The sequence below is a fragment of the Eptesicus fuscus genome, chromosome 6, assembly GCF_027574615.1.
Source record: "Eptesicus fuscus isolate TK198812 chromosome 6, DD_ASM_mEF_20220401, whole genome shotgun sequence".
In the NCBI taxonomy this organism is placed as follows: domain Eukaryota; kingdom Metazoa; phylum Chordata; class Mammalia; order Chiroptera; family Vespertilionidae; genus Eptesicus; species Eptesicus fuscus.
Window position 1 is genome coordinate 11,117,857 of NC_072478.1, and position 72,089 is coordinate 11,189,945.

The following is a 72,089-nucleotide window of genomic DNA, read 5'->3' on the forward strand; positions in this document are numbered from 1 at the left end:
TAGAAAGTGACCTGCTCGGAGAGGAAGGAAGGAAGAACTGAGTGTGTGTGGCTCAGTCCTTAGTGACCTTCTCTTTTCTGTTGCTGGTTTGCTGGCAGGAACAGCATCCTGCAACTGCTCGGTGCCCTGTGTAAGAGGCATGTCCCTAAGGAAGAAAGTCCTGTACTTGTCCAGCAGGGCCAGTGACCAGGTGACAGTAGTTCCTATACATTAATCAATAACATTGCTGACATGTTGATCTTTCTCTGTTTGCTGTGTTTAATTTCTTCTATAGTACAAAACTCAAAAGGGGAAGAAAAAGATGTTAAAAATCTAAAAATTAGATCATAAACTTGTCTTATCCATCAAATGTAACTTTCAAATGATGAATATTCCATAAATATTTATCAAGCATATGAATTATTGAACCTCTCAGAGCCGGTTTTCTCAAATGTAAAATGTTGATAAAAATTACCAATATGGCAAGTCATATGGGTATTCAAGATTCTAAACAATTGGTACCGTACCTGGCATGTGGTTAAATTGAGTACATGGATAACTGTGCTGTAGATATTATTATATGGTTGCACCAACTGAAACTAATTCCTATTTAGAGCTACTCACTTCAACCAGGTGTCAAGATAATAACCACATGCCATTTCTGTCTACCTGATAGGTTCTGATATCTTTTTAAAAATTAATATAAAGTTTTAAAAACCTAATACTATACAGACCGGAAAGACAATCTACAACATAGAATGAAATATAAATAATCTACTCAATGTGTACATGCAGACTAAGAAAATTACCAAAAATATGTGTGTTCAATTATTCTCTGATTCTGCTGCTCCATACCAGTCCTTCCATACTAAATTATTGGGAAAGCACTTTCAAATCATAGTTAGGGTAATGTATCTTCTGCTTCTAATTTAAGTCCACTTCCTGTGTTATTCTGTGTGAATTCTGCCCGGTCTATACCACACTAGCCATTCCTGGTAGCAAGACTGATGTGCTAGCTGCGTTCAGCTGTTACTCCCTCAGTCTACAACTTCCTAGAGACCCAGTTCCTGAATATAGACAGTCGGTTAAGGAGTAGTGCCTCAGGATATAGATCCTAAAACACAAGCCCTGGCCCACGTGGCTCAGTTTGTTGGGCATCATCCCGTGCACTGAAGGGCTGCCAGTTCTATTCCTGGGCAGGGCACATACCCAGGCTGCAGGGGCTCAATCCTCAGTTGGGGGTGTGCAGGAGGCAGCCGATCAATGTTTCACTCTCACATCGATGTTTCTCTCTCTCCTCTCCATTCCTCTCTCTGTGAAAATCAATAAAAAAAAATCTTTTAAAAACCATGAAAAAATTTGTTAATACTGAGGGCTGGTGGGGTGAGGGGAAAAATACCTTTTATATATGACTATCTGTTGGAAGGCTCAATCTAACACTTGTGGAATTTCTCTAGTTTCTTACATGACTAATAATTTTATCTGATTGAAGATCAAAGGGAGGTTTGCTTCCAGTTATCATGAAGAAGGATGTGAAAGACCTTCACTCTTAAGGTAAACATGTGACTGAACTGAAGGGGTTCGTTTGCCTAGGTGCACCAAAGCCCAATAAAATGTGAACAGGAGTTTGCTGCAAAGAAAGTAAAAGTTTATTTAAGGAACTGGTGCCAAGCCCAAGACACAGGTGGGCTCATGCTCTAAAACCTGGCGCCTTGATGGCCTCGAGGGGATCGATTATACAGGTGAAAAATCCTTAGTCCTCGTAACTAAGGGAGTTGGGGTTGTGGGCTCCAATGATTGGTTGGGGCCAGTGGAGGGAGTAGTTAATATGGTATGAGGTTCTGATTCAGCCATGGCCTGGTTCTGTCTGGTTTTGTGAGGATGCGGTTGGTAGGGTTTTTCTGCTTTCATGCATGGATCTAGGCCCGAAACACAACTGAGGTCAACATGTTAACTTTAGTTTGACAGAAACTCTGTTCTCTTGATCAACAGACCTGGGGCTCTATTCTTAAGACAGTTTAACTTTGACCCGAGCCTGAGGTCCTAAGCGCTTACTGATTAAGGGAGTGGACATGCGGTGTGTCATGCGCTGTTAGACTGGACAAAACCAGCTCGAATCAAGGAAAAATGTCATATTAAAGAAATGAAATTCATTTCCTGTTACAAGTGCAAGAAAGAAAAAAAATCAGACAAAAGAAAAATCATAGTTTTCTTTTTAAATATTTTAAAAGTTGACTATAGAGAGGAAGGGAGAAGGATAGAGAAACAGAAACATTGATGACAGAGAGACATCACTTGGCTGCCTCCTGCATGACCCCTACTGGGGATCGAGTCCACAACCCTGTACTAATAAAATCCAAAAAAGATCAGCCCCTGGGCAGTGGGTGTAATGCTGGAGGTTGGGCTAATAAGACAGATAGACTCAATCTAGTTAAAACTATGGCTCAGCTCCTGGTTAATTTGGATCTAGGATAAGGTGACCAGACGTCCCGCTTTTGGCGGGACAGTCCCGATTTTTAACAATTTGTCCTGCGTCCCGCGGCGTTTTAAAAAAGTCCCGATTTTTGGAAAGAATGCAGGACAAGCTAGGGAATGGCGGGAGAACGGGAAGGGAATATACGGTTTTCGGCGGCCATGTGGCTATTTAGCCAGGATATGAGTTTTATATTATTTTTGTTAATTTTATAATGTTAAACTTTAATAATGACAAATAATTGTTGAGAACTGATTATCGAGAACTGCTTATCAAAGTTCGCATTGTTGATCAGTTGTTAGAATTCGACCACCATTGTTTGGACTTAATGAACAATGGCATTTTTTGGGATTGGCAACGACGAAAACATTTTGTAACTGTCTCTCAGACGATACACATCGTACTGCGTGCTAGTAAGCTAGTTAAACAAGTGATGTCATTACAAATCAGCTATTCAGATAATTTAGGTAAGTAATTTATTTATTTATTTCATAAATACATACATTTTCTTGAATTTAGCAGACAGTACTCGTATTATTTATATTTTATAGTGGCGGCAAAAAGTCTAGCGTCGGCCTTGAAAGTGACACTTATGACTTACGTTACGGCAAATAATATTGTTATTATTTAGAAAGAAATATAGGATTAAAATAATTTTTAAATATAGTTACTTTATAACAATCAAATTAATTTAATTTATAAACTAACAATAAAATATGTTCATGTAATTATGTACCTACTTACTGTGTTTTTAAGCAATATGTATATAATAAGTTATAATATAATTTTAAATTATTTTTTTTAGATTTTTAACATAATGAGTAAGAAAAGAGGATGCAAATTCAACGATGATCTAAGAAGTGAATTTTCTTTTATTAAAAAAACCAAAAGCGATTACAATATAGACCAAATTTTTAATCAAGACCCCCCCACCCCTCCCGGGCCAAAACCGGTTTGGCTCAGTGGATAGAGCGTCGGCCTGGGGACTCAAGGGTCCCAGGTTCGATATTGGTCAAGGGCATGTACCTTGGTTGCGGGCATCCAAGTAGGGGGTGTGCAAGAGGCAGCTGATCGATGTTTCTAACTCTCTATCCCTCTCTGTAAAAAAAATCAATAAAATATATTAAAAAAAAGAAAAAAGAAAAAAGAACCGCCCCCCCCTCTCCCCCGGTCAATGGTGTCCCGCTTTACCAATGTTAAAATCTAGTCACCTTAATCTAGGAGGAACCTAAATTGTCAGCATCCCTTCTCCCCCAGCCTTTCATAGTTTAGAATAGCACTAGTGAAGAACAGTCCATGCCAGGATGCCTTGATGAACTGATGTGCAGAGAGAATCCACTCCCTTTTCAATGAGTGGAGTTGAGGGTGCTGCCAGCCTTGGTGTAGATACCCGGTTCAATGGAGGTGAGACCGAGTCAGCCATGGATGGAGACTCTGCATGGATGAGAAGAAAGCACCCAAGCCTTGATGACAGTGAGGGCTCATTGGATGAGTTGGTTTTGAAAGAGCCCCAAATACAAACCAAGTCACTTGGTCCAAAAACATGCTCCTGCCCCTCTCTCCTCCTCCTACGTTCACCCTAAATTTTACAGAAAATGCAATAGTGGTGAAAGGATGGAAAGCAGAGAGATCACATTTTCAGAATTTTGTTTGTATTGTTAAAGAGCAAAATTCAGCCAGGGAAATTTGAAGAGCTAATTGGATTTATTGAGTGATTCATGAATTAGTCAGCATCCCATCCCTCCCAGGGGCTATACAAAATGCAAGGTTTTTATAAGAAGAAGGGTGGGCAGAGGAGTTATTAGCAAAATAAAGGAAACAATTATTTCTAGGCCACATCATCTTTTGGAGGAGGCAGGGGTTTTACCATACAGACTGCTTCCCTAGTATTGATCAGGAAGTTCCAGATTGATTGGTTTAAAATTCCACTCTTGGGAGAGGCTGAAATTGCAATTAGGTTAGTTATTTAAGTTTTGATTTAGTCACTTGATTTAGCACAAATGACTCCATTTTGACCTATTTCTTTTTCAAACACTACTCTGGGGCCCTGTTGGAACTGAATTCCAAAGATCAACCTAAACCATCTGAAATAGAAGCCCAACCTACTCCAAGTTCAAACCCTGTACTGATAAGATCCAAAAAGATCAGCCATTGGACAGTGGCTGGAGGATGGGCTAATCAGACAGAGACAGATATTCAATCTCGTTAAAACTATGGTCCAACTCTAGGTTAATTGGGGTCTAGGGAGAACCTAAATTCTTAGCATCCCTTCTCCCTCAGTCTTACAAGCAGACAGAGAAAAAGACTCACTCTCTGGAAAACAAACAAAACAAAAATATAATAGAAAAATATAAAACTACAGTCTCTTCTTTTTAACATACAACAAGAGTAAAAAAGAAATGTTGAGACACATGAAGAAGCAAGAAAATGTGACCTTTCGCCAAGAGAAGAGCAGTCACTAGAATCAAATTCAGTCATTAGAATTAGCAATGACTTTAAATATTAAAATACTATTAAAATACGTGAAAGAATTTACAGGAAAGAATAGATATAATAAGCAAAGAGGTGCATTTCAGAAGAGAATTTTTTAAAAAGAACCAAATGGGTCTGTAGAATTGAAAAATATAAAATCTGAAATAAATAACAAAATCATTGGATGAGTTGAAGAGCCCACTGTATGCTACATCAAAATGAATCAGTAAACTTGAAACAAAGTCAATAGAAATTATCCAAACTGAAGTAGAAAAAGAAAAACATTGAAAAAAAGAGAGCATAATCTTAGTGGTCTATGGTATAATATCATGTGGTCCAAACACATGTAATTTAAATCTTAGAGAGAATAAAAAGAATGGAGCCAGAAAAATAATTTGAAAGTATAAGGACCAACATGCTTTCTAAATTTGATAAAAATATCAACCCACAGGTCCAAGAAGCTCATCAAACCCCATGCAAAATAAATATGAAGATATCTACACCTAGGCATATTTAAATTATGGTCCAGCCAGCTCTATGTAGTTCTAGAAGGAGTCTGGATGGATGGCAACCCTCATCCCAACCTTACCAGTAGACAGAGAAAAGAACTTTCACTCTCCCAGAAATAAACAAAACAAAAACATTACATTCAGTCAAGGTCCTCATTTTTAAACTGCTGAAAATCAATGATATCTTGAAACAACCCAGGGGAAAAGGGACTAGGATAATTGTTATTCTGGACCTAAATCTAACAAAAACAAAGTTGTTTTATAAAGTAGAAGTGAGGAGAAGTTTATATAATAATCCCATTGAAGTTCATGACAGAAAGAAAAGTGTGTCTATTGTTTTTAGAAAGTAGCAGTGAAAATTGAAAGTCAGCATGACTCTATGGCATAAAACTCTGGCAGGGAAGGTAAGACAGGAAGCCTCACACGTGTCATTCTGAATGTGCACTTAGAAGGAATTTCAGAAAGTTGTGTTATTAAGAGAGAATAAAAGGTGAAATTGCATCTAGTTAAATTAAAGTCCAAGGTTGTATGTGTTTGTTTGTTTTTTTTTTTTGCCAAAAAAGTATTATTGCCTAGAGTACTGAGATGACTTGCAATAAACTGCTATCCTACAAGAATATACGTATGTGCACTTTCGTGTTTTTTATTAGTCTGGGAATCAAAGGAGATACCAGAATATTAGAGAGGAACAAAATTTGTTCTGCTTTTCAAAAGGGTAAAGATGGCACGTTTTTAAAATGTTAGGCTAGTAGTCTTGATATGCACCCTATGTGATCTGACACGTGGAATTACTTACACAATAATCTGTTCTGACCTGGAGGCTGAGTGCTTAATTAAAAACATGATGCTAGGTTAACATTTCTCTTTTGAGTGGAGTAAAAGAACTGAGCGGTTTGGAGCAAAGCTCTTGTGAGCATCTGAAATACAGCCAAGTGTTGGATCAAGTCTTTCATAAGGTCTTTGTGGGAAAGTTGGAGAAATGAAGGATAAATGTAAGAACTGAAAGGTAGGCTAATAGCTGGATATAGAGCCATTTTCCAAATGGGCTGGTATTTGGGCAGGTGTTAGTCAGCCTGTAGAGATGCCTCAATCACTTTCCTTTCTCTGCTCTCAATGCCTCCTTAACCATCTGTGACCCAGACTCTGCCCACTTTACCCAAAGGAAATAAAACTTGCTAAAGCTCCCAAAAACTCAGTAGTTTCTAAACCTAATGGACATTTATTTCACTTGCCTTCTCTGGCATTTGGCACTCTTTTTTTAAAAAACATATTTTTTTATTTTAAAATATATTTCTTTATTGATTTCAGAGAGGAAGGGAGAGGGAGAGATAGAAACATCAATGATGAGAGATAATCATTGATTGGCTGCCTCCTGCACGCCCCCTAGTGGGGATCGAGCGCAACCTGGGCATGTGCCCTGGCCGGAATCGAACCCAGGACCTCCCAGTCCTCAGGACAAGGCTCTATCCACTGAGCCAAACCGGCTAGGGCCATTTGGCACTCGTGAATGCACAATCTTCTTGAAGTCTTCCAAACTTGACTATGAAGTCACCACACTCACTTGGTTTTCTTCCTGCATTTTCCCCACCTCAAACTCATAAGGCTCTGATACCTAAGAAATCCTTAAATGCTGGTATTCTCATTGCGTGTTCCTTCTAGTCATTTTCCTCTGGTTTTCTTCTTTGTTCGCCTGCATTTACCTGGCGATGCTCAGGTTTGGGTCTCCAGCCCAGATCTGTCTGAGAGCAGACGCACTCACACAGCTGCCTTTGGGCATCTCCACTTGGATGACCCACAGACGGTTACATTCAGTGTGTTCCAGGCTGAACTTGCTGCTCCCATCAAAACCAGTCACTGTCCCTCTTCTTGTGTTCTCCGACTCAGTGAATAGCACTTGCCCGCCTAGGTACCCAGGCCAGAAGACTAGGAGCCGTCCTTAACTGCTCCTTGTCATCTTCTAGGAATTGAATTATGTGTCCCCAAATTCATATGTGAAAGTCCCAAGCCCCCAATGTGACTATATTTGGAGTAGGGCTTTTAGGTAATGAAGGTTAATTAAGGTAAAATGAAGTCATAAGGATTAGGGCCCAATTTCATAGGACTGATCACCTGGTAAGAAGAGGAAGAGAAAGTCAATGTGAGGACACAGCCAGAAGGCAGCTAGGAGCCAGGAAGACAGCCCTCACCAGAATCTGATCGTGCTGGCACCCTGATCTTGGACTTCCAGCTTCCGGAACTGTGAGAAAATAAATGTCTGTTATTGAAGCCACCCAGCCCATTGTGCTTTGTTATGGCAGCTCCAGCAGATTAAGACACCATCAGAAAAGTAATCAAGTCCTGGCTATTCTTCCGCCTTTACTACATATGTAGAATCCTTTTTTACTCAATATGCCCAATTTCACTTTAAGTTCTCATCATTTCTTGCCTTAATGATCTCTATGATTTCTCCTTGACTTTACTTTTACACCCTCCTCCCCCATTCGTTCCTCCCCTTAGTGTCAAAACCATTCTTCTAAAAGTACAAGCATGACCCTGTCATTCCCCTGCTTAAAACCTGTCACTTGATCTCAATTATTTTCAGGATCAAACCCAAATTTCTTAACAAGATATATAGGGACCTTCCTGTTCGGATCCCTGTTTCCTGCTCCATCCTTATCTCTCATTATGGCCCCCTTCCCATTTATGTTTTGACTAGAGGCCTGGTGCAGATTCATGCACTGGTTGGGTCTCTTGGCCTGGCCTGCAGGGATCGGGCCAAAACTGGCTCTCCAACATCTTGAACCGCAGCTGCCAAGTCACCACAGCTTGGCAGCCCCTGGTGGTCAGTGCGCGTCATAGCTACCAGTCGGAGCGTCTGCCCCCTGGTGGTCATTGTGCGTCACAGCTATTGGCTGGTGGGCTGGTAGCTTAGACTTTTATATATATAGATCATACCAAACATTTCCGTTTCCCCCATACTTCAATGTCCTATTGAAAATTGAGTGTATTCTCCCACACCTGAATCTCCCTGGTGCTTCTACTTCTTTGCTGAAATGGTAAGTCCAAATGGCAGCTTCACTACATGCTTTCTACCCCTCTAAAGAGGAAGACCAGTAAACAATTACAATAACACAATAGGGTCATGTCCATAGAAGGCATTTGTTCAAAGGGTCATGGAGCACGAAGGAAGGAAATAAGCCAAATATTCTATCCAGTCCTCTGCCTGAGGCTGTAAGAGGCATTTTTAAAAGAGCAGCCGTTACTTTGGCACAACAGAAAGCCACCAGGCTCTTCAAGGATGAGCAGAACTGTCTCCTGCTTGTTCCATATTCCTCACTGCACCTAAGATAGAGCTGGCGGCCAGTGGCTGCCTCCTCCATACACAGTGCTCCATCTTAATAAGAGTCCTGCCCACTTCCATATAGCCAGGCCCTGAAGCATCAACGAGTGCAGAGCGTGCTTCTTTTGGCCAGTAAACCATTTTATTCTGTGAAAAATATTGTAGGTGTGTCACTATGTAACAGGTGTCATGGCTCCAGTCAGTGAAATAGCAGTAATAGGAAGGATATTCATATGCATGCAATGCAACGTAAAATGACTGATCCCTATGCTCTGTGGATGTCCTAAGGCAGTGGTTGGCAAACTCATTAGTCAACAGAGCCAAATATCAACAGTGCAACGGTTGAAATTTCTTTTGAGAGCCAAATTTTTTAAACTTAAACTTCTTCTAACGCCACTTCTTCAAAATAGACTTGCCCAGGCCGTGGTATTTTGTGGAAGAGCCACACTCAAGGGTCCAAAGAGCCGCATGTGGCTCGTGAGCCACAGTTTGCCGACCACGGTCCTAAGGAGTTCCTGAGAGGCCTATGCTGTGACTTGTCAGTGACAATGTGGAGAGGTCACAGAGGCCAGTGACCACACCTGTTTGGGATATTTTGGGCAATGGGTTCCCTGTTTATATCCCCCTGCAGTGATGATTTTAATACATGTTCTTTATGATGTAAGAGACATCACACAGTACTCCACACAGGGTCTTGATAAATACTTCGTGCTAATGAGAAGCATTCATTTTTATACAAACATCCTATTTAATAGAGAGCAGTGCTATATTTTGGCATAGAAGGTCCATTTTAAATGTTAGGACCTGTTTGGGGGGACCCCAGATCACATAAAGGGTACATACCCATGCAATTTTTGCTACTGTCCAGTTCATAAATAGCGATAGCACTTTTCTCTCAAAACAGAAAAAGAACAGAGGACAGGAAGTTACAAAGAAAGGAGGAAGAGGGGAACCAGTTTGGCATCTATGTGTCAGATAATTTTCACACAACTTATTTTTTAACCTTATCAATAATTCTCTGTGGTGAGGAAATTCTAGACTCAAAAACTGAGATTCAAAATTGAGACTCCGAAGGGGAATTGGCCAAAGTCGCAAAACAGGTAAGTAAAAGGGCAGAGTTCTGCTTGGCTGTGATGAGGGGTGCCTGTACTCCCCAAGTCCTTCCCGCACCTCTCTCTACCGCACCTCTCTCCACCGCATCCTCAAAGCAGCGCGCTGCCCAGGCACGCTGCCCTGTCGCAGTGTGGCAACCTCCGTCTCCTCCGTCCTCTGTCCTTTTACGCTCTGGCATGCTCCCAACTTCATGTGCAGGCGTCACATATGAGAGAGGAGCCACTGGAGGGGCCAGAAAGGGATCCCTCGGCTCGGCCCAGGCCTGCTCCAGCCAGGAGAAGGATCTGGAGCCCGAAGTCACACCTTCTCTCTGGGCCTCTGTTTTCTCAGCAGTAAAATGAGCAAATCGGGCTTGTTTCCAAGCCTTCCTCCAGCTCTGACACTCGGGGATTATGACAGTAGCTTGTAAATTACCCTAACAAGAGGGTCATTTACATAGTCAGCGAGGTAGCCCGCTCTTGCAGAGCTAATGGCTTGCTTGATGGCCTGTGCATTTTACAGCCACCCAGCTGCTAGCTCAGCGAGCTCCTCACTGCTCCCAGGACTGCCAGAGGCGCTGCAGCCTGCGCTGCAGAAACGCCTGAGTCACTGGACAGACAAGCACCTCCAGACTGACAGCACCAAGATGCCAGCTCCGCGTGGCTCTGAGCCCTAAAGAAACCAGGTCCAGCTTCTCCTGTTCATAGAAAGTCAGTGGGAAACAGTTTTTAATTTTAATTTTTGTTTTGTTTTGTTTTTGGTGTGGGAAAAATACCCAATCCTGACTTGCAGCGTAAGTGGGAGAGAAAGTCTGAGGCTCATAGACTCACATTAGAATGTGGGATTGAAAGTGATTTTCCACTCACTCCTTCACATAAAGATGGGAAGGCTGAGGGAGAGAGTGAGGGTCCTGTAGACCACACTAGGAAACAGTCTGAGATTCTAGGAGCCAGTCTGATGCCTCCTTTGCAAAGCATCAGTAAACAGCACTTACTGTGGCCATTTCTTCTCACACTCCCAGTTGCCCCTCCTACCACTGCGACCCCACCCCCCACCCCACCCCCAGCCTCCCAAAGAAAAGTGCCAGCAGTGAGGAGGTGGGAGAGGGAAGGGAAAAATCAGAGACAACTAAGACAAGACTTGGGCTTTTCTTCCTTCCTTCCTTCCTTCCTTCCTTCCTTCCTTCCTTCCTTCCTTCCTTCCTTCCCTCCCACCTCCCTCCCTCCCTCCCTCCCTCCCTCCCTCCTTTCTTCCTTCCTTCCTTCCTTCCTTCCTTCCTTCCTTCCTTCCTTCCTTCCTTCCTTCCTTCCTTCCTTCTTTTCTTTCCTTCCTCCTTCCCTTCCTTCCTTCCTTCCTTCCTTCCTTCCTTCCTTCCTTCCTTCCTTCCTTCCTTTCTTTTCTTCTTCTTCTTCTCCTCCTCCTCCTCCTCCTCCTCCTCCTCCTCCTCCTCCTCCTCCTCCTCCTCCTCCTCCTCCTCCTCCTCCTTCTTCTTCTTCTTCTTCTTCTTCTTCTTCTTCTTCTTCTTCTTCTTCTTCTTCTTCTTCTTCTCTTGTTAGAGACTAAAGTGTTAAGAGTTCTTTGCTGCAAACAATATGGAATCTTTATGATCAATGAGAAGAAAATACTAGATAAAGAGGCATGCTGCACTTCCTGTAGAGTCTGAGAAAAAATAATATTTGGTCCTTTTTCTAAATTCTCCTTTGATCAATTTGCAAACCAGAATGGATGATGGAATGATGGAAGCAAAGACATTCTTGACCCTAAGCACGATGACATTGCTCCCTAATTTAGAAACAACACACTACTTATTAGTTGCATGAAGGTCTGCCTTTAACATAATGCTGTCTCAGAGTATGGGCTGAATATTAATTAATGTATAGTTCTGCTCTTCTCAGAAACACGAGCAGGATTTTCATCCGGAATTTCCCCCAATTCTCGTAAATGCATGTTTGCTTATTAGATTCTTTTGAAGAGAGGACAGGAAGTATTAAAGGACTCTTGTCCCTGTAATAAAATACTGATATAAATGCACAGTCATTGACCAAAGAAACACTGTTAGAATTTTATGTTCTGTTTTTCTCGCTTGCTGAATGGTTTTAAATAAAAAGACAAGGGGTGGGGAATGACCCATTGGAGGCTGTTACACAACAGCTCAATGGATATGAAGAACATCAAATGGCAATCAACTGCCAGAATCAGTCCTGTGTGTAAGGTGAGCAGTGCCCTGCATCTACTACATGAAGGGCCTTTTGATTTTAGTGTGTCCTGCAAAGAGCCTTTTAATTAGAAAAGATTTTCTCTAAGAGCCCGAAAGGCAACCCAGGAGTTGTTGACCTTCGCCTGTGCTGTGCTCTTTTCCTGATTTATTTATTTATCTGCTGACCCCCCACCCCCATGGCCCTCAGCCTTTCTTCATGGAACTGGGTAGAAGAAAAACAAAGGTGACCTCTGAACTAGTGACCTTGGTTTCAACCTGGGGCCCAGCGTTCTTTTTGGTCAAGTCCTTGTTGGTCATCCCAGCACCTGTTTCTGGGGTTTAACAAGCTGGGGCATTGCTTTAGGGTCCATGTCTTGGTCAGACTTCCAGTAGCTGGGTAGTGACTCTGGGAGATGATGGAGAGAATGACCTAGTACGGCCTATTGCAGCTGAAACACACCAACGACACACATATGTGCACAATCTACCAACAAACCTGCTCCTCCCCAGGCAAAGGGGGTGGGCTACACATCCATCCACCACACTTGGCCCTTTTGTGATTTGTTTCTCCCTGTTCTCTTCTGGAAAAATAAGAGAATGGGGAGGATAGGGAAGGTGGGGGAGGAGGGCGGTTAGCCCTGTGGGCTATAGGAACAAGACCATCTTCTCTCTCTTTGTTCCTGGTTATACCCAGGGAGCTCCAACCTCCTTAATTCTCTACCTTCTTGCTGCACTAGGTTTTTGTGCCCATTCTTTCCTCACCTGCTCACCACTTATAGGTTCTCTCCCACCTTCAGTTTCCAAAACAAATCTGGACCTAACCCAACACCCAGGTATTTCAGCAGCTCTCGCTCCATGTCCAGGGCTCACATCAGCTATGCTGTAACCTTGGACCCCAGGAGAGATGAATGACTTCTACTGTCACTTCTGCCCCCATATTCCCAGTTGAGCAGTCTGCTGAGTGCCACATTCCTCTCCTTGGAAGAGTCCTGCCATGCTTTTGCTGTTCCCTTACCCAATCTAATAGCTAGTGTCTGGTATACTGAACACTTCTCACCGAAGCCCACTGGTTCTCTATAGGAGGCAGCCTTTGGAAATGAGTATTGGTGGGGAGGGCATGAGAGGGGCATTTTTAGTTGTCACAATGACCGAGGGGCACTGCTAGCATTTAGAGGGTGAGGGCCAGGGATGCTAACCAATTTGCCCTGCCTAAAATGCCAATGCCAGCACTCTCAGAAGTACATTAAGACCCTCAGTCCCAACCAGAACCTGCTTCTTAGTCTTCTCTCTCAGTGAAGAGCTTCTCTTCTCCCAGCTTGGTTTTGTGAATTGGAACCACAGTCAACTCCTTTATTCCCTCCTGGAGGATCAGCCTTTCCAGGACATGGGCCTCAGAAAGACCCAAACACTTCTAACCTTGTCCATTGAACCATATTCTTTCAACTTGTTATATTAGCCTAAAGCCTATTTATTTTTCAGTTGTTAATTTTGACTCCACCTTCTAATGAAATTCTGCTTGCTCTCTTTTGTTCTAAGTTATTTCTTCAGCCCAGGCAGGTGTCACCTTACAGGTGTGTGATACCAGCTCTCAAACCTCATCTGTCTTATATTCTTACTTCCTTGAAGATCCTGGCCTCAGGGGTCTTACAAACTAATCAAAGGAGAAACACAACCAACAAGAAAATATAGTATATACATTAGTTTGCTCAGGCTGCCATTCCAAAGTACCACAGATTGGGTGGTTGAAACAACAGAAATGTATTGTCTCATAGTTCTGGAGGCTAGAAGCCCACAATGAGGTGTGGGAAGGGTTAGTTCCTTCTGAGAGCTATGAGAGAAGGATCAGTTCCATGCTTCTCTGCCAGCCTCTGGTGGTTTGCTGTCAATCTTTGGTGTTTCTTGGCCTATAGGAGCATCACCCCAATCTTCATGTGCATTTTCCTTGTGTGCATGTCTCTGTGTTCAAATTTCCTTTTTTAAAAAAAATAAGGATGCCAATCATACTGGATTAGAAGCCCACCCTATTCCAATACGACATTATCTTAACTAATTACATCTTCAAGGACCCTATGTTCAAATAAGGTCACATTGTGAGGTAGTAGGGGTCAGGACTTCAACATATGAATTTGGGGAGGTCATAATTCAACTCATAACAGTATAGTAGACTGTGATAAGTAGTAAGGAGAAAAATAAAGCAGGGGAAGAGGTTTGGGGAGCACAGAGGTTGGGAGGTGTATGGGTATATGTTGTTTTCAAAGGATGGTCAGGGAGAAAGTCACTGATCCAACCTGAGGGCAGTGGAAGAGCCAGTCACATAGATATCCAAGAGAAGAACATTTCAGGCAGAAGGAATGACAAATGCAAAGGCCTTGCGATGGGAGTGAGTTTGAGGAGCAGCAAGGTACCAATGTAGACGAGTGGAGATAACAATGGGATGGGCATAAGAAATGAGGGCAGAGAAAGCTAGGGCAACCAGAACATGGACCACTTTCCTGAGAGTTTGTGTTTAATATAATAATAATAGCTACCAATTATTGAACATCTACAAGTTAAAAGCATCATGAAGTGCTTTTAAAATTTTTTTTGCACAATTTTCTCTGATTTTGTCTTATTTTATAGAAGAGGACAGTAAGGCTCAGAGAGATTTAGCGATCTGTCCTTTATCACCTGCTCAAGTGATGGAGGCAGATTGGACCCTTTGGCTATAAAGTCCATGTGCCTAACCTCCATGCTAAACAGCGGCTACGAGTATATTTTTAGATACAGCCACATAAGCTTTATTCTGAAATTCAGTCAACTAGCTGGGTCATTTGACGCCAAGGGGCTCTAAAAGTTTTTTCTAGCTCACCCAAACTAAGTCCTTCTTGGGCCCTCTACAAACCGAAAATGATCACATAACTCCTCCCCCATTTTTTTTCCTTTTGAAGTTATGATGGGTTGAATTTGCTTTTGGTGTGTTTTGGGAATTTTCCACCCTTGTCAGAGTTCAGGTTCCACCCAAAAGGAAAGAGACTCAGTCTCTCCCCTCACTGATAGGATAAGACCTAGACACAGGAAAGTTTAGAGTTAGGAGCAAGCTTTGGTCAAGAGTGGAGCCAGTGAGATTTCCCGGTGGCAAGGATGTAAGAAGAAACATTGGCTGGGGGAAGAAAATTAATGGTTTGCTGCTTCACAACTGGGCTCAAGTTCAGAGCAAGACACATTCTCTTTTAGGCAGGTTGTCCATTTCTTTCCATCAGTGTCATTTTCCCTCTAGTAACAAACTTTAGCTCTAACAGACCCATAACTCAGCAACTTAGAATAATGACCCTAGCTGGTTTGGCTCAGTGGATAGAGTGTTGGCTTGCAGAAGTATTCTGGTCAAAGTCATGTACTGCCGGAAGCTAATTCCAGCAGGTCATAAATGCAAGAAGTTCATCAAAAGGTTGGTGGACCTTGAGTCTTCAGCAAGGGCTGGAAAATCACATGTATTGCCTGTTGGAAATGGCTAAGGGCATTTCCCCAAACCTGAAAAGGATGCATAAATGATTGCTTGCTGCCAGACAGCTGAGGGCATTTCAATCTACATGTTATTGCCTCCTGCTGGCTAAACACCTGAACAGTGTAGGCAGTTCCTCCAATCTGACAATGGATTCTGTATACTAAACATTGCCTTTGATATGTATATCTACCTTGCTTTAGGACAATAAAAAGCAAGGGGTCCAGAGAGACAGGAGAACTTGGTTCCTATAGCCAAGCTCCTCTGGCTCCTCAAAATGCCTTCCAAAATTTTGTTTTGTCTCTAGATTCTTTAATAATTTACACACAGCCCTTCTCCAGATTCCTGAGCCCTTCTAGATGCTGGACAAGACCCCTAGCAATGTACCTCGGATGCAGGCTCCTCCCAGGTGGGGTCCTGGTAAAGGTGTGTGCAGGAGACAACCAACAGATGTGTTTCTCTCACATCGATATTTTTGTCTTTCCCTCTCTCTTCTGCTCTCTCTGAAAATCATAGAAAAATATCCTCGGGTGAGGATTAAAAAAAAAAAAAAAAAGAATAACATGTTCCGTTCCTAAGGGAAAATTAATCAATGTCCGAGGCAGGATGGCTTTATGGTTCTGTTAATTACCTAAGAAGCAGAGAGCTCCTTTGATCCAGGCCACCTTAAATGCTGCAGGGCCTGCTAAGCAAATGGCTTCCATTTTGCACCAGATACATTCTTTCATTTAAAAACCAAAGCAAAACAGAAAGGAACTTAAAAGCAACAGGAACAGATTGTACTGCCCTTGCTTATCTTGGCATTAATCTTTTTGTCCCAGCATTAAACAGTAGCTGGCAATAAAGAAACCCTCAGGAGCACAATATTCTCGGGATTGTATCAGGGCAGAAGAGTGAACTCCTAAACCATTCGAGATGTCTCTGCTTTGCCCTTCAACCCAGAGGCTCTCGTTGCTATCCCCGCTGTTCCAGAGTGAAATGGGTTTCTGCAGAGCTAGTGAGAATTTAGAAGTAGCTCAAGGCTTCCTGTCTGAAGATATTTTCTCTTGGAAGGAGGCAGAGGAGAGAAGAAAAATCCAACCCTGGAAGTCAAAGTAGACTTGCTTCATGTGATTTTATTTACGACAAAGGGATACCTGTGCAAACCCAGGTTGCCTGTGTCGGTGTCTAAACTAGAACAAACAGAACTTTTCTATAAAATTCCTAGTGCAGCAAAACTTTCATAGAATTGAAATTTAGTCTTTCTCTCTGAAGTGATGAGTCATTGAAGTTTGGGTGTCATGATTCATTCTCCAGTAACCAGAAAATTGAAACAATGTTAACTATTCCAGTCTCCTTTTCACTACAAAAGTCAATTTCCATCCATCAGTTCTCAGCTTAAATAACACATCAAATTTGGTAAAGAAATTTACAAATCCATTTCTCTCTGCTTAAAGAAAAGGTGTTCAGGCTTCCGGTGATAGATAATATTCTGGAAAGCTGGAAAGCAACTGTAGTATCCCACTTGGCTCCCAGGAGCAGGAGAACTTTGAAATTGGAAGATGGAATTGCTGTGGGCTGGCGGAGGGTAGGCAGTTATATTAAACTAGAGGCCTGGTGCATGAATTCATGCACCGGTGGGGTCCCTCGGCCTGGCCTGACTGGGAGGGGGGGGGGAACCGCAGGAGGTTGGCTGTGGGAGCGCACTGACCACCAGGGGGCAGCTCCTGCACTGAGCATCTGCCTCCTGGTGGTCAGTGCGCGTCATAGTGACTGGTCGTTTGGTTGACCGGTCATAATGGTCGCTTAGGCTTTTATATACATAGATAAGCTATTTTAGAAGGTCCAGGAGCTACAGACCAATGCAGTCTCCCAGAAAGTGCCCTGAGAGAAAGGAAGAGGGAAGGTGAAAACCTTTCCATTTCCACACACATTCAACTATTGCTCATGTACACACACCAGGACACTACCACAGCCCACGTTTCCCAATTCAATTGACATGGCTTCCTAGGGGAGCCCCAGGTCCCCTGAATCCAGTATCCATGAGCACAGCTGGCTCATAAAGAGGCAGCCATCTACTCCATGTGCCAGAAGTGCCCAAAGACCTTTCTGTCCCCAGTGTTGGCAGCGGCATTCTCCCCAGAGTGTTGAAATTATTTGCATTTGAATTATTTATTCAAGACAGCTGGTGTCCTGCTATAAGATCAATCATAAAGCTGTTGATAATTCTCCAGCCCTTACAGTACGGTTCTGACTTTTGAGGTGGCTCAAGACCCCTTTGAAAAACCTTGTGCAATCTGTGCTTCCTCTTTCCAGAAAAATGCACAAATACACGGCAGTTTGTATGTAAGTCAGCTGTTTTGCAGACCTCCCGAAGTTCACCTGTGAAGTTTACCCCTCTCCCTGCGTAATCTCACCTCCTCCATGAAATCCTCCATGGTTTCTCCCTTCTGACCACCTACAGCTCTTATCGCCTGCACTGCTCTTTCATATTGTCCTGGAAGTGTGTTTTCTTTTCATTCATACATGCCTGGCCTTCCTGAATGATTCTATGCTCCTCGAGAGCAGGTATGTCGTGTTCTTTAATTTTGTATCTCCAGCGCACTGGGTAGGAAGGAGGGACTCTGCTATGCCTCTTACCTAACACAAAAATTCCCCCCCTACATTTCTTATAACCTCTTCCATTAACATTAGAAAGCTGCAACGGACATGTATTTCACCTCCAGTTGGATAGAGAATTCTTAACCAAGAAGAGCGTGAAGTGTGCTGAAGAATACTCAGCCAATGGAAGCTCACCCTTTCCAACCAAACAATCATTACGAGATACAATCTGGAAAGTTTGCATTGCTAGCTGCAATACCATCCCAAGGGCTCAATTCATGATTCAAAGAGCTGGTATTACAAATGACCAAAGGCCCAGCCAACGAAACTCTCCTAGATTGAGCCCCTGTCAACCCTACTAATTGGGGCAAGTTCAGTGTAATCTCTCATCTCCCTTTCTTCCCACAGGCCCCAGTGGACTTAACCTGAATTTTCTTCAAAGTTAGCTACTATTTCAAGTTTGCAGGTTCATCTCTCTGAATCCTTCCCAAGAATGGATCCACAGTAAGATGATGTCTCAGTTACTCGCTTCCTTCTTATCCATCAGCAGCACACTTTCACTGCTAATATTAAAAGACAACGTGTTGCAAATAAAAAGCAAAACTAATACAAATAACTTTCAGCAATCTAAACACTTTTTATTTAATTTTTCCTAGGATGATTTTATAACTTAGTGGCTATGTGTTTTGGTATCAGACTAACACAGACTTTAATATTACCAGCAATATCCCAAAGAAGTTAACTTCTCAAAACCTCAGTTTCTCCATTTGTAAAGTGGGAATGATGATACCAACATCATAGGTTTGTGGTAGGGATTAAAATGAAATTGTGTATACAAAATCTGTATTAAAATGAAATCATGTATAGCAGAATGTCTAGCACAGAGTAAGTGCTCGATGAATGAGTACTGTAATCCATTATACACCCTCAATCCTAGCTCTCCATCTAGATGATTCTAGAAGCTATGTGGTCATGCTGACTTAAGTAGATCTGAAGCAGACTTGGATTGGAACCAAAGGACTCAAGCAATATCCTCACAGGACATGTTTCTAAATCTCTCAACTGTGGACCACTTCTGTAAAGGACAGTCATTTCTGCCACTGAACATTGATATGTAAACTAAATCAGACTTTTGATAGGAAAGTGTCTAGCTTGCAGTCTAACATATAGGAGGCACCCAATAAAAATTAATGCTCCACCTGATAGCACTGTCACCAGTCAGGGCCTAGGGACAGACAACAATTAGCTTTAAGGAGGCTTATGTGAGAATGTCTTGACCTTGGCTTCCATTTATTTTCTTAATATTTTTATTGTTGATAGTTTACAGATATCTCCCATTTCCCTGCATTCCTCCCTCCTCCTAGCTACCCTCCTTCCACCCCCAGGTCTTCATTACCTCATTGCCCATGTCCATGGGCTGTGCATATAAGTATATAAGTTCTTTGGTTTATCTCTTTGATATTTACAATTTCTTGAGTCTTCATTCCTTCCTAAGGATCGCCTGTTAATTATCATTTTCCCATGACCCTTAGTTCTTTATAGTTTCTTATAGTGCAGGTCTGCTGGCAACCATTTCTCCCAGCTTTTGTTTGTCTAAACGTGTCTTTATTTCACATCCCACTCCCTTTTCAAGGAACTTTTCATTGGATATAGAATTATAACTTGACTTTTTCTTTTTTCTTTCAAAGATGACTTTCTGTTGTCTTCTGGCCTCTGTTTCTGATAAAGAAATCAGTGGTCATCCTTATCCTTAAACGTGTGTAATGTGTCTTTTTTTCCTGCCTGTTTCAAGACTTCCTCTTTATGTTTAATTTTCTGCACTTTTACTACTATATATCCTATAAAATAAAAGTCTAATATGCTAAGTGTCCGGTTGTCTGGTTGGCCATTCAACCAATCAAAGTGTAATATGCTAATGACATGATAAGGCCACTCAACTGCTTGCTATGATGTGCACTGACCATCAGGGGGCAGAGAGTTGACCGGTTGACCAGTCGCTATGACATGCACTGACTGGTAGGTTAGCTTGCTGCTGGGGTCCGGCCTATTGGGACTGAGCAAGATGAGCCAGATATGCCCTGGAACACTCCTGCGGTCCTTCCCTGGCTGGCCAACCTCCTGTGTCCCTCCCCTGCCCCAATCGTGCACTGGTGGGGTCCCTCAGCCTGGCCTGTGCCCTCTTGCAATCCAGGCTGAGGGACCTCCCCCCCCCCCCGAGTGTATGAATTTTATGCACCGGGCTTCTAATGTATATATATGGTTTTAATATTTGGGATTTATTAAGTTTCTTGGTTCTGTCATATTTTTCACCAATTTTAAGAAGTTTTGTCATTATTTTTTCAAAATATTATTTCTGTTCAATCTTACTCTCTATCTGAAATTCCAATTACATGTACATTAGATTGTTTGATATTATCCCACTGGTCCTTGTATTTCTGTTCATTTTTCTTTCATCTTTTTTCTCTTATTTCTTCAGATTGAATAATTTCAGTCAATTAATTTTCAAATGGATTTTTCATTTTAGTTGTATTTTTCAGTTTTAGAATTTTAATTTAGTTCTTTCTTTTTATTCACAATTTTTATTTTTCTGTGGAGAGTTCCTATCTCTTTGTTCATTAAATCATGTTTTTCCTTTCATTCCTTGCACATATTTTCATTCAGTTCATTGAAGATATTTATCATAGCTGATTTAGTTATCATAGTCCAACATCTGAGCCACCTCAGGTCACTCATTATTGACTGTTCTTTTTTGGCAATGGATTACACTTTGCCACTTTGTTTATCTAGTGATTTTTGATTGAATACTGTATATTTTTATGTATGTTGTAAAGATTCTGTGTTCTATTATCTGCTTCTGAAGTATTAATTCTTGTTTTAGCCATCATTTCAATTATGGGCTGATCACCTTGCACTTGTGTGAACTTAATTTGGTACTTTGTGTAGGATTTGTGGGAAGCCCAAGGTATTTCCCACGCTCTTCTACCTTGATGGAGCCCAGCCTTCAGATTCTGCCTTCGCTGAGATTTTGTTAGGGCTTAGTTGTAGGCTTTGTTAATGTAAGTCTGGAATAGTCTTACTCTATTGTTGATCCTTAGGCCAATCGTACTGACCCCCTGTTTTTAAAAATGAAGTTTTATTGGAACACCGCCATGATATTCATTTACATACTAGAGGCCCGGTGCACGAAATTCGTGCACGGAGGGGGGTTGTCCCTCAGCCCAGCCTGTACCCTCTCCAATCTGGGACCCCTCAAGGGATGTCCGACTGCCCCTTTAGGCCCGATCCCGGGATCGGGCCTAAAGGGGCAGTTGGACATCCCTTTCACAATCCAGGACTGCTGGCTCCCAACTGCTTGCCTGCCTGCCTTCCTGATTGCCCCTAACCACTTCTGCCTGCCAGCCTGATCACCCCATAACCACTCTGCTGCCAACCTGTTTGCCCCCAACTTCCCTCCTCTGCCGGCCTGGTTACCCCTAACTGCCCTCTCCTGCAGGGTTGATCACCTCCAACTGCCCTCCCTTGCAGGCTGGGTGCCTCCCAACTGCCCTCTCCTGCTGGCCATTTTGTGGTGGCCATCTTGTGTCCACATGGGGGCAGGATCTTTGACCACATGGGGGCAGCTATATTGTGTGTTGCAGTGATGATCAATCTGCATAGTACTCTTTTATTAGATAGGATTGTCTGTAGCTGACTTTGTGCTGCAGTGGCAAAATTGAATAGTTTTTTTTTTTTTTTTCCCCCAACCCTATAGCAGCTGCTACCTGGTGAACCCCAGGTAGTCTCTTCCTGTTCATTTACAGCCTAGTTCACAGTCATGGTCTCATGAGGGCCCCCCCATGTAGAAACTGGGAAGCCCTCTCTGCATAGTCCCCTCCTGGCTGATGCCCTCTTCTGCAGTTTCTAGCCGTTTCGGCTGTGCTACACTCTGTTCTGTCTCTTCTTCTCAACTTCCCAGGCCTGCTTAGACTTTAATGCTGCAATTAGAAAATTGTCTGTTTACCTTTCACTTTCTCTCTCTCAGGGATAACAGTCTATGGGCTGTTTCTTGTCCACTGTCTGCAAACAATTGCCTCAAACATTCTCACCCAGGGTTATGGTGTTTTGCAGCTAGGTGGGTGCCAGTTACTCCATTACGGCTAGAACTATAAATCCCTCCAGCCTCCTCACCCCCTTGCCAGATAACATATTTCAGAGTCTGTGGCTCAGTTTCTTCTTTCTCCTCCAACTCCCAGTTTAATGTTTAATGTATCTTCTCTTCTTCAAAAAGAGGCCAGGTTCTCTTAGAGATCTGCTAGTAATTTTCTAATTTCTCTCTCCGGGACAGTTCAAAGCTCATTTGCAAAATGAACTCACTCTCCAAACTCAGTGACTGGTACAGCCCTTTTGGACTCTGGTAACTGGCTCCCCCGGTACATTTTGTTCCCTAGGATGATTCAGGACAATGTCTACTCACCCTACCCGGCTATGGGGCTTCAGAGGTATACTTCACAACAGAACATTGTGTTAACATTAATATGAGTGCACATTTCTGTGTCTGGGGGAAGAGTAATTGGCTGCAGGCTCACATACAAAGTAATCGATAGATTACCTACTCAGTTCTCATCAAAGGAAAAAAGGAAAGTAAACCTTTGTTTATGGAGAGACAATGATGAGCCAGGGGCTCTGCTAAGCACTTTCACATACACAATATCATGTCATTCTTACTGCAACCTTGAAGAGATGGTATTATTGTCCCCATTTGAATAAATGAAAAATGGGAGGCTTTGGGAGGTTCAGTATTTTGTGCCAGCTCACAGCAGCCCATGGTGAGGTCCCAAAGCTGGGTAGATCTCTATGACTTCACACTTTCTTAGAAACCAGATGACCTCACTGAAGAGCCATTTTGTGACTTACCCTCTTCTTTTCTTTTTCCTCTTCTTTCTTCCTTTCTTTCTTTCTTTCTTTCTTTCTTCCTTCCTTCCTTCCTTCCTTCCTTCTTTCTTCCTTTCTGATGAACTCTCATGAATCTGTCCTTGGTTTAAACTTATTTTACTTGCATATGAATGTTGGGGAAGGAGAAATAGTACACGCTATGATTTTCCCTAGACTGAAATTGACATCCAAGAGGAAAAGCAAAGAATGAAGTAGTTGAAGTGTTGTTAGTTTAGGAAGTCAAATTTCCACTCACCCTTTTTTTTTAATCCTCACTGAGGATATATTTTTAATTGATTTTTAGAGAGAGAGAGAAGGAAGAGAGAGAGAGAAATATTGATCTCACATTGATTGGTTGCCTCCAGTAGGCACCTGACTGAGGATCAAACATGAAACCTAGATGTGCCCTGATGGGGAATCAAACCTGCAACCTTTCGGTGTACCAGATGATGCTCCAACCAACTGAGCCACCCAGCCAGGGCTTTAATGTTAATATTTGTAAGAGCTAACATTGATTAAGCACCTTCTGTCTGCCCCTGCATTACAAACGCATCTAATTTATTCCCCTCAGTGAAGCTGTGAGATGTGTTATTGTAAGGTCCCATCTTCAGACTAAAACAATAAGTAACACTTGGGGAGGTTAGTAGTTTCCAGTAGATGGTAATCAGCAGGGTCAGAGTCTGACCCCGACTGGGATTTCAGTTCGTGCTTCCAACCACTATGCTGTTCTCATTTCCGATGGACTCTTCCAAAAAAAAAAAAAAAAAAAAAGATTCTGCAATCCTGGAATTAAAAATAATGCCTAACAATCTCGACCTCTTAGCCTCCATGCCCATACCTCATAACTATTTTCCTAGACATTGGAAGGCTTTAAAATTGCTTTGGGTTCAAATCCAGACCTTGGTACTCTCCATAAAACTGAGGAAAATCATTCCTCCTCTGCCAGGGCTGTGAGCACAGAGAAGTCTGTTTAATTTTATCTGCCCATGATTGGCAGGGTGAGTGAAGCTACTCTCAGTTAAAACCTTCATCTATTATGAAACAAGGCCATCTAATCTCTCAAGAACACACAGCTAATAGAGTGGCCTTCCCCTCCACAATGCCAGAGTAAAAACACCACCTCCCCCGTGTGCGTGTGTGTGTGTGTGTGTGTGTGGGGGGGGTATGCATGCAAAACCCCATGGAAAACATATAAAGTCATTTGTGAAAATCCTATATAATAAAAGGGTAATATGCAAATTAAATGGCGGAAGGGAATGACCAGTCGCTATGACACACACTGACCACCAGGGAGCAGATGCTCAACACAGGAGCCGCCTCCTGGTGGTCAGTGAGCTCTCACAGGGGAGAAGAAGCCAGGATATGGCTGGTGAGTGCAGCCTCAGTTGGCCGGAGCCTCTCCTGCCTCCGCAGCAGCACTAAGGATGTCTGACTGCCGGCTTAAGCCATCAGTTGGACATCCCCAAAGGGCACCTGGACTGCAAAAGGGCACAGGCTGGGCTGAGGGACTCCCCCCCAGTGCACAAATGTCCTGCAACAGGCCTCTAATTTGATAAGAAAAGCAGAAGAATAAACTGATTCTTGGAACAGGGAGAAGAGCTTTAAACAGCCAGAGTGTGCATTTTATTCCACAGAGCTGTGAGGACGAGTGACAAATCTCGAACTGTTCAACCCACCAGCAAAAAGCGGTGTGAAGGCTCTGGAGGCTGAAAGACCCCACCAATCGAATAAAAGTGAAAAGTGGAGAAAGGGGGTTGGGGGATAGAAATGCGGGGCTTCAGGATCCAGTCTACGCCCCCCCTCCATCCCCACCCCCAGCGCCCACTTCTGCTCCAGCCGCCCCCACTTTCCACTCTTCTTGGTTTACAAGGTCAGCTAACTGGGTGGAAGGTCTGGGCAGCCCAGATACGGAGAAGGACAGACGGTCGCCTGTGGATGCCTCAGGAGAGCCTTTGCCCACTCCGCTCAGAAGGGACGGGTCACCCTGGTGCTCAGAACCGGCGCCGGGGCGGCGTGTCCTTGGGGAGGAGGGGCTGCAATACACGCGGTGGCTTCCTCCCACCCGCCGCCCAGCCCGCATCTCGCTCCTGTGCCTTGGGAAGCTGCCACGCAGAAGCGTAGAAACGCCACAAAGTTCCTTAAAAGCCGAAGACTAAGAGATTCAAGAAGGTGTGTATGTGTGTGTGTGTGTGTATGTGTGTATGTGTGTGTGTATGTGTGTATGTGTATATGTGTGTGAGAGTGTGTATGTGTATGTGAGTGTATGTGTGTATGCATGTAAGCGTGTATATGAGTGTATGTGTGTTTGAGTGTGTGTATGTGTGAGTGTATGTATGTGTGTGAGTGTATGTGTGTGTGAGTTTGTGTGTGAGTATGTGTGTGTATGTGTGTATTTGTGTGTGTATGTGAGTGTATGTGTGTGTATGTATATGTGTGTGAGTGTGTGTGTGTATGAGTGTATATGTATGTGTGAGAGTGTGTGTTTGTGTGTATGTGAGTGTATGTGTATATGTGTGTGAGTGTATATGTATGTGTGTGAGTGTATGTGGGTGTGTGTATGTGTGTGAGTGGGTGTGAGTGTGTATATGTATGTGTGTGAGTGTGTGTATGTATGTAGGTGTGTGTATGTGTGTGAGTATGTGTGTATGTATGTGTGAGTGTGTGTATGTGTGTGTGTGTGTGTGTGTGTGTGGAAAGTGGGTGCAGGCCCCCAGAATTCCGCCCCCTTACTGCAGCCTTTTGCCCCAAAGAGCACACATTTCCAGGCTGTTGCTGGTGCCGGGCCGGTAACCAAGGGCCTGATCCGCATGGTGAGGGTGGGGTGAGCCCAAGAAGGGGAAAGGGGGAAACTGAGAGTGGGCGGAGGAATTCTCTCCCGGGAAATCGCAGAAATGACTTTAAAAATGGACAGGAAAGATGCTTCCGGCAAGCCAAGGATGGGGAGAGGGCAGAAGCCCGGGGCCTATCTCGAGGGTGAAATGCAAACCGAGGGCAGTTAGTGTAAGAGGCCGGGCCCTTGGGAGCCCCTTCCCCTCTGCGCACCATTTCCCCGCAGCAGAACCCAGAGCCTGCCCCGCCCAGCCCGCGGCTGACGAGGGTGCGGAGTCGGGCCCTTCCGATTGCTGGGGCTCCTTCCCTCGTTCCCCATCTTCCCGGAGGAGGGGGGCGCCGGCGCACGGAGCGGACAGAGTGACTCGGCATCTTCCCGCCGCAGGGCCGGGGTGGGAACCAGCCCGAGCTCTCCCGCATGGGCACGTCACTCCCACCCCTGGTTTCCTTTGATCAAAGAACATTCATCCCCTCTCTCTCTGGCTCAGCACGCCACGGCTTTGGTGCAGCTTTCTGGGTCATCCTCTCTGCACCCCTGGGTCTGGGCAGGTCCAGGGCACCCCACACCCCGCAGCTGGCCAGTCCTACCCGGCAGCAGCCAGGGTCACACTCGCTGCGCCTCTGGGTAGGTCACGCCCCCCTCCGACCCCGCAGTTGGGTTGCCCCACCTGGCAGCGGCCCGAAACCCCGGGTCCCTAGGAGCCTGAAAATACAGCTGCCCTCCCTGTCTGCGGGATTGCCCTTCACCCCACTGCGGTGCTTTCTGGCTTGTCCTCCGTCCCCACCCCGCCCGGTCTCAATTCTCCGCCCCCACCTCCCTTCCGGAAAAGTTGCATCAACATTGAACTTGCGCGGGTGAGAATGCTGCAGCCGCAGTCCCCCCGGAGCCAGGCAGCGGCCAGCGCAGGCCCGCACAGCACGGGGAAGGGAGAAGGTTTTAAAACAAAGACTTTCCGCACATATTTTGCATCAACCAGCGCCATTCTGGCGATTCCAACCCCGCACAAACGGAGGGCGACGCCCTAGGCGACCTCCCCCCTCCCCGCGCGGGCGCTGGCGCTCCCCGATCTGCGCTCTGCGCTCGGCGGCATCTCGCCGGCAGAGGCGCTGTCGCCGCGCGCAAAGCGCTGATGCGGAGCAGGAGGCCGCGCACAGCTCAGGAAGGACCTTTGTCCGGCTGCACAGGATCAGGGAAGAGAGAACCCCTAAAAGCTTTTCCAAAAGAAAGGCCCTGGAGGCATGCAGTTAACTTTCTGTGTCTCCCATTGGTTGTCAGGCTGCAGGTCTAATTGTCCATCCAGTGAATAGAGAATGTTATGTATAAGTCAGGGCCACTTCTTTCTAAGTTTATGTCACTGTGTAGCCCAACCTGCTTAAACATGTATCCTCAGGGACCGCTTTTGGTGCCAAGAGTTTATAGAAAGAACGATGACATCCTTTCCTATCCAGATGCATGACCCCACCGATTCCTCTGACTTGTTCTTTGTTTCTCTTAGGGCGGAGTCCCAGGTTTCATGACAGCCCCGCCCACCCCCACCCCCACCCCCAACAAACACACACACACACACACACACACACACACACACACACTGGCTTTGTGTTACCTCTTTCCTCCCATGGCCATTCATTCACTCATTCTTACAGGCCCCGGCACTCCCTTTGCAACCCGAACTCTCATACCCCCTTTCTGCCCCTAAACTTGGACATTCTGTGATTCTGTGATTTCTTTTCATTCCGCTGCCTGGCTCTGGGGGGACTGTGGCTGCAGCCTTGAATTGTTATCGGCAGCCTCTTCTTTCCCGTGTCCCCACGCAGAGGTTGCCTAATGACATAGCAGAACTATAAACTAAATGGGTGTCAGTGACAAAGCAGAATCTCAGTGCCCGGGAGACTCTTAATGAGACATAACTTCAGCCGCTGGCCAGACCTGCCAATGAGATAATGTCTCTGGAGGAAGAGGTGAACTTGGGCTGTAGCCTGTTAATGGTCCGCCCAACCTCAGATCTGTTTGTGGCTTCTCCCGGGCACAACTTGGAGGCACGCCGATGCCTGCTTTCTTCCGCCGCTTTTCTGATCCAAAGGTGTGTCATCTGAGCACAGTCAGGTTGCAAATTTGACCCACCCGAGTGTGTACATTTCAAGAGAGGCCAGTCACCCGGGCCACAGGCGGGCCTGTAAGTCACTTGGCAGTGCTCTGTGGTAAAGACAAAGGCACTGCAGAAAGGGCTCTGTGCTCTGGTCTCTTCCCTGACGACCTTGGAGACTGGTCCAAGGACCTCCTTTCCTGAATAGGAAACGGAGACCCAGAGACGTTAGGGGGTTTGCTCACTTTATGTATTAATTAAATTGTAATTGAGGTCTAATTGACATTATCCTACCTAATAAAACAGTAATATGCAAATTGACCGCACCTTCACTACGCCCAAGCCACGCCCACCAGCCAAAGCCACGCCCACCAGCCAATCAGGGCGAGTATATGCAAATTACCCAACAAAGATGGTGGTTAATTTGCATACGCTGAGGGAGGGAGGAGTGAAGACTGAAGACAACTTAGAAGGAAGAGGGAGGAAAAGCGGAAAGCAAGGAGGCTGCCAGAGGGAAAGCTCGGGCAGGGAAAGCTCGGGCGGGGTGGAGCGGGGCAGGGCGGGGTGGGGCGGGGGGCGGGCGACAGCGGCGCGTGGGTGCAGGCGCGGTGGCCACAAAGGCGGCGGCAGCGGCAGTGCACACGGCTGCAGCGGCCGCTTGCAGGATTCTTCCTGCAAATGGGCTACTAGTAACATTATACTAGTTTGAGGTGTACAACATAAAGATTTGATATTTGTACCAAGTTAAGGGGCCGGCTAACTTTAGCACCCAAGACTGGATTCTCTGTGCTGTGTCTTTTCTGCTATTCATTTTTTTCTTTTCTAATTATGGCCTGGGATGCTTTTTTTTTTTTTTTTGCCTGATATGTTCCTTTATTACACACACATATCTATTTGGGAGGATGGATGCACAATATTTTGCAATACTAGTTTTTAATAGTAAAAGAATGTCAATTCTTCTAGTATTACAGGTTAGTAAGTTAATTACAAGGAAATGTCTTCTGGGGGCGTTGGTGCATTTAAAATTTATTTTATTAAAGTACAGTTGGCACAAAATCCTATATAATAAAGAGCTAATATGCTAATTAGACATCCTGTCGAAGCCAGGGCTGCGAGGGCTGGCTGAAGCTGGGAGGGGCTGGGAGGGGCTGCGAGGGCCGAGCCCCTTGCTGGAATTTCGTGCACTGGGCCTCTAGTATCTAATAGTTTCCGGTGTACAACATCATGTTTCGACATTTATATGCCTTATAATGTGATCACCAGGACAAGTCTAGCACCTTTGTCCCCTGGCTAAGTTATTACAGCATCATTCACTGTTTCCCCTGTGCTGTGCACTTCATCCTGGGAGGTGTCTGAAAGGAGCAGCACAGGAAGTGGGTGGTGAACACTGCTGCTGGGCAGTGCCTTGGGTATGCAGCTGCCACATGGGGCAGTTGGGGATCCCCGGTGGGCTGAGAGGCAGGAAGGCAAGAGGATCTGGAAAACAGCATCCTCCTGAATGTGCAGTCTGGGTGAAGTCAGACCCACAGTCCTGCCAGGCTGGGTGCCGCTCAGACAAGTGCTCCCGGCAGGCTGAGCTGTATTGTTTACGATCCTCCAGCCACTTTGTCTCCCTTCGTGCCGCAGAGGAGTGAGTGGGGAGGGGGAGGGGGCATCATTATGCAGCGGGGAGCTGTGCACTTAGGAAAGCATCCCTGGCTCTCAATTTAAACTGTCCGAGTGTCTGACGTTTTAATCCATCTAAAAGCTTTCTTCATAAATGAGCCAGCTGCAGACAGCCACTTGTCAGCATGAAGGGGGTGAGCTCAGCGAAGGGGCACTGCGGGAGGAAATGCAGTCGCGTCTAGGTTTGGACAGTGGGAGCTGTGCAGACGGTAGTGGGCTGACCAGGAACATGACATTTGCACTTCAACTTCTAAATGTTCATACTGACTTTTTCCTCAGCAACTTACCTACTCCCTTCTGTATTCTTTCCCCCCTTTTTATTGAATTTATTGGGGTGACACTGATTAATACACCTTCTGTATTCTTATATTGTTTTGGTGAATCGGAGTTGTGGAGGCAATAGTGCTATGCTTCTGTCAGCCACATGGCATTATGGAATCGAAGAGAGATTAGGAGAAGCATGTACATACTTTAAGAAATATGGGCACCCTGACCACTGACTACTTTCTCTTTATTTTTTTGGAAATAAGCATAAAGACAGTACACCAATAATTCAAAGATATTTATCCCATAGTCATTGCTCCTGCAGTCCCCGTGGCTCTTGGTAATGTCGACCCGCTGGCTAAAAGAATACATTTGTCCCTGAATGATGTCTTAAAATTTGCTGTAATTTTGTTCTCTGTAATACATGGGTTGTATTATCGGATGAGGGGGCAGACAGATAAACCAAGTTTAATGTGTAATATGGCCATTGAGGTACAGATTTGGTTTGCGCTGGGGATGTGGTTAAATATAAAGGCCTTTTGATGATTTTGTGTTTTCAAATATAGAATGAGGTCTTAATATATTCAATTGTGACACTTTCCAGAAAGAACATCAAGAAATAAAGATTATGTGGGATTAGTAGCAACACAAAGAAGAGGGAGTATTCAGATAACAAAATTCTTTTTTCTGTATCTTTCCATTTTAGTAAAAATACCATAAATCAACTAAATATTTCAATTGAGAAGTTTAAAGAGTTTTGATATCCCATTTTAAGAGGAAAAATAAAAGCTGGTCAAGAAAGGTAGAAATGAGTTTCTCTTCTCTGTTTGGTTCTAATAAGTTAAAAAATGATACATCCTATTCAGGGCAGTTCAAAGCAAGCTTGTGGTATCTTTAAATTACTTTTTAAAAATATATATTTTATTGATTTTTTACAGAGAGGAAGGGAGAAGGATAGAAAGTTAGAAACATCGATGAGAGAGAAACATTGATCAGCTGTCTTCTGCCCACCCCCTACTGGGTATGTGCCCGCAACCAAGGTACATGCCCTTGACTGGAATTGAACCTGGGACCCTTCAGTCCGTAGGCTGAGGCTCTATCCACTGAGCCAAACTGGTCAGGGATCTTTAAATTACTTTTATATTTATTTTTGGAGAATCCTGACTCCTCCAATCTGCCCTTCTCCTGCCCTTTATTCCCTCAGAGACTTGTTCTCTCACTCACTCAAATGTTTTCTCTGGAAAAATTTGATATCAGTCGCTTACACCTTCATGGGATCATACATCAAAATAGAAATTCTAACACGGTCAGTAATATTTTAAGATATATCTGGTTTGAAATGAAAATTTTGGGATTCCAGAATATAACATTTTCAGAATCACTAAGAGGAAACGAAGAAGGTATTTGGGAAGCAGAAATTCCTTCTGGAACATTTTGAAGGTAATCCTGCTGAGGATCTGTCACGGATGGCTGGAAGTTAGGGAGGTGTGGCCTTGCCTGACGATCAGTTAGTATGGCTCCCATACTCCTTCAGGAGGCACAGCTGTGTCTGTGCAGTGGTGAGGAGACTAGATACTGGTGTCAGACCTGCATCGAGTCCCCCTCCCGTCACTTGCTAGTTGTTTGCATTTGAGCAAGACTCTGTCTTTTCACCTGTAATATAGTGCTCATAACTGGGTTGACCTCGCACAGGCTGGTGGGAGGATGAGAAAATATCCTGCATGCTTAGCACAGTGTGCAGTACAGGGCTAGCTCTCAAGAAATCTTTATAAAACTCTGCTTTTAAATTTCAGTTACATACCATATTATATTAGGATCAGGTGTACAACATAGTAATTAGGCATTTATATAACTTAAATAGTGATTTCCCCATAAGTCTAGTACCCATCTGACACCACAAACAGTGTGATATTATTATTATTATTTTTTTAAAAATATATTTTATTGATTTTTTACAGAGAGGAAGGGAGAGGGATAGAGAGTTAGAAACATGGATGAGAGAGAAACATCGACCAGCTGCCTCCTGCACGCCCCCCACTGGGGATGTGCCCCCAACCAAGGTACATGCCCTTGACTGGAATCGAACCTGGGACCCTTGAATCCGCAGGCCGACGCTCTATCCACTGAGCCAAACCAGTTAGGGCCAGTGTGATATTATTGACTATATTCCCTATGCTGTACTTCCCCATAACTGTTTTTATAACTGGCAATTTGTACATTTTAATCCCTTCCCCCTTTTCACCAACACCCCCACCCCCCTCCCATCTGTAGTCCTAGATAAATCTTACCACTATTCTCATTTTTCTGTGACAAGTGAGTGTAAATTTAGGCGTTAGGAGGCCACGCTTCCTGTTTATATATTGATTTTGCCTGTTTTTTTTTTTTAATTTTTATTTCTCTAAGAATTTTCTTCTTCAAAAGTTTTCAAGCCATTTGGCAAACGTGTCATTCCAGTTTCCTCAGTTCTTGTGCCAGTAACTTACACTCTAGGACAGGACCTTACCACTCAGGAATAAAACACACACAAACTTTCTCGTTCTTGCCAGGCTAGAACTGACAGTGCTGTAGCTGCCATGGCTTTTATCCCGTCTCCTTTACATTCAAGGTCAGCACACGTTTATCGGGTGCCTACTCGCTGAGGCCCTGTTCAGGGAACATCAGGCTATCGCTGTTGTAGTGTAAAGCAGGGTTTATTTTGTCTGGACTATAAAAATGCGGAAAATTAACCTCCAAGAGGCCAAGATCTTATCTAAAACCACACACTAGTATGTGCCTAACACATAATTTAGGTATAGTTGTCTTGATATTAAAACCCGCATGTTAATTTTTTAGGCTTCTCTTGGAAGACCAGTTCAGAGTTTAGAATAATGGAGTTTTCAAGAGAATACAAAATGATCTCTCCTTCTACTAAATCTCAACCAAGCAGAGGAGAGAGTCGCTGGCAGAATGCGGCGTCTTATTAGGTTAGCCGCAGCCGGTTTAATAGGATGAACACGCCTGCTGTCTGTGCGCAGTGGGGGGGGGGGGGGGGGGAAGGAGGGAAGGGGAGGGAGAGGGGAGGGGGGCTAGGTGTGGGCACGTGCTCGCATGCGCAGGCGGAGGCTGGAGTAAGCCTCAGAGGTAAGGGAGAGGAAGACTTTTACCACCGCTGTCTTTAGGGTGCAGAAACTGTCTTCGCTCATTTGAAAACAAACAAAACAAAACAACAAAACAAAACAAAACAAAACAACTTCTAAATGCTATAGAGCAAAACAGGCATCAATACAAAAAGGGTGGATTCACTGTTCGTGTGTGAGAGTGTATTCATTTTAATAGGTAACCACCTATTAAGAGATGAGATGTATCTTATCTCAGTGCAAGGCAAGACATCCTGCAGGTGAAAGCGATAAAACGAATCCAGGGAAAACACTTGTCCATTTATCAGTTAGTTACTTGCCACCCATAGAAGAGAAACATTTGGTGAGAAACTGACAAGCTGTCAGTAACAACCCAAAAGAGAAGGGAAAGGACACGCAGGCCCCACTTCCAGGAAAAAAGGTACAATGGCCAACACACGAAAACAAAACGAAAAACAACTGTCCCACACCCTAGGGCCGTGGTCGGCAAACTGCGGCTCGCAAGCCACATGCGGCTCTTTGGCCCCTTGAGTGTGGCTCTTCCACAAAATACCACGGCCTGAGCGAGTCTATTTTGAAGAAGTGGCATTCGAAGAAGTTTAAGTTTAAAACATTTGGCTCTCAAAAGAAATGTCAATCGTTGTGCTGTTGGTATTTGGCTCTGTTGACTAATGAGTTTGCCGACCACTGCCCTAGGGATCAGACAACTACAAGGTAAGGCAGCGACACTACGTGCAATGCCTATCAAATAACAAAGATGTAAATTATTGTTATGTTCAATATTAGTGAGACCTTGGAGAACTGGGTGTTTTTATAATCTGTTGGAGGGAATGTGAGCTTAAAATCATTCATATACACTGAACAAATAAGGTCTAGGGACACAGCCTAAGGACAGTACAAACATTTATGTTGTTAAAAGCCAACGGGGACCAGCCTTGAACTTCCCTGAACAGACAAAACAGTTTAGTCATGAATTTAGCTTAATTACCAATCACGGTGAAGAAATGGCCTCCTCACTACTGAATATAAACTGCTCTCTGAGGGTAAACCCTTTGCCTCATTCCATGCTTTGGCTTGAATATTTCCGGTTTGCAAACTGTCTTTTTGGTGTGTGCACAATACCTTTTTACCAGTTACTACCTCAGTGATTCATTGGTTTTACTTTAGCTATTTCTGAACCTTTCACAATGTTTAGGCATATTTATCACCACATTATTAATACTATTAAGGAACCTGGAATTTATTTGCATGTCCAAGAAGATGAGATAACTTAAACACATTATAATCATACTAGAGGCCTGGTGCATGAAATTTGTGCATGGGTAGGGTCCCTAGGCCTGGTAGGCGATTAGGGCCTATCAGGATCAGGTTCCCGCCTCCCTGCCTCCCCACCTCCTCCTTCCCTTGCCACCCATGCACTGCCACAACGTGGTTCTTCCCACCCCCCTCGCCTCCCTGCCTCCTCCTTCCCTCGTTCCCTCAGTGCCCTGCTGCCACCATTAGTCGCCCACCATGTTTCACGCCACCCCCTGGTGGTTAGCGCACATCATAGCGAGTGATCAAACTCCCATTCTCCCAGTCGAAAGAGGGGACACTTTGCATATTAGCCTTTTATATATATAGATATGTGGAAGAATATTAAGAAGTCTTTCAAATGAGTCATGGAATATTTAATAACTTGGAAATATACTTTAAAATATATAATATGAAACTTTAAAGTGCAGGATATAATATTATAGAAAGCATAATCTGAATATGGGTAAAATTTCATTTAAACGTCTGTGTATGATTGAAAAATTTGAAAGGGAATGTGCTGAGATATTAACAGCATTATTCTTTAGGCAGGAAGATTTTTACTTGCATATGTTTTGAAATTTCTACACTAGGCATATATGACCATTCATACATGTGGAAGAAATTTATCCTCGCTCACCTCCCACCTCCCACTCATTATAAATTTAAGAGTCTGGAAGGATCATTATGCTCATTTACTTAGTATTTATTACGCATGTGCATGCATGACTCCTGAGCCTTATTTCTGTTTCAGAGCGCTGGCCGCCTGTTGTTGTTGGTGGTTTTGTGCCTCTGTGGGCATTTATGTACTCCGGATTTTTAATCCTGGGCTTTCTAGATAAGAGGCCTGATGAAGTCGCATTTAGTGAGCTTGTCTGGGGGTTGTGTATTTCCTCTGTCCAGAGTCTCAGCTGACAGAGAGTAAATGGCAATTTCATCCACAGCCCTCGCACTGCCTGCCTGCTGTCACTGAAGCCTTCCCTGACACCTCGATTAGATGTGGGTGGTTTCCTGGCTTGCCTTCCTCCCCACTTGCTCCGTGTATGCTTCACTGCATTGGCTGTGGATTTAAAGAAAGGCTTGAGACATCGTGGAATGTCAGAAGCTGGCAACGTGCACGCGATGGAACACAGTCTATATAGTACAAAGCACATCTATATAAGAGATATAAAAATTTGTTTTATACCCTTTGCTGAGAACAACTCTCAGCCTAGAAAAACACTATCTTTGATGAAAAAGTGAGAATATGGTATCTACTTTCTCCTCCCCTCCCCCTCGCCCTCAGTATGAGTATTATTTGGATGGATGGAAACACAGCAGGGGCTCAAATATAATTACTTTATAAATAATTAATAAGGTACTATTATTATTACTTTTAAAAATCCCATTTTGGAACGAGTCTCTTGATAGTCAAATAACTGTTCTGCGTTAGCTAATGTGCCCCATTATTTTTAGGCTCAGAAGATATTTCCAGATGTACTGAGACAGTGGCAATCTATCACTCTTTCTGGGGGCCACGTTTTTAGCATGCCAGTGACATATCTGGGTTTATTACTTTCCAATGATAGTACTGGTAAAATTAGTTTAATGTCATATTATCCAAGTATCCATTTCAATGCTATCGGCTCTTTGTAGAGTTCAAGTTCTAAATAAACTGCTTTTAATACTTTTGATTAAGTGAAAGCATTAAAAGCAGTTTTTGATGAAATTAAGTGAAAATACCACACATAGATCCATAGTTAGTATAGAATTAGCTATGTTACTATCCCTAGTTGATTATAATGCATATGCATTTAAAGGAAACCTACTGAAATTGACTGTGATTCTTTGAGTGAAGATTTATTAACCATAATATTAATTCTCTTCTATCCACATTCCATAATGTCTACAATAGGCCTGTATAATTTTTATAACCAGAAAAAAAAAAAAGAGTTGGTTGCAAAAAAAACCCTCAAAAAACAAAACACCATGTCTTTTTGAGGCTTTTGTCCTGGTCTCACAGAATGCATTATAAGACATTCCCACTGCATCCAGAGGGATTTAAATGTGATGACCTGGCTCCTAGCATATCATCAAAAATAATTGACTGCAAATGCAATCCTTGGAGCTTTATTACCTCTATCCTGGCATCTGTGTTTCCCAGCAGGAAAACGGATCCTTAGGTAATTAGAGGGCACCCACTATTCTGATCCGAGGTGCTCTACAAGACTCATTACCCCTTGAGCAAGAGCCTACATAACACCAACCCAGCCAGAAAATGCACAAATTACTTGAGTCTAAATAAATAACACCAAGATTTTCACTTTTTTCTCAGAAGGATCTTGAGTATTTACTCTGGGGTTAGTGAACCAGTGAACCCTTCTGCTGAGAAATACCAAGGCTCTGCTTCCATACCGCTCATCAATTCAAAGGCAGAAGCCCTAGAAGTGGACCACCCGCCCCCCCCCCCATCCTCTAATGCAGTTGCAGCCACAGAATAGTAATTTGGTTTAGATTAAAGTGCCCCCCGTCCCGTAGCTCAGATGGTGCCTGGGCACTCATGGTGTAAGCATTCTTGGGCACCAGAGCCTTTAGGACCAGGAGCAAATCCCTCAGGACCTGGTCTGGAGGATTCCTGGAGTTTCTCTGCATCTCCCCTTGCTTCATTCTCAGCCCTGGCACCAAGGCCCAGCAAGTCTTTGCTCCCAGTTGAAAAGATGGGTCCTGTGCTTTCTTATCACTTTAACTGATGGAATTCCAGCAAGGCCCTAAATTCCCGATGCCTGTGTACTCAGGCCTTCCAAAGCTACATCCCTAAGTTCCTAGAGAATCCTCTCAGTGTCAGAAAGCCTGTCCAGAACTGGCCTCCGTGTGCCTGGATATTTGATGCTCAGGGCCTTGGCTTCTGCTCCCATTTGACTCATAATCCTATTAATGTCAACCGCCACGAGTGACCTTTCTCCTTTCCCTCTTAAGAGCTTTCTTCCTGGCACTCTTTCTAAAAATTACATCGAGTTACAACCTTTCCAATCTTTTTACTAGAAAAATTCACTCACTGAAAAGGGGAAAATATACCACCTTCAAAACTAGCACAGATGTTCAATCTAAAGCCAGGACCTGTGAGGATGAGGAAACGAATCTCAGATGGGTCAAGTACTCATGTCTGTCTCGTTCTTCCATTGTGCCACCTGTATAGTATGCTCCTTGACATTGATATTACTCTTGAAATATGTTTATTTTATCATGAATAAATTATAAATGCATTATAATACTATCATACTGACCAAAACATGTTTAACCTGACAAAATGTTTCTAAAGTTTACCTAGATCAGTGGTTCTCAACCTTTCTAATGCCGCGACCCTTTAATACAGTTCCTCATGTTGTGGTGACCCCCAACCATAAAATTATTTTCATTGCTACTTCATAACTGTAATTTTGCTACTGTTATGAATCGTAATGTAAATATCTGTGTTTTCCGATGGTCTTAGGCTCTACAGCAGCGGTTCTCAACCTGTGGGTCGCAACCCACAGGTTGAGAACTGCTAGCAGGGTCGCCTAAGACCATTTACATTACGATTCATAACAGTAGCAAAATTACAGTTATGAAGTAGCAACGAAAATAATTTTATGGTTGGGGGTCACCACAACATGAGGAACTGTATTAAAGGGTCGTGGCATTAGAAAGGTTGAGAACCACTGATCTAACTGAAAATATTTTGGAAAAGGAAAATGATGATGGGGACTTACCATATCAGATACTATATCAGATAGATGAAAGAGAGTAAAAGTACAAATATAGGTTCTAGTGGCTACAATTTTTGGTACGGGATCAAAAAATGATAACGTGAATCAGTTCAGAAAAGAATGTATCTATCTATATATAAAAGCCCAGCGACCTTTATGGCAGAACGACCAGAACGACTGGTCATTATGACGTGCACTGACCACCAGGGGGCAGACACTTAATGCAGGAGCTGCCCCTGGTGGTTGGTGTGCTCCCACAGTGCGAGTGCCGCTCATCCAGAAGCTGGGTTCACGGCTGGCGAGCTCAGCAGTGGTGGCAGGAGCCTCTCCCACCTCCGAGGCAGCGCTAAGGAGCAGAAACCAGGCTTCTCAGGGATCGGGCCTAAGCCAGCAGGCAGACATCCCCCGAGGGGTCCTGGAACAGCGAGAGGGTGCAAGCCAGTCTGAGGGACCCCCTTGAGTGCACAGATTTCATGCACTGGGCCTATAGTTATTTAGTAAGTGATGTTGAGAGAACTGGCTAACCATGTATTTCTTCATTCATCAAAAACATTTCAGATATATTAGTATTATGTTTTAAAACAAGACAAATGAAACAAAAAATTCTGGAAGAAAATATAGGTAAACATTTATGTGTCACTGGGATGCAGAAGGACTTTCCAAGCTTTGAAACATCAAGAGGAGAAAATTAATGGGTTTGAATACAGAAAGTATTTTAAACTGTTGTAGTAAAAAATCATCTTAAGTAAGTTGAAAAGAAACAAAAAACTAAACAAAACACAGTTGACTTCCTGATTTCAAAATATATTACAAATCAATACTAATAAAAACAATATGGTATTATTATAAAAACAGATGCATTGATCAATGGAACAGAATAGGGAGCCCTAAAACAAACCCATCCATATATGGTCAATGAATTTATGACAAAGAAGCCAAGAATATACAGTGGGGAAAGGATACTCTTCAATAAGTGATATTGGGAAAACTGGGCAGCCACATGAGAAAGAATGAAACTGGACCCTCATCTTACACTATACACAAAAATCAACTCAGCTTGGATTAAAGACTGAATGTAAGACTTGAAACCATAAAGTTCCTAGCAGAAAACATAGGTGTTAAGCTCCTTGACATTGATCTTGGCAATGATTTTTAAAAAATTTGACACCAAAAGCAAACAAAAACAAAGTAAACAAGTGGAACTACATTAAACTAAAAAGTTTCTGCACAGCAAAGGAGACCATCAACACAATGAAAGGACAACCTTCAGAATGGGAGAAAATATTTGCAAAACTTTTATCTCATAAGCAGTTCATAGCCAAAATATATAAAGAACACATACAACACAATAGTAAAACAAAACAAAACAAAATAAAACCCCAAATAATCAAATTTAAAAACTGGCAGAGAAACTGAACAGACATTTTTCCAAAGAAGACCTACAAGCGGCCAACTGGTACATGAGAAGGTGCTCAACATCGTTAATCATAAGGAAAAAGCAAATCAAAACCACAGTGAGATATTACCTTATATCTGGTAGGATGGCTATCATTAAAAAGACAAAAAAGAACAAATGTTGGCAAGGATGTGGAGAAAAGGGAAGCCTTGTGCACTGTTGGTGCAGCCACTATGGAAAACAGTATGGAGGATCCTCAAAAAGTGAAAAATAGAATTACCATATGATCCAGCAATTCCATTTCTGGGTACATATCTAAAGGAAATGAAATCACTACCTCAAAAAGATATCTGCACCCCACGTTCATCGAAGCATTATTTACAATAGCCAGGACATGAAACAACTTAAGTGTTCATTGATGGACAAATGGATAAAGAAAATGTGGTACATACACACAATGGAATATTACTCAATTATAAAAAGAAGAAAATCTTGCCATTTGTGACAACATGCATGGACCATAAGGGCAGGATGCTAAGTGAAATAAGTCAGAGAAAGACAAATACTATATCACCTCACTTTTATGTGGAATCTAAGAAAACCAGATTTATAGATACAAAAAGCAGATTGATAGTTGCCAGAGGTAGGAGGTGAGGGGTGGGTGAGATGTGTAAAGGTGGTCAAAACTTTCAGTTATAAATAAGTTCTGGGGATGTAATGTATAGCGTAGTGGCTGTAGTTAACAATACTGGATTGTATATTTAAAAGTTGCGAAGAGAGTAGATCTTAAAAGTTCTTTCTTTTTAACTTTATATTTATTGTTGACACTATTACAGATGTTCCCAATTCTCACTCCCCCCCACACCATTTGCCCACCTCCACCCAGCTCCTGTTTCCTCTTTCCTCTGGCCATCACCACACTGCTGTCTGTGTCTATGTGTCATGTATTTACGTTCTTGGGATAATCCCTTCACCTACTTTTATCCAGTCCCCGACTCCCCCTCCCTTCTGACAGCTGTCAATCTGTTCCATGTATCCATGCCTCTGTTTCTATTTTGCTTGTCAGTTTATTTTGTGTGGGGCACGGCTACAGAATTTGGACAGGTTCAAACCTTGGGCTAATGAGAGGGCACAGTCCTCTCATGGCCACGTGCAACTGCCATGGTCCCAACATGTGGCCCCACGTGCCTGAGTGATATAGGCTGCAAGTAAACAAAGCTTGATCAGGTGCATGTAATTGAGTAGGATCAAAACCCACGAGAATGTTGTAAACATCTTGACCATGCCCTTCCTTTGCCTGGTGGAATCCTACCTAATAATAGACAAATATGCAAATTGACCATACCTCCGACACACAAGCCACGCCCACAAGCCACGCCCACCATTCAATCAGAGCGAGCATGCAAATTAACCTAAACCAAGATGGCTACAGCCACAGAGAGCAAGGTTTCCTAGGTAACAGAGGAAGCCAAGCTTTCCACCTGCCCTTGCCAGGCCTAAGCCTCCACTCAAGCTACAAAGTTTCAATTATAGAAGGTAAACAAATTCAAACAAATGGCGGCAGAATGGAGCTTGAGAGAGCAGGCCAGGGTTGCCGCTGGCAACAGGGGAAGCAAAGCTTTTCGCACACCCTGGCCGTGCCCACCCGCTTAAGGCAACAAAGTTTCAATTATAACCCCAACAGAAATGGCTGCTGGCCATGGAGGGAGCCCCAGGCTTGGCTCCGCTCCAGGCTACAAAGTTTCAATTGTAGAAGGAAAATAAATTCCAGATACCAGGGCCTCCGCTTGCATTGCCAGGGGGAGTGGCCCGCCTGCAAACCACCACAGGCCCCTCGCTCAGGGCCGCCCCACGCCCCAAGGGAACCCCCACCTGATCCGGGACACCCTTCGGGCAAACCAGCTGGCCCCCACCCCTGTACCAGGCCTCTATCCTATCTAATAAAAGAGTAATATTCAGATTGATCATCATTGCAACACACAATATAGCTGCCCTCATGTGGTCAAAGATCCTGCCCTGATGTGGACACAAGATGGCCACCACAAGATGGCCAGCAGGAGAGGGCAGTTGGGAGGCACCTGGCCTGCAAGGGAGGGCAGTTGAGAAGGACCAGGCCCGCAAGGGAGAGCAGTTGGAGGTGATCAACTCTGCAGGAGAGGGCAGTTAGGGGTGACCAGGCTGGCAGAGGAGGGAAGTTGGGGGCAAACAGGCTGGCATTGGAGTGGTTAGGGGGTGATCAGGCTGGCAGGCAGAAGCAGTTAGGGGCAATCAGGAAGGCAGGCAGGCAAGCAGTTGGGAGCCAGCAGTCCTGGATTATGAGAGGGATGTCCCATATTGGAGAGGGTACAGGCTGGGCTGAGGGACAACCCCCCTCTGTGCACGAATTTCGTTCACCGGGCCTCTAGTCTGGTTATAAAACAAAGACACGGCTTGTGGGCGCTGGCGCTGTCTCTCAGGAAGCAGCGTCCCACCGAGACGCAGCTTTCATTCTCTTGTCTGTCTTTTCTCAATCCTTCACAGCCCCCTCTCAGGTTCACCCTTGGCTGTGCCGGCATGGCACAATTTTGTTCATTAGATTCCACATATAAGTGAGATCATTAAAAGTTTTTATCACATGTAAAAAATTATATCTATGAGAAGTGATGTATGTTAACTAAATGTAATATGGTAATTATTTTATAATATATACATATATAACAAATTATTGTGGTGTGTATCTTAAACTTATACAGTGTTATATGCCAGTTACATCTCAATGAAACTGGAAAAATAATAAATAAAAGAATTCAATCATAAAACAACAACAAACTGAACAAAGATTTGAAACACCTATTATGGACAAAAAGGTACTAAGCATATTTTTGAAAACAAAATGCACGAAGGACTTTAACACATTAATAAAATATACAAATAGAAAATAACAAAGGACATTGTATTAGTTAGGGATTAAATTCTGCTGCATGTTGCAGAAATAGAAATAACAGTAAGATAAGGGTTTAATTTTCCCTTGCAACGAAAAGTCTGGTGGGTGGTGGTTGCTGACACTGTTTTAGCAGCTAATAATATCAGATCTGAGTTTTCTGCCATTACCTCGGTCTTTCCCTCAGGTCACAGAGGTTGCCTCATCTTCAGGCTTAGGTCTATATTCAAGCTGGAATAGGAGGAAAGACAAAGGAGCATGTGCTACCTGAGCTTCCTCCCCACCATATATATATTAAATTTTATTGATTTTAGAGAGGAAGGGAGAGGGAGAGAGAGAGAGAGAGAGAGAGAGATAAACATCAATGATGAGAGAGAATCATTGATCGGCTGCCTCCAGCAAGCCCCCCACTGGGGATCGAACCTGCAACCTGGGCATGTGCCCTGACTGGGAATCAAACCATGACCTCCTGGTTCATAAGCTGATGCTCAACCACTGAGCCACACTGGCCAGGCTTCCTTCCTATCTTTAAAGAACTTTTCCCAAAACCTCAATTAAACCTACAAATTCCAAGTATATGTCTTTTGTTTGACTTTGTCACATTAGCATCCCTATTTACAAAGAAAGCTTTGTAACCTCACTTTTAGCTGGATACATGCCACCTCCAACAGAATTATCATTGTTAATAAACGATAAGGAGAGAAAGTTCAGTAGCCACATAGCAATACATATAGCAGTCCAACCCAGACAATTTATGTAATAAAAGGATATTGCTAATAAGCAAATAAATGAATAAATAAACACATTCATTAATAGTCAAAATACAACTTAAAGTGAAATTGGAAACATGTAGGCTTAGTAAAGATATGATGAAACTGACATTTTACCACTAGCACTGATAGTATAAATTGATCCTCCACTCCTGAAAAGCAATTTGGCAATAGTTATCAAGAGTATAAAAAGTTTCTCTACCTTTTATTCTTTAAATTTTCATCTCTAAAAACATATTTTAAGTGATGCCTAGCCGGCATGGCTCAGTGGTTGAGTGCCAAACTATAAACCAGGAGGTCACAGTTCTATTCCCAGTCAGAGCATATTCCAGGTTGTGGGCTCGATCCCCAGTGGGGGGTGTACAGGAAGCAGCCGATCAATGATTCTCTCTCATCATTGATGTTTCTATTTCTTTCTCCCTCTCCCTTCCTCTCTGAAATCAATGAAAATATATTTAAAAAAACACACATATTTTAAGTGAATAATTGTGAAAATATGTAAAGATGCACTCTAAAGAGGATCATCCATTTAATATTATTCAGTCATTCATTTATTCACCTGAAATATTGATATAGCTGTAACTTTACTAGTCCAAGAATGGCATCCTAGTTTTTAAAAAGCATAGTCTATAGAGAACCACAGTAAGTAGTCAAGTACACTATTTAGCCTCCTGTCATCCTTTCTTTCTTCTTAATAACTTCAAAGAGTGAACCTGATTTGAGTAAGGGTCCCTTTCCCTTTGTCAGATAGTGATTCAGCTATAATAATAGCAATCATGGTAATTAATGGGAATTTGTACAGTACACAGCACATGAAATGGAGATTAATTTACTTTACTGTCATACTATTCCTATCCCCACTTTACAGATGGAAAAACTGAGACACAGATTTGTTAATTGATTTGTCCAAGTGCTAGAATTAGCATTTGAACCAAGGCATTATGCTCTTAACCACTATGCTATACCATGCAGGCCACCTGATTTTGGCAAGTGAGATATGAAGAGAAGTCTGCTGGGGGACAATTGGGCCAGTTTGCTCTTCCCTAAAAGAGAGCTGCAGGCAGAGACAGTCTTATTTTCTTAGGTGGTCATTGTTGCGCTGTCATCTTGCCAGTGGGGGATGAAGTCAGCACTGAGAATGGCAGAGCAGAGAAATGGAGCAATTGAGTATCTTTAAGACATTGTTGAAAGAACAAAAATTCTAAATACACTATTTCTGGAGATTGTACCATCTGTGTGGTTCCTGTTATGTGAAATAATTTATTATTTATCAGGTTTGGATTGGGGGTTTTTAAAGAAAGCATGAAAATGGTCCAAACAAGAGCAGTCATATTTGTTTCTTATGAACAGGAGAGGTCTAAGTGCACACAATTCTTATAAAGTAAATATCAACAGACTTTACCCTCTGCATTTCTCTAGTACCCACAAGTTCCTAGGAGCCTATTACTTTTCTACCTCTTTATCTTGGTCTCCAAATCCCCCTTCCTACCCTACCACACACAGACAGCTACCTGAGGAGGATAATTTCTTACTCTCTGACTATTCCCCCCGCTCCCCATTAATCCTTCCAGATCCAGAGCAGAGAAGAAAGGCAAGTAAGCAGCGCCTGAGTATGGCGTTGGCTAGGTGGAAGAAGTCTATGAACCCTAAGCAGTAATACTTTTGGTCTCATTACATATCAAGTACTTTTTGAGCATCTACTATGAAGTATCTACTATCAGATCTGAGTTTTCTGCAATTACCTCGGCCTTTCTGTCATGGTCACAAAAAGGCTGCCTCATCTTCAGCATTGTGTCTATATTCAAGCTGGAAGAGGAGGAAAAACAAAGGAGCATGTGCTACTTGAGCTTTCTTCCCATCTACACTAATAAAAGAGAAACATGCAAATTGACTGTACCTCCGCTATGCCCACAAGCCATGCCCACCAGCCAACCAGGAGTGAGTATGCAAATTAACCCAACCAAGATGGCTTCGGCCATGGAGCGAGCAGGAGGCTTGGGTTGCCCCTGGCGATGGAGGAAACCAAGCTTCCTGGCTGGCCCTGGCCTCCGCTGAAGGCTACAAAGTTTCAATTATAGAAGATAAATAAATCCCAGATACCAGGGCCTCCACTTGGGTCACTGGGGGGGCGTGGCCGGCCTGCAAACCACCACAGGCCCCTCACCCAGGCAGCCCCACACCCCAAGGAAATCCCCACCCTGATCGGGGACACCCTTCAGGGCAAACCAGCTGGCTCCCACCCATGCACCAGGCCTGTATCCTATCTAATAAAAGAGTAATATGCAGATTGACCATCACTCCAACACACAAGCTGGCTGCCCCCAGGTGGTCAAAGATGGATGCTCCCATGTGGACACAAGATGGCCACCACAAGATGGCCAGCAGGGGAGGGCAGTTGGGAGGGACCAGGCCTGCAAGAGAGTGCAGTTGGGGGCAATCAAGCCTACAGGGGAGGCAGTTAGGGGTGACCAGGCTGGCAGAGGAGGGAAATTGGGGCAACCAGGCCTGCAGGGAAGGGCAGTTGGGGGTACCCAGGCCTGCAGGGGAGGGTAGTTAGGGGTGACCAGGCCTGCAGTGGAGGGCAGTTAGGGGCAATCAGGCTAGCAGGGGAGAAGTTAGGCATCAATCAGGCTGTCAGGGGAGTGGTTAGGGGGTGATCAGGCTGTCAGGCAGAAGCAGTTAGGGGCAATCAGGCAGGCAGGCAGGCGAGCAGTTGGGAGCCAGCAGTCCTGGATTGTGAGAGGGATCGGGCCTAAATGGGCAGTTGGACATCCCTTGAGGGGTCCCAGATTGGAGAGGGTGCAGGCTGGGCTGAGGGACACACACTCCCGTGCAGGAATTTCATGCACTGGGCCTCTAGTCTTTTAAATATATATAAAATTGATTTCAGAGAGGAAGGGAGAGGGAGAGAGAGATAGATGAGAGAGAATCATTGATCGGCTGCCTCTTGCACACATTATTTTTATCCATTCATTTATTTGTTCACCTGTAATGCTTATACAGTTGTAACTTTATTAGTTCAGGGATGGCATTCTCATCTTAAAAAGTGCAGACTATAGAGGATGAGAGTAAGTGGTCTAGTAAGACTAGAGTAAATAGGCACTAAGCCAGGCAATATGCATCAATGGTGAACAAACTACCATGATCCCCACCCTCATGAAGTGTATATTCATTGTGAGGAAACATGTTAAAAATAGAAATGAACAAAGGCATATAATTATAAATTTTAGTAACTCTATGCAGGAAAGCACACAGTATACCAAGAAAGAAAACAACAGGGGTGAAGGGGAACTTAACCATTGATTGAGTGGCCATAGGAAGTCCCTCCAAGTAAGTGCAAATTACTAGTAAGCTGAGAACTGCTGAGGTGAAGAAGGGAGGGGAAATTCCAAAGGTGATAGGAATGGAGATACCTCCCAGGTTTCTGGCATGAGCAAGAATGGGTGGTGTGCCACACATAAGGTGTGAGAGAACAGGGTAAGGGAGAGGTTTAGGGTGAGGTGAAGAGTTCCAGAGGACAATTTTGAGGAAATGTAATTGCAGATGTCAAGTGACCTTGCACTCAGTAGAGAAATGGAACAGGGAATATAAACTTTGGATTTATTGTACATACCTGATATTTTAAGCCATGGAGTGGATGTGATCTAGGGAGAGGTGCAGTGAGAGAAGAGAAGTGTGACTGCTTGAGAGGCAGAGAGAAACCAAGAGAGTCAGTCGTGGGTCCTGAAAGAGAGAAGAGAGCTTTTCAGGAAGTAGTGAGCTCACTGATCAGGCAAGGAATAGCACTGAAACAGTGGAACTGGGTCTGGAAGGAAGAGAGAAGGAGATTCCAGGAAAAAAAAGGGGGACCATTTGGCAAGACAAAGAACAGGGAAATCAGGGAGCACTGTTATTGAATTTGGTTCAGGTTTAAGGAAAGATTGGGGCATTTCATAAAAGATGCTGAATTTAGCCTGAGAAGCAGGCCATGAAGAAGTGATGAGTAATTTTGAGCAGGGCCTCAATGAGCTTGCTCTGTCATTGCATCTCTTGGAAAAGGTCTTCCCTGAGCACCTTCCCCCTTTCCATTGACTCACTCCTCTGCTTTAGTTTTCTTTTCAGTAGTTAACACTACCTATTATCATTATACTAGTGGCTCGGTGCATGGTTTCATGCACATTGAAAGGAAGTTAATTAGAAGAAAGATTCGTGTGGTAATTACATTACTGCAAAAAATTACATGTCAAATAATATATATAACATTGTATTATAAAATTAAAACATGGGTGCGATTGGTGCCAATGAAAGTTTTATATGTATTGCGCATGCGCAAGTCAATGTTTATTTTTAAATTTCCAGTGCGCATCATATGTACCGGCTGGTCTGTCAGTTGGTCGGTCGGACGGGTAGATGAATAAATCGCGATGTGGTTCATGTTGAATGTAAACAAAAACAACCAAATTCATGATCAACAATGACAGATCAAAACACATGTGTGTGATTGGCGCCAGGGAGAACTTTGTTTTGCGCATGTGTGAGTCAATGTTTATTTTTAAATTGCCAGTGAGCGTCATATGTACTGACTGGTCAGATGGTCAGGTAGACATATGGTAGGTCACTTAGCCTTTTATATATACTGTATATAGATATTATATGCTTACTTGTCTGTCTCTTTAAAGACTAGAAAGGGCCCAGGCCAGCTGGTGTGGCTAAGTTGGGTGAGCATCACCCCATGCACCAGGAGGTTGCTGGTTGGATTCCCCGTGAGGCACATACCCAGGTTTTGGGCTTGATCCCCAGTAGGGGACATGCAGGAGGCAGCTGGTCAATGTTTCTCTCTCATCTATGTTTCTATCTCTCTCTCCCTCTCCCATTCTCTTTCTGAAATCAATAAAAACATATTAAATATTAGAAAGGTAGTTTGAAGAGGACAGGGACTCGGTTTTTTTCACTGCAGTATTTTCAGTCACTGGACAGTACCTACTAATTGATAGGTGATTAATAAATACTTGTTCATTAATAAATGAAACCACACAATGCAAGAGAGTATCTGAAAATGAGGAAAAAATAGGTAGAGTATGGCTGGAAAGTTTGAATATTACAGTAAAATTATGAAATTTTTATCAATTGAGAATGTGAGACCAAGTTTACCGAAGAACCATGTTGGGATGTCTGGGCAGTGTTGAGTGCTCACTTAGGAAGGTCACTGTGAATTATACTCTGGTTGTCTTCAGTCACATCCAAGCCAGTGAGTTCTTGGGACACAAAGGTCAAATATCTGGGCTTATTCAAGGCTGGAGTTTTGCTACGTTCATGCAGCAGAGGGAGAGATGGGCAGAGTGGAGTGAGGGAGGTTGTGGAATCTGCACTGAATAAAGTAGACAGTCCAGACAGGAGAGTGGATTGACGAGAGAGAGCAAATGGTGGAATCAATGGATTCACAGTGTAGATGAAGTTAAAGAATTGTAATAGTTATATAGAAAGTAAGCTGGAGTGAGAGGACATTGTCTTTGGAGAGGGTGATGTTTGAATTAGTGATTTTGGACTAATCTATTTTTCTATCTATAAGATATTGATAAAATAAATTATTACATATAAATATATATCTATATTTTTATAATCAGAGGCTATACAGCCATTAAATCTGATGTGTAAAATAATTACATGGAAAGATATTCATGCAACGTAAGTGATAAAAAGGAAATTGCAAAATAAAATAACACCATCTTAGAAATTGCTTAAATGGAGTAAAGACTGGATGAATGAATGCATGCTAAAAGGTTGACAAAAATTATCTCTAAATGATAAGATTATGTGTTATTTCAATTTTTATGGTTCCTAAATATTATAAAGTTTATTTAATTTTTTATTCAAAATAAGTCCTCTTCCCCTTTTAAAATTTTGCACTCAAAATAAATATTTATGCATTATAAAGTAAATATTTTTAAGGATTACTTGTCTTCAGACTCATTTAAAGTTCAGATTTCCTACAAGTGGGGAAGATATGGTACTTAACAGTTGTCTGGGTCTATACCCAAAAGAACTAAAAGCAGGGACTCAAGCATATATTTGTGCTGATATTCCTGGCAACATTATTCACAATAGCCAAAAGGTAGAAACAACACAAATGCCCATTGACAGACAAATGCGTGAACTCATACAATAGAATATTATCCAGCCTTAAAAAGGAATGAAATTCTGATACATGCTGTAACATGGATGGACCTGGAGGACAGTATACTGAATGAAATAAGCCAGGTATAAGAGGACAAGTATTGTGTGAGTCCACTTATATGAGGTGCCCAGAATAGGCAAATTCATGGAGATAGAAAGTGGATTGGTGATTGCTAGGGGCTGGCAGGAGGTGGGGCGGGGAGTTAGTATTTAAAGGGCCTGGAGGTTCAGTTTGGGTGGCTGAAAGAGTTCTGGAGGTAGATTCACCCTAGTGGGGATGGTTGCAGAACCATGTGAATGTACTTAATGCCACTGAACTGTACACTTGAAAATGGTTAAAATGATATACAGGGTGTCCCCAAAAATGTATATACACTTTAACAGCTGGTAGCTCAATTTTGAAAATGAAAGGTATTTTAATAAACACTGCCTTTATAATTATTCAAAATGTGTGTGTACATTTTTGGGGATACCCTATATTTTATCAAACTAAAAAAAGAGAGAGTTGAGACATATAAAAATTAGGTCAAAATTGATTCCCAGAAAATCCCAATCATCCTGAATACAGGAGTTGTTCCATGTTATTTTACTAGTTTTTTTTTTTAAATAGTCACAGAGGCTGCCATCATCTCTGTAGCCAGTGTATAATGTATTTAAAGTTCCTTAAAAGGGCAATGCTAAGTAATATTAGGGGTTTTGTATAGTAGTGTCATTTTAGTCTGTGCGACACACGAATTTATCAAGCACATTCCTAAGAATGAAATAGGAAGATTTAAAGCAAATGGCCCCTTTCATCTTGTTATGTCTTTTAACTGGTTGAAATCTGTTTTCTCTAGTCACGCAAGGGCAGATGACAGTGACCTTGGCGAGTCCTCACAGTAGGTCCCCATCTCCTCCCACTGTTTTCAACTATTTGGATGTTGGGATCATTAATGCAAGAGTTCTGGATGTTGCATTGCAAGAACCAGTGGTAGAAGGCAGGAAGCTGATTCCATAAATGAGTACCAACTACTTTTGAAAGAAATGGGCACCCATCATCTTCTGGAGGCAGAGCATTCTTCCAGTGGTCTCTCTGCCTCCGTTCCCCTCCCAACAATCCCAGTGCAGTCCATCCATTGGTGCCAAAGGACTCTTCCTGGAGCCCAGCTTGAACACCTGCTTAAAGAACTCCTTGGTTCTTTTTTGTCTTGTTTTTTGTTGTTAATCCTCACCCAAGGATATTTTTCCATTGATTTTTTTAGAGAGAATGGAAGGGACGGAGGGAAGGGAGCAAAGGAGGGAGAGAGAAACATCAATGTAAGAGAGACACATTGATTGGTTGCCTCCTGCACGCACCCTGACCAGAACCAGGGATCAAACCTGCACCCAGGTACATGCCCTTGACTGGGAATCGAACCTGTGACCCTTCGGTGTGTGCAGGGCAATGCTCTACCCACTGGGAAACATTGGCCAGGGCTCTTGGTTTTTTTTTAAAACTTCTATGAGTTGCTCCAAATTCTCCATGTGTCCTGGATTTTCCATTTTTTTTTTTTTCCTCCACACACTATTCTCTTTCACTGGACAGCCCTCCTCCCATCCTTCAAGGCCTAACACAAATGCTGGTTCTTTCAGGATAATTTTTTTTAGATTTCCCAACCAGAAATAATCTTTTTCTCAATACTGTGAACTTCTTTAACTTGTTAGTTCTGTCTCTCCTTCAGTATTCACTGTTTTCTATTTTAATGTAAGATAATTTATTTATATGCCATAATTCCTCTATAGATAATGCTTCTGGTAGACTGAATGTTCCTGTCCTCTAATTCTTATGTTGAAGCCCTAATCCCCAATGTGATGGTATTTGGAGGTGGGCCCCGGGGGTAATTAGCTCATGTGGGTAGAGCCCCCGTGAATGGGATTAGTGCCCTTATAAGAAGAGACATGAGGAAAGACAGTCTATTCAATACATGGGGCTGGGAAACTTGGACAGATAAATGTAAAAAATGAAACTGAACCACCTCCTTACACTACACCCCTCCCCCCCCACAACCCCCCCCCCCCACACACAAAACAAAACAAACAAACAAAAAAACACCAAAAAAATCTCAAAATGGATTAAAGACTTAAATATAAGACTCAAAACCATAAAAATCCTAGAGGAAAACATTGACAGTAAAATCTTGGACATTTCTCCTAGCAATATTTTTTCTGATATGTCTCCTTGGGCAAGGGGAAAAAAATAAACAGATGGGACTACATCAAACTAAAAAGTTTTTGCACAACAAAGGAAACCATCTACAAAATGAAAAGACAACCCCCTGGATGGGAGAATGTATTTGCCAAAGATACTTCTGATGAGGGGTTAATATCCAAAATTTATAAAGAACTTATAAAACTCAACACCAAGAACCTGACAGTTCAATTAAAAAATGGACAAAGGACCTGAATAGAAACTTCTCCAAAAAGGACATATAGATGGCCAATAGACAGATGATGCTCAATGTCACTAATCATGGGAGAAATGCAAAGTAAAACCACAATGAGATATCACCTCATACCTGTCAGAACGACTATCATCAATAAATCCACAAGTGTTGGTAAGGATGTGAAGAAAAGGGAACCCTTATTTAATGGTGGTGGGAATACGGATTGGTACAGCCACTGTGGAAACAGTATGGAGTGTCATCAAAAATTAAAAAAATGGAATTGTCTTATGACACAGCAATTCCACTCCTGGGAATATAGTTGAAGAAACCCAAAACACTGATTCAAAAGAATATATGCAGCCTTATGTTCATTGCAGTGCAATTTAAAATATTTGGGAGCAGCCCAAGTACCCGTCAGTAGATGAGTGGATAAAAATGCTGTGATACATTTAAATAATGGAATACTACTCAGCCGTAAAAAGAAGGAGATCTTACCATTTGCAACAGCATGGATTGACTAGAAGGTAAAATAAGTCAGTCAGAGAAAGACTTGCTTATTTGTTTGTTTATTTTGTTCACTTATATTTGAATACAGATTAACAAAATAAACAAACAAAATAGAAACATACTCATAAGTACAGAGAACAGACTGACAGCTGTTAGAGGGGAGGGGTGTTGGGTGCCTGGGTAAAATAGGTGAAAGGATTAAGAAAAAAAAAGCCCTCATAGACACAGACAACATTATGGTGATTACCAGAGGGAAAGGAGGATGGGGGCAGCTAGAAGAGAGTAGACGAGGGACAAATGGTGTCTGAAGGAGACTAAAGTTGGGATGGTGAACACACAATATAATATACAGAGGATGTATTATAGAGTTGCCCACCTGAAATCTATATAATTTTATTAACCAACTAGAGGCCCAGTGCATGATTGAATCATGCACGTGTAGGGTCCCCTACACACTTTCGCTTTTTGCGGTGGAGCTTGGTGCCTGTCTGCTGGTGCCCGAGCAGACAGGCACCCAGCTCCCACGCTTTTGATGGTCCGCGGCCGCTGAGGGGGGCTACCCTGCTGTTGAGAGGCTCAGGGGGCGAGACTTCCGCCCCCTGCGCCTCTCAACGGCCGCTGAGGGGGGCTGCCAAGGACACCTGGCTACCCTGCCGTTGAGAGGCGCAGCCGGATGTCCGCGGCAGGCCCCCACAGTGGCCGCGGATCTGGCCGTTGAGAGGCACAGGAGGCGGGAGTCCCGCCCCCTGCGCCTCTCAACAGCAGGGTAGCCCCCCTCAGTGGCAGCGGATCTGTGCCTCTCAATGGCCGGATAGGCCACCCCGAGTCCCGTCCCCCAGCCTCCCGCCGCCCAATCGTGGGTGTAGTGGAGTGATGGTAATTTACATGTTACTCTATTATTAGATAGGATGTACTATACCCACAATAAATGCAATAAAAATTATGCTCAAAGAATTAGAAAAAGAAGAGACACGAGAGAGATGATCTCTCTGTCTATCTCTCTCTGTCATATGACAGCAATAATGCAGTCATCTGCAAACCAAGCTTTGACCAGACACCAAGTCTACCGGTATCTTGATCTTGGATGTCCCAGCCCTCAGAACTGTAAAATGAGTTGTGAAATAAATGTTTATTGTTTAGGCCACTCAGTCTATGGTATTCTGTAATAGCAGTCCAAACTGACGAAGTCAATATCTTTGGGTGTGTCTGAGAGGCAACCGATTGATGTTTTTCTCTCACATCTATGTCTCTCTCTCTCTCTCTCTCTCTCTCTCTCTCTCTCTCTCTCTCTAAGATAAAAAACATCTGTACTTTTCAGAGAGCCAGGTACATGGTGGATGCTGATGGACACTGAGTGAATGTTGAATGGAAGTGTGCAGAGCTCTAATGTCTCATTTCTAGCGTCACTTGTAGAGTATACGTTCAATTTAAATCCTTGGATGTAAGTATATTTAAAATATATATTTTTTATTGATTTTTTTAATGAGAGACCAAGAAAGAGAGAGAAACATCTACTGGTTGCCTCCCCTATGCACCTGGGCTATGTCCTGACCAGGAATCGAACTGGCAATCTTTCGGTGCATGGGATGGTCAACCAACCGAGCCACACTGCCCAGGGCATGCAAGTACATATTTTTAAAAAACCACACAAAACAAAAAACAGAATGCTTCATAATTTTGTTTTGTTGGCATTCTCCTATATCCTTGAGGAGTGACTCCGACCTTATACCCAACCCTAATCACCACCACTGTTGACTTAAATAATAACAGTAAGAGCCAAACTTGAGAAATGGTGGAGGAACTATGGCCATGGCGATAAAAAATAGAACTATTGGTGCAAAGGAAAGTAGCTGCAGTGCAGATCACAGCACATCCTTGAGTCAGTGAACTCAGCAGGTATAGACTGATTATGGCTGGGGTGAGGTGACGATAATGCTGTCCCCGTCCTTCACCACAGAAGTGCCTTGTGATGCAGGTTTGGGAATGGGACCATTTTTTGGACTCTTTATGGAGCTGGTATTTCATAGTCACAGTGTGTTCTGTGGGGTTTGGTTATCTAGACTGTAACTGAGGCCTCATCGTTTCTTATCATGGTTTCTTTGTCATTAATTGGGGCCTTCCAACAGTCTGGGTACTGTGCTGGGCATTTTATCATGGCTCATTCTATGCATTCTCAACGCCTGTCTGAGGGAGGTGTTGTAGTTAGCTCCAGTTACGGACCTTGAAACAAAGGCTTACAGTGGGTAAGTGACCTGGCTCGGATCACAGCGAGGGCAGGGGGAGAGACTGACTGTGAGCCAGCCCGGCCGCCTCCAAAACCCCGGCTTCTTCCTCATCAGCATGCTACACTCCCAGCCCCCCAAAGCCCTAGACTGAGGGTGGGACACTGGCGTCTCCCAGCTTGGCTGATGTGTGGAAAAATGCATTAACAGAGAAACCTGTCAAAAGTTCTGTTCCCAAAACGAATGCTTCAGTAATCCAATATTTCATTTTATTACCATGCCTGCAATTTCACAAATTGTATGTTTGGCTTCAATTCACACCACAATTAGTTCAAGTGACTGCTTTACTGCACTGCCTCAGGCCCTGGAGGAGAGAAATATACCAGGAGACCTGCTAATCCTTTTCTGTTCAGGGATCCTGGCACCTTTTTGTGAGCACAGTCTGTTGACTTATCTATTGAAAGTACTAGAGTCCTCTAATTCATCTCATTTCTTCTGGAGAACCTGAGACACTGCAAATGGGCCATCTGAAGGGCCATGGTTCATAGATTCAATATATGAGGCCTTTCACAGTCTGTCGTCTGCTCAATCTCCACTCCCCACCCCGCTCTCAATATTCTCACACAATGATCCTCAAATGCCTCAGCTTTCATCTCCGTGTTTTTGCACAAGCTGTTCCTTCTACACAAAATAGCTTTTCTTATTGGTCTGACCATTGGATATGAGTTTGTCAAGATTCAGGTTGCTCCTGGCTTCTAGAGAAAGGCAGAGCTGCAGTAGTGTGGTAGCTAAGCACGCTGACTTCCATGTCAGGCAGACCTCACTCACAGCATGGGGAATACAGTCAATAATCTCTATATATAAAAGCCTAAGCAACCGACCAACCAAATGACTGGTCAACTGGTTGACTGGTCACTATGATGCGCACTGACCACCAGGGAGCAGACACTCAATGCAGGAGCTGTCCCCTGGTGGTTAGTGTGCTCCCACAGCAAGAGTGCCGCTCAGCTGACCGTCCCAGCGGCCCACCAGCCCGATGGCAACCACTCACTCCCTCAGTAGTCCTTTAGGTCCAATCTCCGGAGAACGGGCCAGGCACTGACCGACTGGCACCGCCGGCACGATGCCAATAGTGCTGCTGGCCTCCTGGAAGTTGGCCTTGGGCATTGCGGCCACTTCCCCTCCCTAGACGCTCCGCAAGGAAGAAACAATATAAAAGTGGTCGCCAGGTGGCTCCCGACAACTGGTGCAAACGCCAGTGGGACAGATCCGGATCCCAGGCTGGCAAGGGCGTCCCATTGCCCGCCTGGAGGGTTGATCGCATCCCGGCCTCCCCCACCCCTCCTTGGGTGAGTGCCAGATGCAGGGCTCACAGCTGGTGAGTGCCACTCTGGTGGTGCGAGCCTCTCCTGATCGGGACTGACTGGGCGCAAGCCCGCTACAGGTGCAGTGGGGCTGGGATGAGCAGGAGCAGCAGGCAGGAGCAGCAGGCGGCATTGGATTGTGGGTTTCGGCCTGATCCCCACAGGCTACCCTGAGGGACCCCACCTGTGCACGAATTTGTGCACTGGGCCTCTAGTCTATATATAAAAGCCTAAGCGACCGTCCGACCATTTGACTGTTTGCCTAGTAGCTATGACATGCAATGACCACCAGGGGGCAGACACTCCAACCAGTAGAGGAGGGAGCCCCATTCCTTGGGGAATCAGCCGTGGGTTAGGTTGCTATTGAGGCACTGTTGGCCTCAAATCTGCTTCACCTGCACCCCGGACCCAGAGATTGGTTTCAGCACGATCCCCACAGGCCAGGCCGAGGGACCCCACTGGTGCACAAATCTGGGCACTGTGTCTCTAGTATTGTAATAACTACATATGGTGTCATATGGGTACTAGCTCAGGGTTATCACTTCGTAAATTATATAAATGTCTAATCACAGTGTTGTACACCTGAAACTAATATATATGTCAACTGTAATCTCTCTCTCTCTATAAAACCCAATATGCAAATAGATCAAATGGTGGAAAAACTGAACAACCAGTTGCTATGATGTGTGCTGACCACCAGGGGACCCACATGGAACATGGCATTTGTTGGCCATGGCGGGATGGTGGAGTAGATGAACGAGGGCGCCAACCAGCGCGGGGCGCCAGTCGCTGTCATCAGGGTGAGCCTCTGGTGATCATCAATGTGATCGCTCTGCACCATCAGTGGGTGTGAGCAGGGTCGGTGCCAGCACGTGGGAGTGGCGGCAGTGGGAGCGGGGCTGCCAGCAGACAGGGGACCAGGGACCACAGCGGGAGGTGCCAGGTGGGGGCACAGAGGATGGGCCAAGACCCGCCCCTGTGCCTATCACAGCCCCACAGCCCACAGTTCCTTTCAAGGTGCACGAATTCATGCACTGGGCCCCTAGTTTAAAAATAAAAATGTATATATATATATTTTAACCCTCACTTGAGGATGTTTTTATTGACCTTTAGAGAGAGAAGAAGGGAGAGAGAGAGAGAGAGAGAGATCCATGTGAGAGAGAAATATCGGTTGGTTACCTTCTGTACATGCCCCAATGGGGGATCAAATCCGCAACCCAGGTATGTGCCCTGACTGTGAATTGAACCTGCAACCTTTTGGCACATGAGACAGTGCTCCAACTAACTGAACCACTCCAGCCAGGCTAAAAACAAAATATATTTTTAAAAAGCCCTGCCTCTGTGACCTTGAGCAAGCACCCTAACCTCACTAAGCATCCACTTTCCCATCTGTTAAATGGGGACACAGAGGAGAACCTTCAACCTAGGGCAGCTGTTGAGATTAAATAATTCATGTGAATCTACCATAATTAGCACCAGTCAGCTAAGGTCAACACTGGATCTGACTGCCAGGGGGAAGGCCTTCCCTGCTGCTTCCTTTCCCACCCTCAAGCTGAAGAAGATGCCCCTCATCTCTGGTCCAATCACAGGTCTGTGACCTCTACTGCAGCGGCTACTATACTGGTTATTGTCAACTTGTCTTTCTCCTTCTTTGGACCGTAAACTCTTCAAGGACAGGAACTCTGAACTTAAATTCTTCATTTCAAGGGCCTGGCACAGTGCCTACCATACAGTAGGCACTTAATCAATCAATACAGGAGTGATTGAACTTTTATAGTTCATTTACTTCTTTATTTATTGCCTTATTTACCATGATCTCAATTGAGCTTCATGCGCAATAGTCCTGGCAGAAAACCACACGTTATAGCTGCGAACAGAATACAGGGAGCTTCCTAAGGTCAACTGCAAATTAGTGGCAGAGTTTGGGCTAATTGCAGGTGGCCTGACTCTTTGTCCAGTGCTCCCCCAGGACGGGCTGAGTAGCACATAGATTAAGAGCATGGGCTTTGGGGGAAGCCAGCCCTGATTGCAAAATCTACCTCTCCTGCTCACCAGCTGTGACCCAGGCCACGCTATCTCATGTCCAGAACATCCATTTCCTAGTTCTTCAGTGCTGATAGCACAGCAGCTATTTCACAGGACGGCCCAGAGCCAGGCTTGCAGTGAGGGCTCAGTCCACTGTGCTATTACTGTGCCCATGACATTGCAGTTGCCCGTTACAACACAGATGCCAAATCCCATGGAATGCATCGTAACCCCCCAAACAGCCTATCGAACAGAATAAGATAAGTCTGCAAGTGGGTGTCCGTCCTGTCCCCCAAACCGCATCTCAGGGTGCCTGGCTGTGGAGAAAGGAAAGGACCTTCTGTGACCCTCTGCGCTGCCTTCCCGTAGCCTCTCGTCCGTCTACTGCTGAGTTCACCCACACGCGAGTGCTGTCCATCTACACTGCAGCATAAATTCACCAGCCAACGATTGAATTCGTGCCAGGTACAGCCTGTTTCTCCACTATCTCAAGTTCAGCTGTCGTTGCTACATTTTAACTCGGAGGCGGGTGGAGGGGGCCGGGGATCATTTGTCAAGGATGTGGAAGAATGAGACATCAGACATTTTCCAATAGTGGAGGGTGAAACACTCTGTTTTGCCTTCATACTGCTGCCAAGAATTCAAAGTGGATACATGTTGTGTAAGAGGCTCCAACAATTAAAATCGCTTGACCTCTGCACTTTATAAAAAACGTTGTGTTCATGGATTCAGCATTTGTTCAACGCCTAGTAAGTACCAGGTTTGGGGAATTCAGACGTGGAAAAGACAAACTCTATAACCCCAAGCAAACAGCTATGTAAAAGGAAAAATGAGATGAGTGAATAAATTATTCTAAGACACAAAAGAAGGCTACTGCAGCTCAGAGAGAAAGGAGCAGACATCTGGAGCTAGTCCTGATGGGTGGGGAAAAGGCAGAGCCGGGAAGGGCACGGTTGATGAAGGCAGTGGGCAGAGGAAGCGGGAGCACAGAGCTCAGCCTGGGTGAGGGCAGCTCAGGGAAGGGGCCGAGAGCAGACAATGAAGAGCTCAGGGCTCCAAGGATCAGGGCCCCAGGACAATGTCAGGTCTGTGTTCCACGGGTTCCTGCAACAACAGTGGTGGGTGCACCGAGCTTGAGGGGATAATGAGGCACAGAGACCTCTGGATGAGTGTTGCTTGGAGAATGAAGGACCATGCACACCAGTTCTCTCATCGTGGTTTGTGCTCAGTTATGGAGCCAGGTTCATAACTTTACCATCAGTTTTGTTGTTGTTGCTGCTGAAACATCCTGCTTTCTGGTGCTAATTTTAGCATCAAAATCCAAATACAGCAGATCCTCAAATAATATAATTTCATTCAACATTGATGAGATGCCATAGGAACTTAACTGTCATTCATATCAATCAGCCTCTGGTAAAATTGGCTTCACTATACATCGTCTTGCTTAAAGTCACAGAACCTATAGACAATGTTAACTGAAGACTTACTGTAGAGAAAATTACTAGAGAAGTGATGAAAAGCCATCAGATGGCTAAGTCATAGCTCCTCTGCCCTTGAGTAATTGAAGCCAGACACCAAGCCAGTAAATAATGAAACCTGGCCCGGCCAGTGTGGTTCAGTGGTTGAGCATTGACCTATGAACCAGGAGGTTACAATTAGATTCCTGGTCAGGGCACATGCCCGGGTTGCAGGCTTGCTAGTGTGGGGTGTGCAGGAAGCAGCTGATCAGTGATTGTCACTCATTATTGATGTTTCTGTCTCTCTCCTTCTTCCTTCCTCTCCAAAATCAATAAAGATATATTTAAAAAAATAACATAACCTGATGAAAAGAGCCATTTGTGTAAAATGCCACCCACTCCTTTTTTGATATATGGGTCAAACAAAGCCCATGTAATGAAGGTGGAAGAGGCCTCACTACACAGCACCCTTGAATATGACCCAGCGGCACGCACTAAGGAGGGTCACCTTCTCATCCTGTGCGTTTGAGAAGGAGACTGCAAGGCAGGGCAGTGGGAGCAGGCCAGGCCCACAACTTGCTCTGGTCAGAGGCAACATCAGGACCACAGCCCAGAGTCCCACCGAGTGTACTGAGTGGACCCTTGTAGTCTGTTCCAAGGGTGGATGGGCAGAGATACACATCTGGAGGCAACGAGGCTTTCTTCACAGGAAGCCAGCTACAGTCGGCCAATGGAGGATGAGGTTTGCATGTGTGCTGTATAAGCCAAGAAGAGGTACTACAACCTCCCACTGGTACTTAAACTGGTCTGGGATCATGTGCTGGTCTAGGTCTGGCAGGTTTGGGTCTAAATTTATAGTCAAGAGGGAATGGAGTCTCCAGCGGCCCAGCAAAGAGGAGAATTCTGGAAATCCAGGATGAAAGAATGAGAAGGTAGGCAAAGGTCACTGAGTACATGCTGGCATGGCTGGGGCCCTTCGGATGGCCTCAGAGTTATTGTCTTACACTTAACCTCCCGTGGCCCCTGTGGAGCAATTTCATAACCCCGAGATGTAAATTATAGAGAATACGTTGCATAAGTGCTCCTAATGAGTTTTATAGATTCAGAAGAAACATTTATTTGCCAAGGCAGTCTTGTAAAAGTAATATATGAAGTAATTAACTACCTGATTGGAAGCTTACTTTTACACTACAAATTTACTTATAGCAGTAACTATTCTACTGCATGCTGGGCAATCAGTAAAGTTATAAATTACATCCAAACCGTGTCTTCTACACTGGATATAAAATTCCTCTAAAATTTGGTATAGCAACTTTCACTTTGGAGACCTCTTAAAAATAAGCTGGATAATCATGTGTTTTATCATATATAGGAAATAGCACTAAAAGTCCATGCTTATTTCTCCCCCAAATGTCCTCGATTTAACAAAGACCTGGAATTCTGCCACTAACAATTCAGCATTTTGGGGTGACTCTCTAGGAGTCCTGGGTTTTGAAAGCAAATACCTCCCTCGGGAAGGCTTGCTGTATTGCCGACATTTGCAGGCAGGGATTCATCTTGCAATGTACTTATGTCACCACTAGATGTTGGTCTTGTTGTTTTAATCATTTTGAAAAGTGGTTTTGCCCATCAGAAATAATGTTAAAGGCACTTTTTAAGATATGGAAACCTTCTTTAAAAGGTGTCACTGATCTGACAAGTTCTTAATAAATACCTGGGGGAATTTGAGCGGTCTGGTTTGGAAGAAGAACGCATCGATTAAGCACAAACCTCAGTTCCTTAGAAGATGATAGTTACGTTTATAGCTAGGAAACTAGTGCCAATTTATTTATTTTTAAAAATATATTTTATTGATTTTTTACAGAGAAGAAGGTAGAGGGATAGAGAGAGTTATCTTTGTAGCTGGAAAGACTGAAAACGAATTGCTTGTTTATTTTTTCTCATATTTCGAGATGCATAGTAACCAGGTAATTCTCCTTCCTAGCTCTGATAACCTGGTAGAAAGTTTGACCTACTTTACTGATGGAGGACAACAGAAAAAAGTTGTGTAAATTCCTTCCTATAAAAGGGAATGTGCAAATCTTTGTGTGGATGCATGTTTTCATTTCTTTTGGGTAGACTTTTAGGAGTAGAATTGCTTGATCATACGGTAATTCTGTTTAATATTCTGAGAAACTGACAAGCTTTTCCAAGGTAGCGGCACTATTTAACAGTCCCACCAATAACGTTTGAAGGTTCTAATTTCTCCATATCCTTGCCAATGCTTGTTATTGTCCATTTTTATTATATTCATTCTAGCGGGTAGGAATTGATATTTCACTGTGGCTTTGATTTAAAATTGGCTAATGACCAATGATGTTGAGCACCTTTTATGTGCTTATCAGACATTCAGACATCTTCTTCAGGGAAATGTCTATTCAAATCTTTTTTCCGAAGTGATGTTCTTCAAATATATATATATATATATATATTTTTGCTCACATAACCCCTAGAAAAAATTTGGAAATATACATAATCCCTATTTTTATTTTAAATTTTCTAAGATTGTTATAATAAATTTAAATAGTTGCAAGTTGTAATTTTCATTGTATTTTAAATACAAACATTTAAAAATAAAGTTAACACTTTTAAATATATCAAATGGAATCTAAACACAAAAACCAGCATGTCACCCATCACCATTCATGTAATCAATTCTTTACCAACTACCAATTTTTTATTTTTTATTTTAGAGAGAGAGGAAGGGGGGAGAGAGAGAGAGAGAGAGAGAGAGATAGATAGAGAGAGAGAGAGAGAGACATCGATTGTGTCCCGTACACATCCCAACCAGGGAATTGAACCCACAATCAGGTATGTGCCCTGAACAGAAATCGAACCTGAGACCTTTCGGTGCACAGGATGATGCTCCCACCAACCGAGCCACATGGCACAGGATTGCCTTTCACCAATATTATGGCTCCTTTTTTTCCTTTGAACTGTTATTTCCACTACTCTTTCCATGTTAGTTTATCCCTAATATAGTATGTTTAATGCTTGTAAACTGTGTACTATAATTCTATCACTCTTCTCTGCAATAAAAAATAGGTATGAGAATTGTAAATTAAGTATTATTTCATATACTCATAAGCATCTTAGTATTACAAAGTTTTCTGGATTGAATTATGATTATAATATTAGTACACAATTACTCAAAACAGGCTTGTCTTATGTTTTAATAAGCAACCATTAAAACAAAGAATGGACTTCTATTTTCAATGTACCTCTTAATTAATCCATACATTAACGAGTGAATAGTACTGATTGCTAGAATGAATAATAAAACAATTCTATTTTTTATTTTCAAAAGATACACACATGGGCACACACACACATAAAATTTTTTAAAATGCTGAGAAATCTTTTTTACCTAAAAGGTATAAAAGTATCAAATATGTATACGTCTGTAAAATAGACAAATATGTTTTAAGAATATAAATATACAGGAATAGAAATTTTTATGTTTTTATACTGTTTTAGCAAAGTCACTCAGTAATTGAAACCTTTCCCAATTTCAAGCCAGAAAGCACCTACTGATCTATTATAAAAAATATTTTAATGATCAATTGGTTAATCAATCTATTAAGTACTCCTTTAATTATGTTAAAAGCAGAGTCTTAGAAAGCACCTCGCTTGCATAGGGTGTGTCACTGGATGATTAAAGCAATTTATTCACTCCGTGTGCCTGGAAGTATACCAACAGAGGCTTCACCAAGTCTTAGCAAGTGACTATAAGTGACACCGATGTATTTTTCACTTAGAGCACCTTGATATATAACTCATCAAACTTGGAAAGGGCTAGAATAGGAATACTTTTAATTTCAAAAGATCTTCATCAACACAATGTTAAGAATGAAATTATCTTCCTATGTGATTTAAATGCGTTTTTGTCAAAACTCTGTTGCTGCAGATTTAGCTAATTCAATTTATGGTGAAGCTGAGAAAAGAGAATTACCGCAAATTCTCGAGCAGCTGAATTTTACCAAAGACTACATCTGGCCACTGGGACATGGAAACAGATTCCCTTAGCACCATCTATGCCTGTGAGCCCCTTGGAAAGGTCTCCAGTCCATTCGGGAAACATGTGGCCCCGTTTGAAGACGCACTGGGTGAGTGGCAGAGCTAGATCTAGGATCAGACATCTCAACCTCAATCCAGGGCTTTTCCCACATTTTTATGTTGTTTCCCAAAGCTGTATGAACTTTCAAAATTATCAACAGAACAACATCACATCCAGAAAATTTAGTTTTCTGGAAAAGATGCTACTTGCTACATGTTGCTGACTTAGATGACTCTCCCTCCTCCACCTCCCTTTTTTGGAAGTAACAGCTGGCTCCACTCACCACCCAGGATGGTTACCATAGTGATACCTAGAGATGGTTTGCATGTCCTCTCTCTAACCCTAGACTCCAGCTACTTTTCCTTGGCCCTTGAGTTCAAATTCTTAGGTTCTTTTCTTCAAAGGTAAACCAGCAATACACAGATTTTAAAAAGAGATAAAGAACCAAAGACAAGAGCGGGGTGGTAGTGGAGAGGGGTTGATTCTATTCCTCATGCTGGGGTTTGGGTTCTAGGAGAAAAATGTAAATGGACCTAATGCTAACTGTGTCAACACTTAATTCTGAAGCAAGAACAAGAGAGGCATCTGCTTTTTTCTCCTTTCATAATCAACCTATGAAAAGAAAAAAAAAAAACAGGAGAGAAAAGCAATTCTATTGTGTTAGGTGAATGGGAACCAATTCAACTGAAAAATATTGAGCTGTTTAGCTGTGATTATCACCTCTATTCTGTAAGAAAGATGAGTTTAATGCAAATAAGCAGATACATATTCCCCAAAAACTTCAATTAGTAACTCTTCCTTTCTTCTCTCAAAAATCTCATTCTGCTGGATTTTGCTTATATTCAGTCTTTGGTTCATGTCTGAATTAAGATATGAGCAAGTCCCAGTTAGGGGAGTAATGTTATGCATTTGAACTCTCATTCATGAACTCTCATTCATGATCACCGATCACTGTTAAGATTTGAGCACTCCCCTGTCCTAAATCAGTCAGTACTTTTCACTTTTCAATACTTTAAAAATTTTTTAAAAATTGATTTTAGAGAGAGAGAGGAAGGGAGAAGAATAGAGAGATAGAAACATTGATGAGAGAGAGAGAGAGAGAGAGAGAGAGAGAGAGAGAGAGAGAGAGAGAGAGACATTGATCGACTGCCTCCTGCACACCCCCTATTTGGGATCAACCCCGGGCATGTGCCCTGACTGGAAATGGAACCTCGATCTCTTGGTTCCTGGGTGGACACTCAACCACTGAGCACACCAGCTGGACACCTTTTCAATATTTTGGAATCAGAAAATCTCATGTTGGCAGAGGACCCAATAGGCCATCTAGGGTCAAGGCCAGCTTAGAGGTGGAGTGATTCCCTCTTGAACTGCGATTGCTCTGTAACTAGCACAGTCTCTTTTACCTTAGGACAGCTCTGAATTTTAGATGGAGCCAAGCCTCCCACCCATCTGTACATTTAGGTGTCAGGACCAAGCTGTGTGCTTTACTTAATTAATCTTTCTAAATTTGGAGACTAATCTGGAAGGGAATTTCAATTTGGATAACTTCTACAGTAACTATGAATCAGGGGAATAGGCAAAAACTTTTTTTGGCATAAGAAAAAGAAAACACTTTGCCAATGGAAATATCTCAGGCCTATTCTAAAGCACATCTGTTACTCTGATGTGACTTGGCAGTGCAGTTTATTGAATTTGTAAGATAAAGTGATACTGAAAAGAGGCGGGAATCTTTCTCAGTGTGCCTTTTCCCTCCAGATAATATAATAATAGAAGGAATTGTTAGTTAGCAATGTGATATCCAGCCTGTATCTGGAGAGAGATGCCCAAGTGCAATTTGGTTCTGATATTGTGCAGCGATGGATGTCTATTTCGGAGGCTGCTAATAAAGCAGTCTTATTGACTTATTTGGCTTGTGTCTGTAGTGCTCTGCTTAATCGATCATTATATGAGTTACTCTACTTGTATGTGATTTGAGCATCCTTGACTCTGACTATTGGAGCATTTTCTTGCACCAGTATGCAAATTTTTAAATTTTATAGGAAAAAAAAGTGAGAGCTCTCATTTGTATAGCACCTCTCAAAAACATTCTTTCTCTTTGGTGAAAATTCAGGCAGACCTTGACCCAGCTGTGTGACCTTGACCAATATTCTTAAATTCTCAGAATCTCATTTCCACATAAAAATAATGCATTATTGGAATTCTATGAAGATTCAATGGTATAATAGCTGAGTTCTTTAGGAATATGGTTTAGGCTCCAGGCTAACTAAACCTTAGTTTCCACATCTTTAAAAAGAGGATGATTATTACAGCCAACTCATCTGGATTTCATGATGATTAAATGAAATTCACCCAATAAATGACAGCACAGTACCCAACACAAAGCTATTACTAATATTATTGCACATAATTATGCTTAATAGATGTCAATTTTTCTTTCCTTCTTAACTTATAGGATCATGATTTCACTTCCTCTCAGTTCTTCTCAGGTTTGCTTTACCTGGTATGTGGGTCAGCCTACCATTTTGCTTCTCCTCTATTTGCTACTTGGTCCTTTTCCCAGTTGGTTGGCACCTTCCTGGAGCATGTAAGAGCCAAGGTGCTCAGATGAATGCCTGTCCATGCACAGGGTTTCTTTGGTCAAAGTCCAGTTGGGAGAAGACACCCCAAAATAAAGCTTTGGTGCTTCCCCCAGATTAATTGGTTATAACTACTATGGATGATATCGCAGTCAAATTATCCCAGGGAAACAGAGGCCTTTATTTTAGTCATGGTGAATTTGAAGTCTATAAGGAATATTTTGCTTCCAGCCCTGCCACCATTCTGGTTTATTCTCTGACCACCCACCTCATACCGGAAGCATTTTTGTCCTTTTCCCCTTTCTATCGTATGCTCACTGCTCAAGGTCCTCAAGCCTCCCACCCCGCTCTCTTTCAAAAGCTGTTATCAATCTCATATTTCATCTTAGGCATAAAGGACTGCTACCAGCTCTAACCCTTACCTCTTCCACTGATATTGGCCTTTTAACAGTAGTCAAAGCTAAGAGCTGATACTCTGAGTAGTAATGCATCAAGAATCTGATCTGAAAGCGGGAAGCAACTGGGGTTCCCTAATCCGTGGAAGGGCACCATGAAGGGACCAGAAGACGGATCCCCCACCGGGGACCTAGCCTGCAACCAAGATACGTCCTGTGACTCTTTAGTCCATGGGCTGACACTCCATCCACTGAGCCAAACTGGCTAGGGACTATTTCTATGTTTTAAAAAGGCCAAATAATAAATTAATAGCCTTAATTTTCAAAGTTTATACAAATGTAAAACTGCTAAAAAAACATCTTGATGCAATATTGGAATAGACTAACAGAAATACATGTACTCATCTTTACACTGTAAGAACATTCAGTACAGAGGGCTGCTGCTAGGATTAAACACGATGCTGCCCAGAGCATGCGGCGTAGTAACGGGCCACAGACATGTTGATTCATTTGACCTCTTCATTGTCTCAAGCCATAGCAATTATTGCTTTTACCATTCTCTTCTTTGAGACATCTCTCAGGTTTTGCCTTTTATTATTATAGCTTTTGCTTAATTCTTTGAAATATCACCTGTTTGTTTGTCTGCTTATCTATTTTTAAAGTACTTTGTAATACAAATTTTTGTTCAGATAGCAATTTGTTTATTGTTAAAAAAAAAAAAAAAAGGATCGCTTATGCCCTGCGGCTGTGGCTCGGTGATTGAGCATGGACCTGTGAACCAGAAGGTCGGGGTTTGATTCCCAGTTGGGGAACATGCCAGCGGGCTCCATCCCCTGGGCGGGGGCGGGGGGGGGGTGCAGGAGGCAGCCAATCAATGATTCTCTCTCACCATTGATGTTTCTATCTCTTTCTCTTCTCCTTTCCTCTCTGAAATCAATAAAAATAATTTAGAAACAAACAAAAAACCTGATCTCATAAAATTCCCTAGAACAACAAAAATATTAAACTCGATCAATGCATATCATTGTGATAATCATCAGGAAGATCATAGTGATAGTTAGAATGAATGGACATATATGAAGCCCTCTGTACTCCTGTAATCATTTGTTATACATTTTAAATTTCTGTAATGTTATTTGCATGTTGCTAATTTATTTTCATAATTACATATGTGTGTGTGTGTGTGTGTGTGTGGTTTAGTCTTTTTTCTCTTGATGTAAAATTTACATTCAATAAAATGCACAACTCCTGTTACATTCTGATTTTGACAAGTGCATGCACCTACCCAATCCAAACTCCTGGGGAGAGCTGGGACATACTGTCGCCCCAGAAAGCTCCCTTGCCTCGTGCCTCCTCTCAGTCATTCCCACCTCACACGTCCTGAAGCAACCGCTGTTCTGATTTTGTCCCTCACCCATCAGTTCGCCTGTTCTAGGATTTCATGTAAATGGAATTATACAGCAGGAAGCTTTTATCGTCTACTTTCACTCAGCATCGGTGTCCTGTTTCTGAGATTCGTCCATGTGGCTGCATCAGTAGCTGGTCTTTTTATTGTGCTCAGGAGTTTTTCAAGCCCTTTGGAGACAGGGGCTGTGCTAGGACTCCCTGCACTGCACCCCCCCCCCCCCCGCCCCCCCCCCCCCCCGTTCCCATTAGAAGATTCCGCTGACAGGCTGACAGGTGGTGACTCCATGGATGAATGAATGTATGAATGTATGAGTTATTTAATCAATCAATGAGCCATTTAGACACCATCAAGTTTCACTTTCCTAATCCCGACGGCCTGTTCCGTGTTCAACTTACCAAAGCCAGTGTTCTACATCCTGGTGTCAGAAGCCTGCCTGGTTTACAGTCGGAATCCAGGGATCCGCCCATTTGCAAATCTGCAGCCGCCTCTGCCGCGAGCGCGCAGCCTCGGGCGCGGGCGGGACCGCGCACTGCGGCCCAGGACGGCTCCCGCAGGGCTGCGAGACTTTGTCTCTTGCAGACGGAAATGGCCTTTCTCTCTCTTTGCAAACGGTCAACCTCGCATTCCTCCGACTAATTGACTAACCCCCTGGAAAGGTCAGCAAAGAAGCCCAGGTGCCGCATGGGATGCTTTTGAGGCTAGTTCGTCCCTAAATGGCAGAAGCAGCATGCATCTCCCTGAGTTGAGGGAAGCACAATTCAACAAACAGGATCAGTACTGTTGGTTCCGGCTGGTCTGGCTGTGACCTGCCTGAAGTGACTGCAAATTGAGCCCTTCAGTGTCCCCGGCATACTCTCTTAGTCTGCGCCTCGCCTCGTGACTGTGATTAAGGGCCAGGCACCGTGGAGCAGGCCTCTGGGGAAAGGGCCATTACCTTGGCTAGTTCCGAGCAGCAGGCGTTTAGGGGTTTGAACCTGCCAACATCATTTCTGCTTGGACAGCAGCAAGTCTCGGTCATTTCTGATACTGCACGTGTTCTGACTATGAATGTGCTTTTCCATTTTAACCTATTCCGGTGGCATTCTCCCTCCTGCCGCAATCTGAGTTTTATGCAGCCGCATAGCACACTTTCTGAGGCATTATTTCACAAGGTGCTGCTGTAAAATTAGGCATATTTATATCACAATGGGGAAGTTTTCTTTCAAACATAATCACCAAGGGATGAGGGATTCCTGCATGATGATGATTCCTATGGTGAGGATACTATACAAAGAAATAATAAACCGGTTACAAGAAACAGAGAGGAAATATATTTGTGGCTTCCACACACTATACATTTTCTGTTGATTTTACTCAGGTTTCTTTTTAAAGAGTTAAAGATATGTAGAAAGCATGATAAACTCCAATAATGGGATGGTGAGTGCCAGCATTTTTTCTTTTATTTATTTTTTAATGACAATTTTAAGGTCACTTTGCCAAAGAAAACCTATTTATAAGAGTGGAAAATGAAGGTATTTTAGTGAGGAAAAACAAAGGTGGAAGTCATGGTGTAGTTATTTGAAAGAGTTTAGATCAGCTAAGTTGCATTTTAGGTCACTAATTCTAGAAAGGGTGTTTGGCGAACTGACGTTTAGAGTAATGTTTAAAAAAAAGTGACATCACCAGCTCTGTGTCAGGTTCCTCTGGTAGGATCCTTTTATTTTACTTGGGGACATTTAAGAGACCTACAAATATGCAGTCTATTGCCGCCACTAGCTGTCCAAATATAACATGCTCATCAACAATTTCCTCGTGGTATAAATTCCTATCAGTTCATATCAGGGTCCCCCCAACACGCGAGGTTTGCTACTCACACAGCAGACTCTGCAGACTGTGGCATGCAGTTATCAATGCCACAGACACACATGGAAGCAGCAAATGCCAGTGGCTGCAGCTTGTGTAATCAGTGGGACACTGCCCAGGCTGGAAGCAGGCAGAGCTTAGGTTTGAAGTAGCTGTGTGAGTTGGCAAATTCCTTAACCTTTCTGGGCCTCAGCTGTTTGCTCGGAATAAAAACCATCACGGGGACTTTGTAATCATCAAATGATAGAAATCAAGTGCCCATCATAGGGTAGGTGTCCTGCACGTGTTTATCTCCTTCATTCCTCCTTGCACCCACACACTGCAGCCAGCTTTGCTGACACTGATGTGTCCACCTGATGGTGGGTTGAATGGAGACCCATCTGCTGCTGGGGACTAGGACTGTTCCCACAGCTCACTGGGGGCAGAACTTTGCTCTCCTGTTCTTTGGATGAATGCTTTTCGGGAGGCCTGCCTCCTAAGACTTTCTCCTTCAAGTTGAGCTTTTCAAAACTAAGGCCAATGCAGATCTTCCTGCTGTGCCAAAGCATTTTAGAATAATGAAAAGCCACCAGGTCCCATCCGTCAGAAGCTTCCTGACTCTTGGCACTGGAGAAGAAGCTAAAATTTTTTTCAGTGGTTGTAAGAGTTACATTGTATGGGCTTTGTGATAACGTTACTATATTGACTTGTAAACTGAACTACCTCAAATAGTCCCTTAGGGGATTATAGAGATATCAGGAATAACCAGTATGGGAGAAATGTTACTTTTCATCAACATACTTCCGTATTTCTATTCTAAATAATTTTTATCTTCTAGAAGTATGGTTTTTCGGCAGCCCTCAACCAGTTTCATGTTGGTAAAGAATATGCTTATAGCCCGACTGGTGTGGCTCAGGGGTTGAGTGTGGACCCATGAACCAGGAGGTCACAGTTAGATTATCTCTCATCACTGATGTTTCTATCCCTCTCCCTTCCTCTCTCTGAAATCAAGAAAAACATATTTAAAAAAGAATATGCTTACAGGAGAATAAATGCACAAGTGTGCACCAACACCCAAACGCCTTCTAAAGAAATAGCGACCCCACTGCAAACAACACTAACGCAAAAGCATTTATGGTTAGGTGGGAGAAAAATCAAGATTTTAAAAAAGTTGCTCCTTTTAACTTTGCGTTGACACAGCAATAAATGCCATGCGGGCATTCGGAGCACAACTGTGCAAAGAAGATTTAAAAAGGAGGATGACTGGACAGAATATATTTAACAGTGGCAGGCACCTGGCGGGAAGGCTGACGGTAGAGTCACCAAAACACAGACACTGGAGGGGTCCCGGAGCCCCACTACAGCAAGGCCGTAGTGGAGAATGAAGTGGCTATGCCAGGAGCTATTTAAACACAAACACACATACAAAACAAACCAGAGATCTACACTCCTAAGCACAGGCCTTCTGCCCTTCTCTCCACTCCCTGCTCACCAGGTTCTGAAAAGCCAAGGGCTCTGGACCCTTATTCCCACCCCTTCTCACTCCCATGTGCTTCCCTTTTCAGCTACCCAAGGATGGCAGCAGGTGCCCTACAATTTCCTTCTCTGCAGCATTTCACCGCCCCTGCAGCATCCACCAGCTCCTCCCTCTTCCTGGGAAGCCTTCTCTGCAGTCAAAGGCTTCAACCAGAGTCCTGGCCAAAAAAAAATCCACAAAAAATCGCTGATGGACTTAAGATCTCTGAGGGTGACCTGAAACTCGGAAGGAAGGCAGCTGGCACAAAGGAAATGAATTCATGAATAGAGTGTGGTGCAGGCACACACACACACCCTGAATGTGAAACCATGTGGTTTGCATGGAGCAGGTTTTTAAAAAATCCATCCTGCCACGTTTATCCTCAGATAATTGGGAGAGACAAAAATATGGCTTATCTAGGTTCCCTCCCACTTTCCTCATCCTCCCCAGAGGAGCCTTTCCCACTGTTGAATCCCTGATGAACGGGGAGACCAAGGACGAATAGGCTATAAAAAGTCATCAGGATAAGTGCCCTAGCTTGTCTGCCAGGGCCGAGTGAAATTCAGGACAACCTCATGGCAGAGGCCTGACGCCCTAGAATGATGGAGTTTGGATGGATCTCTTGAGAGATTTAAGCCAGTAAAGTTGTTTTGAAAGTTGCATTATTTGAGACAGCAAATAATGTTCTCTGCTGCAGTTTTATCCTCTGCCATGGAGAGGGTGCGGCATAGGAATCACAGGTTTCTTGGAGTTGCCAAGAACCTCAGAGGTGAAGTCTCACCCACCTTCCTGTCCTGCGGGGAAAGCAGTGCAGTACCTCCAGGCAACTGTGGTGTTGGCTGCAAGTACCTCACCTTCTCAGCATCACCCCGAAAGCTCCTGGCTTCTTTATTTGAAAACGGTTACAATGTTTCCCCTTAGTTTGCCCCTTAAAGCAGCAGCAGCAGCAAAAACAGTAAGTTGCACATCCAATGCCACTCTTACACAAATAAAATAAAAATTAAACGCTCGCTGAGAAACATGTTAGGTGTCCTACGCAAATGTCTGAGATCCGCGCATGAAAGCGAGGGACTCC